The sequence below is a fragment of the Hippocampus bargibanti genome, linkage group LG11 (assembly GCF_051943395.1).
Source record: "Hippocampus bargibanti isolate YZ-2025 linkage group LG11, ASM5194339v1, whole genome shotgun sequence".
Taxonomy (NCBI): Eukaryota; Metazoa; Chordata; class Actinopteri; order Syngnathiformes; family Syngnathidae; genus Hippocampus; species Hippocampus bargibanti.
The window spans coordinates 20,398,903-20,470,991 of NC_142744.1; the positions used below are offsets into that span (position 1 = coordinate 20,398,903).

At 41.1% G+C, this 72,089-nt stretch overlaps 3 protein-coding genes across 3 annotated transcripts in view; 2 read left to right on the forward strand and 1 right to left on the reverse strand.

Annotated features, from left to right (window-relative positions):
- Positions 1 to 353: 353 nt before the first annotated feature.
- On the forward strand, positions 354 to 8,007 carry LOC148891898 (alanine aminotransferase 2-like; the record flags this gene model as incomplete). The annotated part of the gene is made up of 7 exons (XM_089008293.1): positions 354 to 609; positions 676 to 755; positions 4,023 to 4,159; positions 4,235 to 4,409; positions 4,505 to 4,660; positions 7,153 to 7,265; positions 7,653 to 8,007. Coding segments are annotated over 7 exons (1,008 nt in total), but the record flags the coding sequence as incomplete, so codon positions are not given.
- Positions 8,008 to 8,290: 283 nt separating this feature from the next.
- dhx30 (DExH-box helicase 30) lies at positions 8,291 to 21,961 on the reverse strand. The gene is made up of 13 exons (XM_089008292.1): positions 21,487 to 21,961; positions 19,547 to 19,930; positions 18,281 to 18,356; positions 18,097 to 18,201; positions 17,851 to 18,026; positions 16,761 to 16,967; positions 16,594 to 16,675; positions 14,559 to 14,752; positions 14,334 to 14,493; positions 11,968 to 12,125; positions 11,470 to 11,573; positions 11,234 to 11,373; positions 8,291 to 8,690 (listed from the first exon to the last, which is right to left on the reverse strand). The coding sequence occupies exons 1-13, from the start codon at positions 21,805 to 21,807 to the stop codon at positions 8,437 to 8,439; spliced, it is 2,361 nt and encodes a 786-aa protein (XP_088864418.1). The 5' UTR covers positions 21,808 to 21,961; the 3' UTR covers positions 8,291 to 8,436.
- A 25,487-nt stretch (positions 21,962 to 47,448) lies between these two features.
- The window catches only part of wnt9a (wingless-type MMTV integration site family, member 9A), a 36,847-nt gene continuing 12,206 nt past the window's right edge, over positions 47,449 to 72,089 (forward strand). Inside the window, exons 1-2 of the mRNA XM_089008941.1 lie at positions 47,449 to 47,636; positions 71,396 to 71,655. Of these exons, the coding sequence (XP_088865067.1) occupies positions 47,449 to 47,636; positions 71,396 to 71,655 (448 nt within the window). The remainder of the gene's footprint in view (positions 47,637 to 71,395; positions 71,656 to 72,089) is intronic.

A 72,089-nucleotide genomic window follows, 5' to 3' on the forward strand; every position in this document is an offset into this window, starting at 1 on the left:
AGAGAGTTCCATTAACCTGCAATACATAATTTTGGAATATGGGAGAAACCACACAGTGGCCTGGGAAGAACATGCAAACACCACACAAGAAGGGAGTTAACTTGGATCAAACCTTGCATCTCTGCCCAATGAAGCCAATCTAATCTACTAACCAATTGACACCATGACAAAGAACCCATTGATGAAAAATATATTTTACAATTATTTTACTTAGCGTCACCAAATAAAAAGATCCGTAAATGTGTGATAATTCAGTACTTTCCCCAAAAAAAACTGGTTCATTTGTGGATTTCCCATGTTTTAATGACACATGAGCTTTTTCAATGAGCTTCGTATGAATTGCATGACGTCGCCCAACCCAACAGAGTACCCTGACATTGTTGCTGAGCAGCGAGGCAACCCCCAAACGGGGTGTGCTCGTACCCGTTCCGGGCCACAGCACCATCCACTTTTCCGTGACGGCCTTGGGGGGCGTGGCCATCCCCTACTTCCTGGACGAAGACCTCGGCTGGGAGCCTCGGGCGGACGAGCTGCGGCGAGCGTTGACGTCCACCTGCGCAGCGTGCATCCCCGTCGCTTTCTACGTCATCAACCCGGGAAACCCCACAGGTGCCAATGACGCAAACACGACTGCAAGCCGTCTCGATTGCCGATGACGATCTTGGTACTCCTCAGGTCACGTCCAGAGTCGGAAGTCTATGGAAGAGGTCATCAGGTTCGTTGCGGAGAACAAGCTCTTCCTTCTTGCCGATGAGGTGATGTGTTTTAGAGTTCATGCAAAGCAATTGTGAGAATAACACGGAACACTGGTGAGCGACAATTTGTAATCAGAGATGGCTTTATGTGTCCTGAAATTGATATTTAAAAAAACTGTTTTTCTAGCACATTTTGGAGATCGGGCGGCCCGGTAGTCGAGTGGTTAGCACACCGGCTTCACAGTGCAGAGGTCGCTGGTTCGCGTCCCAGTCCGGCCTCCCTGTGTGGAGTTTGCATGTTCTCCCCGGACCCGCGTGGGTTTTCTCCAGTTTCCTCCCACACTCCAAAAACATGCATGGCAGGCAGATTGACCACTCCAAATTGTCCCTAGGTGTGAGTGTGAGAGTGACTGTTGTATGTCTTTGTGTGCCCTGCGATTGGCTGGCAACCAATTCAGGGTGTCCCCCGCCTCGTGCCCGAAGACAGCTGAGATAGGCTCCAGCAACCCCCGCGACCCTAATGAGGAATAAGCGATACGGAAAATGAGATGAGATTTTGGAGATCTATAAATTGCGTGCATTTTTCTGTTCATTTTAAGCAGCCATTACAACTTTAATGTTTGACAAAAAAACAAACAAACATGACCTAATTACTATTTTTAAATTATTATTATTAAAACCTAATGTGCTAGAGAAAATATAATCAGAATTGGTGTGAAAATAAACATAGCATGTTAGATTTAAAAAAGGGCAATTTTTCAAAACAGGAACATCTCAAGGTCAAGCACAATAGATTGTTCAAACACCAATTTATTCCCCCTGTCCAACCATGATGCCCATATTTTAGGGATCCCTGACGTCCGGTATTTAGCGGAATTTGTTGCATTTTTGGTACTTATATGTCTAATGTGTTAATAGTCTAGACAGTGTAGATTATATATATATATATATATATATATATATATATATATATATATATACACAAAAAAATCCTCGTCTCACCCCACACGCACTCCTGCGGAACTACGGGACAAGTGCGACCCGTGGACACATCGCAGTGGAGAGCGGGCACCCCTTCACACAGTGCCACCTCCTCAAGCTTCAGGGCCATGCCTGTCGCATTGAGTTCGTGGATGTCCGGATCCTCAGATTGGGCGGTGCCCATCTCTGAAAAATCCGACCCGAGCTGGACTGGACATACGATCGCGTATGACAAGCAATCGGCCACAGGGTTACACTTGCCGACCACATGCCGAATGTCTTTTGGAAATTATGAAATGGCCGCTAAATGCCGTTGCTGTCGGGCTGACCACGATTCAGTCACCTTCGACATGGCGAACGTGAGTGGTTTGTGATCTACATATGCGGTGAACCGGCGCCCCTTAAGGAACGAAAATGGTGCGTTGCACGATAGGGTGCTCACAAATCTCTGTCGAAAACACTATACTTGCGTTTGTTATCTTGCAGCTTCCGACTGAAAATGCAAGGGGCTGCCATTCGTTCTCCACAAGCTGCTCGACCACCCCCCTAGGGCAACATCAGACGCGTCGGTAGTCAAAGATACTTGTGGGGTTGAGATCGGGTGGACTAGAAGAGTTGCCCTCGCGAGAGCGTCCTTGGCTCGTTGAAAGGACTGTGCTCATTGCGGAGGCCACTCAACGGGGTCATTAGCCTTCTTTTTTCTCAAGGCGCCGTACAGGGGTTTTAGGAGGTCTGCTGCGTGAGGAAGAAAGCGGCTGTAAAAATTAATTATGTCCAAAAACTCCTGCAGAGCCTTAACTGTGGTCGGGCGGGGGAAATTCACCACTGCCTGCACGTTGGCGGGTCAGGGGATGGCACCCTGTGGAGAAATGCAATGCCCCAAGAAATCGATCTCAAATTAGCACTTCACAGGGTTAACGATGAGGCTGTGCGAATCAAGACGCTTGAAAACCATCGTTAAGTGCGACAGGTGTTCCTCCCGCTGGCCACAAGGATGTCATCGAGATAAACGAATACAAAATTGAGGCCTCGCAAGACTGAGTCCATAAGTCTTTGAAATGTATGTGCTGCCCCCTTCAGGCCAAAAGGCATGCAGAGAAATTAAAAGAGGCCAAATGGGGTTATTACCGCAGTTTGCGGCACATCCTCTGCCCATACCAGCTCCTGGTGATAACCGCGAACTAAATCTAATTTAGAAAAGATCACGGCGCTGTCCAAACGTGTGGAAAAGTCTTGGATGTGCGGAACGGGGTAAGGGTCTTCTTCGTGCCTGGCCTCTCCGTGTGGCCAGAAACACTCGAACCGCCTCTTCCGGCAAAACCCGATAGTAGCCGGTGGCTAGGCACGTCCAGTTAGCTAGCACGGCGCGCACTGAGGGTGGTATCTGGCGTAGGACTATGTGGGGGAAAAGGAATCTGCCTTCATCCGAATTTAGGAGCGATAGCATTTTGTCCATTAGATCCACTGCTGTTCCGTCGCCGAGTCCGGGAAGGGAAAGAAGCCTGTCTGGTCTCTCAGAGGCCGATAACGAGAATCGTCTGAGCAGCAGGCATTTGAGCGGCGCGTATTTCTCGCTCTGTAGAGGTGCGCGTAAGAGTGGCAGCACACGACGAGTAGTCTGTTCGTTGGGAGACGCCACGACCAGATAATATTTTGACTCATTTGTCGTGATGCCTCGTAGGTGGAAAAGCGCTGGCCGGACATTTCTTCGTCTGTTACTATGAACATTTCCAACGTCGGGGTCACCAGTGTATCAGTTGATGAAGGAGAACACACGACTGACTGGAGTACGTCTTTATTTACTGCTAACAAGTGGATATGACTTAAACAAGGAAAAAATGCAGTGAAAATATTCTCAACAGAAACACGCCCCCGCTGTACACCTGCTGGGTGAGATTCCTGGTCCTAGTGCCTGACAAAATATAGATTTTGTTTTGATATAAAGCATGCGTGCACCTATTCCGTATAATTGCTCGCTCGGGAGAGCACACGACTTTTCTTATTGTAACGATGTCGTCATTTTCCGCAATTTTAATTTCCCTTGGCTGGGATCCCTGATATTTGGAAAAACACTCAAATGTCAAATTCAAACGGTCGTTACACAGGAGCTCACCAAGCTCATGACTAACACCAACAGTGTTTTTTTGGGGGATTCTCAATGAGAGTAGAATCAAAAAAGCCTTTAATAGTCCCACAATGGGGAAATTATCGCTGACCATAGAGTAGTCCGCATATATACAGTAGTGGTGAGTGAAGTGCAAATACACTGTAGAAAACGCACGAAAAAGATAATTTTCACTGAAAACTTGCTATATGTAAATGAGGTCAGTGATGTCCTACGCGCAGGTTTACCAGGGCAACGTTTATGATGCCAACAGTGAGTTTGTGTCATACAAGAAGCGCCTCCATGAGTTGGGGCCACCTTTGGCCGACACTCTCGAGCTGGCCTCCTTCCACTCTGCATCCAAAGGCCTCCTTGGAGAGTAAGCTCTGGATCACATGACACGCATGAAGACTCCTAATTGACCTCTGTAGTCACGTTTTGGTTTTCCTCTCAGGTGCGGTCTTCGAGGAGGATACGTAGAGCTGATCAACATGGACCCCGTCGTCATGCCGTACGTCCAGCGCCTGTTTCATTTGATACCTTCTACACCCGTCACCGGGCAAATCGCTTTGGAGCTGATGGCGAAGCCCCCCCAGCCAGGAGATCCATCATACCTGCTTTACATGCAGGTGAGTTCACAGCAGTCCAAAAAGTTCACAGACAGAGCTTCTGATATTCGGTCAGCTGCTCCAGTATCCTGGATGCATCATTCCCGTTACCACAGGAGACGGAGCACACGAGGGGCACACTGATTGACAATGCAAAGAGAGTGCTGCAGGTTCTCAATCAACTACCTGCAATCAGCTGCCAGCCAGTGCGAGGGGGAGCCTTCGCCTTCCCCAGGTTGCATCTGACAACGAAAGCCATTTCCAAAGCCAAGGTCAGACCCCCTCGTGCAACTCACGTTTTATGCAGCCGTTAATTTGAGGACAGGTTTTCCAGCATCCATTACGAAAATTATTCAAACATTAGACGAAGGGAGAAAAAAAATAAAGGATATAATGAATCTAACACGCTCAATTAAAGGTAAAACAAATATCTAAGCAAAATTGACTTGTAACAAATCAATATATTCTATTAATTTCAACTATTTACAAAGGAGGTACAGTATAGGGAGTAATCGTTCAGCTACTTGACAGGAGGTCCTGCTCGGCCAAGATGATGTATTTAGAATCTAATGTGTTTTGGGGAGAGTGGGGGTCACAGTTCTCACAAGGGCTCAAATAAAAGGCGGTTCAATTTCAAAATGCTTTTGTGAGGGGACAATTGATGGCACAGAGGATCATTTCTATTTTTTAAATATTGGTGAAGACAAAATCCATTTGAAAGGGAATGTGATGGAGCACCACCAGGGTTCTGCTTGTGCACAGGCATTCCAAGAGTTTACAATCGTTTCCACATCCATGTTAACTTCCCTCTTTAAAGGACAACCGACATCACTTTTTTGTTTCCTAACTGACATCAGAAAAACGTTTTATAGCATCTAAAATACCCAAAACACGCAGTATGATATTTTTAGTCAAATGCAAAACACCAATAAAAATGATTTAAAGTGTGCTGAAACTGCAAAAAAATGTAACAACAAGTGGCCAGTTTCAGAAGGTGTCGTGGTGTCACGCAAAGACGTCTTGCCTTGCTCGCGAATCAAAACAATGGCTTCAGATTCGGAGAACATGCTTTCTTGTTACTCATCCAGTTATGAATATGATTCAAATAGTTCTGAAGAGGAAAGCATACATGTTTGCAATCGATTAAAGAATGTATTCCGTGTCATTTTGAGGCACCGGAGGGGAGGGGTGGTAAATGTCGCATCCAAAACAGGCAGAAGATAGCGACAAAGCTCCGTGTGGAAATAATAATACACGGGCTCAAAATTTTTGTCACAACACAAAAGGATTCACCATCGCGTTATATATGTGTTTTCCTTCTAATTTCACCATCAACACGAAGTTTTCAGACCAAACAAAGTACGGCAAAATGCATTGACGTGAATGCTGCAATGTGTCCTTTCTTAGTCAGGGGCGTACCTTCAGTGACGTGACGACTCGTCACCAACTCAAAAACAAGACTTCCAGAATATTCAGCGCGAGTCTTAAAATGTAAAATATAGCTATATGCGGTGGAATTTTTGTAAAATACGCTCAGTAGAAGTCATTTGAAGCCATTTTCCAAATTATGGACACAACTTGTCCGGAGATGTCGGTTATCTTTGAAGCGCCATTGACGTGAAATGCTGTCAATGGGAATCTAATGAGTAGCGCCATTGACATTAATTGCTGTCAACTTTTTTTCTCAATAAAAACTAAAAGTCTTGACCAACTGCGATTTGATCATTCAGCTACAAAAGTAAACATTTATTTGGGAATTGAACCAGTTACCGCTGCACTGTCAAGTTGATGTGCTAACCACGGTAACCCCCGCCCCCATCAAAATCTGTCTGTACATATGTGATGGTGAAAATGAGATATATATATATATATATATATATATATATATACAAACACCAGATGACAAAATAAGACAAAAACAACAAAAATAAAAGGAAAGCTCTTTCAAGAGCTCTTGCAGGCAGCTGCTAACTGCGGCACCATCTTGGATGTAGCTAGAAATATGCATGCACACACACTAAATATTACTACTATTCAATATGATAGAGTACAAATAAATGTGTAAAGGACTTCAAATGGAAAATCGATACACCGGTGACATGACTACTGTACATTATTTTGCTATTAAAAGCATATTTTGATTCTTGTTAGTATTTTACATAAGGAAACATGTTCAGACATTTGAAATGTCAAAAAATAAAAATTATTCGTAAAGTTTTGGGGTGTAAAAGGAATGTTTGATAAACAGCTTCTGTTTGGGGGTGCATTTTTTTGGGGTTTCCAAAATAGGCCATTAGGATGGAACTGAATCATTTTTTACAGATTACAGAAACATGAAAAGATAGAAACTACATTTTCTCAAGGTGATGAAAATTTAGTCCAATCTTTATTTTGGTAGTTTCTGTGTTTTCATAGTCATAATACACATTTTAATGTTGAAAGATCAGTCTGAATGCTGTAATTTGGCTGGCATTTAATATTTTGTTCTTTTTGTTTTGATAAAGTACAATACAATACATATTTATATGGCGCTTAAACAGGAGCTGAAACTACAACAAAGCGCTTACCATGGACAGATATCATATACAAGAAATAGTGAATTATAATCGAAAAGTGAAGATCATCACTCACATTTTAGGAGAAGACAAATCAGATATGCTTGGTTTTGCACCCACGAGGCGGGCAGGCCCTCGAGGGAGCCATGCATATTTTGGTACATGACATCAAAATATCTCCTTTAATACTGAATACTGTCACGTTTCAGAATGCGGGCCTTGAACCTGACATGTTCTACTGCTGCAAACTGTTGGAAGACACCGGCGTGTTTGTTAGTCCAGGTTGCGAGTATGGACAAAAGGAAGGAACTTACCATATCAGGTTAGGATTTTTGCCCAAGCACCAGGTGGTGTAACGTTTGTGCTTGTATCACTTTTAACAGATCACATTTTTGGCATTCTCAATGACCGAGGGGAAAAAAAATATTTGTATCGGCGCAAAACAAAATGTTATGCATCTTATCAGTCCCGAACACAATTGACCAAAGTCACTTTCTGTAAAATAAACAAAAATGCCTCTTGGACACTAATTTTACTGCACAAAACACAAGTACTATGTGCACTTCTATCATAACATCACTCATAAAAAAATCCAGTAACGCATAGCAGGAAATGAAAAAGAAGTTAAAAATCCTCAGGCTCATTCTTTGAAGTCCACCTTTGATTATGTCTTGCTTCATACTTTTATTTCATATATTTTGTTCTGCAGCTTCTGCATTATGACTCCTGCCGACACCATGGAGGAACTTCTGAGACGCCTCAGTGCCTTTCACTTAAAGTTCATGAAGGATTTTCCCTAATGTTTCCTTCCAATTCTTCTGGAAACTGGGATTGGATAATCCTGTAAAAGCAACATTTTTCTTTCCCCCATTGTGGGACGAATAAAGGTTTTCTGATTCTGATAACTTTGCTGCTGTTAATTGTGAATTTCTCCATTGTGAGACGAATAAAGGTTATCTTATCTTCCGTTTTTTTAATGTAATAATGACAATGTATATTTTGATCCTGTCAACATTCATTTAATCTGATTTCTACCCTTTCATCTGAATTGTAAAAATAAGATGACCACATTGTAAGGTGAATTCATTTGGCAACTGGGAAAAAAGTCACACTATTAAAAAAAAGTAGTAAAGCACGCTAAAATTCAGGGAGTAACTAGCAACACATTTGCCACCAGTGCTATGCTCTGTGACATCTGTCAGTGTCAAAGAAAAATCAAAACTTGTGCAATATGAAGTATGTTTTTAATTTAGATGACCCTCAAATTGTTACTTTTGGAACATTATTTTATATTTCAGACAGTAAAATTCATAGAGCCAAAAAAAAAAAACATTTTGACTTTTAAGTCATTAAATATATATATATATATTAGGCTGCACAACCCAAATGAATGGATTTCTTCAATAGTACATTCGATGGCCATTCAAAAATAGTAATCTAACAAAACATAAATAACTGCTATACAGTTTACAATGGCTGTATATTTAGGATGGTCAGTCTACCTTACTATCATTTGGCATCCACAGGTTGCCGTCTGTGCCATTAAGCAGCTCCACCAGCAGCGCAATGAGTTCACCGTCTTGGCCCGAGTACGTGGTGGCGCCATAGGTGGGCTGTGTCAGGTTGCGGCGCAGCATGGCTTGGATGGAGGTGCGCAATTCCCACAGTAGTTCCCAAGCGCTGGCTGACAGTTGGCAGCGCGCTAGCGAGCATCCTGAGAGCACCACCTCCACGTTGTCTCCACGCACTAAAAACACAGAGATGGAGATTTTTGTCCATGGCAAAAAAATAACTTTCAAGTACATATGTAATAAATCATGAAAACCACACCCGCAAGGCGAAATAAATCAAATAGTTTATCTTTAAAAAAAACTAAAATCACAATCAAAAATATTTAGCCCCCCCAAAAAACAACAAAAGTAAAATCTAAGTTTTAAAAACTCCCTCCTACGGAAGAGCATTAGAGCAAAGTTGAAATGTATATATACATATATATATATATATATATATATATATATATATATATATATATATATATATATATATATATATATATATATATATAGTAAAGTCTCGTTATATCGATATCGGATATATCGATAGTCCCGGTTATATCGATACTATTTCTATGCAGGCACGGAGAAAATTACATGCAAACAGGGTCGGATATATCGATAGTCCCGGTTATATCGATATTTTTTCGGACTCCCTTGAATATCGATATAACGAGACTTTACTGTGTGTGTGTATATATATATTTAGTGATGGGGTATTATTCTGAGAAAAAAAATGTTGCAAATGCGAGTTTCAAACTTGCAAATTTGCTAGATTTAAAGTCACAAATTTGCTAGATTTCTTCTTTTCCCTTCAAGGGGTCGCCACAGCAAATCAGTGTCCCCCATCTTTCGAGGTTTGATCCACATGTTTGTTTTGGCCAAGCTTTTACGTCGGATGCCCTTCCTCACACAACCCTCTGTATTTATCCGGGCTTGGGACCGGCACAAGAAGACTTATGTCCCTTTGTGGCTACAGAACAAGCAATTCGCTCAGTAAAAGGCTCCCAAACACAAAATGGTCATCAGCACAGCAACATTCAAAAAAGCAAAAACTGTACTCACCATTTGATGACAATGCTCTGATCTTACCATGAAATCTGTTTCCCCACATTACATCACAAACTAAACTTCAAAGTCTAGATTTAAAGTCACAAATTTGCTAGATTTAAACCAGAAAAAAAACTTTCGGACTATGAGATACATCATTCGGTCGTGCGGTGGGTTAGCAGCCTAATGCTCTTCCGTAGCTGACGGTCAAGCTGAAATGGACGAGTTAATCAGTTGTTACTTTGAGATCGGGTTTAGTAACAAAGATATCCTCCAACTCTTGGCACAGAATCACAATATTGTCATTTCTATCCGGAGTTTGAAGAGGTGGTGTCGTGAACTCAGTCGCGGCCAAAAGTATTGACATTTTGTGCGTAGTTAGACCATGAAAACCATATAAAATAAATTAATTACGCCAGAACTGACACTCCACAGGAACCCACTTTTGTTCTGTAAATTATCTCGTCTCACAAGGCTGCTAACGCTAACCCACTGCACGACCGAATGATTGGATTGGATATGCCTTTATTAGTCTCACAGTGGAGAAATTTACATTTCACAGCAGCAAAGTGATGAAAGGAATGAAAGTAGAAAAACAAAATACATGAGCTGCTGGAAAGGCAGCCACTCTCGCGGCGCCGTCTTGAAGTCAAAAGAACAAAAAAAAACTAAATAACAAATAATATGACAGCATAGAGACAATATGACAAAACAAAGACACAGAGAGACATTCATTCTTCAGGACTTGCTGTACCCTCTTTGTGATGACACAGAATGATGAAACAGTTCTAGATGAAAGAGGAGAGGATCAAAGCGTCTTTCCACCAGTGGATCAGGGACATCATGGTGGAATGTGCATGCCAACTACAAGCTAAATATTGAAAGCAAACACGCAGCTGTAGCATCCATTGACGAAAAGAGATTGTCTCACATCTCCTGTTCCACATAAATCTGCTTCAATTCCAAGCCGCAACAGTTCCACATACGCATCGGCGCTCTGCGCTGACGCTCCTTTCTTCTTATTGCTGGTTCCTCAAGCCATGCATCCATCCAGCCGCAGACCGTCCAACAGCACTGACCTTTCCGCTAAACAAAGCGGGGCTGTGAAGATGCCCATTACAGGCGTAAAAAAAGCACAATGGCCCCTTTGGTGTCCAGCGATGGCAGTCGAATGGCTCCGACATTCCTCCCATTCAAAAACAGTACTGGCATATTCATGCTGCCGAAAAGGCGCACCCGCTCAGCACAGTCTCCTCCTTGATGAATGTCGTGGTCAAAAATGCTGAAAAACAACCTGTATCCGTTCCACACAATGCACAACAACACAAAGTGACAAAAGAAAACACAAAACAAGACAAAAACAACCAAAAAAAAGCAAGGCTCATGAGAGCACTTGCTGAGGCTGCCTACTCGGGCGCCATCTTGGACTTCTTTCTTTTTGATGCATCTCAAACTTAGAATTTTTTAAAAAACGTTCAAATCTAGCAAATTTGTGACTTTAAATCTACTTTTTTTCTCAGAATAATACATATCTAAGAATATATATATTTCAACCTGGCCACAATGCTCTTCCGTACACTTCTGACTCAATATGTGTATAATTTAGCAATTAAAAAAACATCCGATCCAATAATGCAAAAATAAAAAAAGTAATGTCATTGACATGTCACATGTCATTGAAGTGTACCCGTTTCCGTGACGTCACAGTCTGTCAGCAAGAGCAGAGCGAGAGGATGGACTGCTGACGAGTCGCGGATGAAGACGGAGCCATTGGACTTGAGGGCACCGAAGAAGGTGAGCCATCGGCTAGGAAGTTCATCGTTTCCTCTACAAATGGCGCAGATACGCATGGACACACACACATACACACAAAGCATGTCAGAAAATCAATGAGAAACATGCTCTTAAAAAAACGTGTCGCACCTGTTAACTGTGGAGCGATGGAGAACAACAGGGCCGCTTGGAGTGCGGAAAGACAGCCTGTTGGGACGAAAGCGCCCCCCTCTGGTCACAATGCCTCGCTTAACCTGAACAGTATCACAAGTCAAAGTCAAGTCAAAGTCAGCTTTAACGTCAAATATGCTAATATGCAGGACATACACTACAGATGAAATTACTGTCCTCTCGGACCCAGCGTGCAAGGCACTTCTAATGACTCTGACAAACATAATAAACAAGTACTGTATGTTGAAAATCTTTGGTTTATCCGGCAATGCAATCGGCAACGGTTAAATAAACATGTCACACGTCACTATGTAGGCCAGCCCATCTGCTGCCTTTGCATTAACTACTTAGCATGCAATAGCTGCTGCTTGCATTAGTATTTTTTTAAAAGTGGGTGCAATCTTGCATCACACTTTTGAAATCCCTCTCACTAAAATGATGATGACAACAAAGTAAGGCCTTTGAATTTGTGCGGACCTGGATGAGGTTGGGATAGAGTCCTGCCAGCAGCACAGCCTTGAGCAACTGCTCCTGCTCGCTGTGCTGGTTTACTATCGACAAGCTACGTTGGCATTCGCTGGCACGGGATACCAGTTGAGCCTCGCACAGATTCTCGCTGAACTGAGAGATGAGACCTGCAGTAGTGGACAAGCACATTATAGCTCAGGGGTCAATCAAAGGATGGTATTGGAAAAGCACTTTTATATCATTAGCTTTTAAAAGGCAGAATCTGATGTTCATCCTTTAATATTCAGCCCCAAAAATTTCATGTCAAAAAATTATTGAAATAACGATTGGAAAAAATACTTTTTCATATTGAAGATTCCATGATTATTTATTTAGAATATACAGTAAAGTCTCGTTATATCGATATTCTCGGGAGTCGGAAAAAATATCGATATAACCGGAATAGTATCGTAATAAGCAGTACTACCAATATAACCGATATCAATATAACGAGACTTTACTGTATATACATGTTTGTGACATGAGCAGCAACTACTTTGACAGTGATGAGAACGACTATGATGATGATGCGTATAATGTCATGGTTTGAAATGTGGACTTTGTCTGAAATATGATGGATGAACAGAGCTTTGTATGAAAAAAAAAAAAAAAAAAAAAAAGAATATATATACATGTTTGTAGTCACACATTTTTGGTGAATGATCAAAATTAGATATATTTGTCATGCAGATTTTAAATATCTTATCATGAAGATTATGAAAACCTGATGTGGTTGAGAAAATACAAGCGCAGATTTAGAATAAGCAACAAAAGAAATCATGTGGAAAAGTTTACTTTTTCTCTTATAAAGGGGCATTTTGCACATCAAAAGAGAATGGGTCCTCAAAAATTTGAAATGTGGCTTTGTGCGTCTTGAAGTTTGCAAATCTGTGATTAAATTCCCTCTCTAGTTGTTTCAAGTTTCATTCATATCAATCATGCGGGCCGCACTAACATTAATCTTTCATGTCAAGGCGGGCCGCAAAATATTCTTTCGGGGCCGCAGTTGGCCCGCGGGCTGCGAGTTTGAGACCCCTGCTGTAAAGTGTCCTTGAGAGCTTTGAAAGGCGCTTAAATGTAATTTATCATTGTTATTATTCTGATTGTTATTATTGTTACTCCTTATATCAGGGGTTTCAGGAGGAAGCCATCATTGTCAGGGTGTCAGGAGGGCATAGCCCCCGAAATCAAACGATTTTTAACATTACAGCTACTTAAAATGAGACTAATAACACCATACAAATGTTGATCAATGTCAAAGATATACTTGTGAAAAAATACTTGTATTTCAACTCGTCAATCATGAAAATATCAAGTTTGCTACTATTTTAAGAAAACAAAACAGAAATACAGTAAAGTCTCGTTATATCGATATTCTAGGGAGTCCGAAAAATATCGATATAACCGGGACTATCGATATAACCGGGACTATCGATATATCCGACCCTGCGCGCATGTAATTATCTCCGTGCGTGCATAGAAATAGTATCGTAATAAGCGGGACTATCGATATCACCAATATCGATATAACGAGACTTTACTGTATTTTACAATAAACCTACTATTTAATATTTTAAAAAAGTGCAATGAATTGTAAGACATTGTGAGTAACTTCAAAGATGGACATCTAACCTTCATTCCTATGGGTTGACAAAAATAGGTATCAACAAACTCCTGACCTGTCAATTTATGTTTTTCCCGTATTGTATACGTTTTTTATCATTTCAAATCATGTACGGCATCCAACAACTTTTTATACGGGATTTTTTTTTTTTAATCGGGAACCGATCTTACAAAGACCATTCTGGCTCAAATCCAATTCGTCTCAACTGCTGGTAGCCAACGACAATGCTACCGCCAAACCAGCAAAACTCAATCATATATATATATATATATATATATATATATATATATATATATATATATATATATATATATATATATATATATATATATATATATATATCGCTGCGTATGGTAAGATTGATAAAAACATACCGTGTAATGTTCACCTTTTCTTGACTGAAGTATAACTATTGGAAATGCTTGGGAGTATTCCTCATAAAACAACTGTAGTTTTCTTTTAGACTTCACACTTTGTGTTGCTTTTTGTCCGGCAGATACCATTCAGGAATGACCCTGAGCACACGCATGCGCAATTCATCTGAAGGAAGCTATCAGCTGGCACTGAGCCAATCACCTGTCCTAAATTTAGATACAATGCTTAGCGATCTCGTATTTTGATTTTTATTGGAAACCGTAATTTTCATTAATAAACCGTAACCTGGAATGGGATGATAAAAACCGTACTCATTGCGGTATCATACTTAATATACCGTTAATGAAGCGCAGGCTGGCCTTGGACAAGCATAGTTCCTCCAAGTATTGGTCTCGATCGTGACGGTCTCCTTCATGCTGAAGCCTCCTCCACCCCAGCACGGCGCGACTGTACGCCAGGTAGTCGCTGCAACTGGAGCCGCTCAGGCCAGCCTTGGTCTGACGGACGGCGGCGACAGATCAGAGTGTGCGGTTGAATCTGATGTCAACCGTCGCCATCTCACCTTATTGACCAGCGCTCGGTTCTGCAGGCTGTTGTGGAAAGGGTCTCGGGTAAGGCAGGCGGCGACCGTCAACATCGGCAAGGCGCAGCGGAACATGGCACCCAGAACCAGAACTTTGCCCAGACGCGGGTCACATGACATCGAAGCCACACGCTCCCCCAAAGGCGTCAGCGATTCCCGCTCGTCCAGGACCCCTGCACGCAAGAAACAAAATTGCAAAATGTTCTGGTAAATGCATTCAATTTCCCCAAAAGACAACAGTGTGTCTTATAATCAGATGCCCTTTATATATATATACAGTGAGACCTCAACTTACAAACACCTCAACTTACAAACTTTTTGTCTTATACGTCAAATTTATGAACATTAAACCTTATAATAAGCACTATTTTCATAATACACACCCACCACGGCTAGCGGAGTGATCTTCGGTGGAAGCACACGACCGAACAGCACCAGAGGTTAAGTTACCAACAGTCCTTATGGAAGGTGACTCTCCTTCCATAAGCCATCAACGACCATCAAAAAGGTAAACAAAACTTTATTTTACAGCACAGTTTATTGCTTTTATTACAGTCCTCATGTAATGCGCCTCTCTTTCCTAACAGCAATTCCCTTTGACCTCCAACGCCATTCCATCAAGCCATAAATGACCATCACAAATGTAAATAAAGTGACTTTATGATACAATGCAGTGTATTTCTTTCATGACAATACAATAGCACATTTATTATACATAGAATAAGGTATGTAGTGTGTAGTTTTAAGGCTTATTTAGTTGAAAGTATATTTTATGGAAACCCGGGAACGGATTATTCCCATTTTAATGGTTTCCTATTTTGTTTGTTTTTGAGATACATACTTTAATATATATATATATATATATATATATATATATATATATATATATAGTAAAGTCTCGTTATATCGATATTCTCGGGAGTCCGAAGAAATATCGATATAACCGGGACTATCGATATATCCGACCCTGCGCGCATGTAATTTTCTCCTTGCGTTCATAGAAATAGTATCGTAATAAGCGGTACTATCGATATAACGAGACTTTACTGTATATATATATATATACAGGGAACGCGGCGGCGGGAATGCCCCGACCCCACAGCCCCGCCCTCGCGTTCCCGCCACCGCGTTCCCGCCGCGGCTGGTGGACACCCTCCCTCCGCTGCCATCACACAGTCGATTGCTGTGCGACAGTGAGATACTGGATCCCCAAAATTGGGCGTTGCGGTCCCTGCCGTAGAAAAAAAAAGGTCTGGCGGTCGTGGTCGTAAGTACGGGTGTTACTTGTATATGGATCAATATTCTGAGTTCTTGGACGCGGCTTTTTAAGTGTTCTGTAAATCGCTTAATTACAGCTGCAGCTGGTGTAGGTTCAATACAAAAAAAGCTGTATTGTATTGTATTCCTTTAGCGTAGCTAAATCTAGTGGATGTATAGTTCAACCACAGTCACTATTCTAGCTTCGATTCTAATGCAGTGTGCCCTATATATGAAAAAAAAGTTTTAAAATAGGCCATTCATTGAAGGTGTGCTTATAGTGAAGATAATAATCTATATTCACAACACCATATATTGACAATGTATCATTTTTTGGGTTATTTTTGTCAATGTATTAAAAAAAAAAAAAAAAAAAAAAAAAAAAAAAAAAAAAAAAAAAAAAAAAAAAAAAAAAAAAAAAAAAGCAGAAATCACTTTTACCAGCACATCCGAGTATACATTCTCATCCTTTGTCACCAAGCTCAAGATTTAGCCCAGGGACATCATCTTTCAACTGATCATCTTTGAAACATTCATGCAGCTAAATTAGTTTTGCACCCGTGATAAATGATGTTGTTTACGTTGCTGTTATCGGATGTTGCGTCGAGAATTTTGAGGGAAAGAGAATGAATGTTTTCAATTTTGGGATGATACCGAAACAACAACATGCGGAAAAAGTAAAACGGCATGTGATACTGTCATTTTGTTTTTTTCTGTGATCCATGAGCACCTAAAGCAGGCAGTCGAAAAGACTCACCAATGTCTTGCAGATTTCGGACGGCATCTGACACAGCTTCTTTTTCGGGGCTGTCCAACACTTGTGATAAGAAGTCAACAGCCTCCAAGGACACGCGTCAGAAAGACAACACAAGTCAAGATGATGAAAGCATTTAGCATTCAAATACCAATGCCTCCAGAAACTACCTTTAAACTTGGACTGTGGATCTTGGCCTGGACCACTAAGCTCTCCAGCGGAGTGCGCAGTATCTCCGGGACGGGGAAATGCGTCATAGTGTCCAGTTGTTTACGAGGGAACAGATGGTACGACTGACCAGGCTGACAGCGTCCGGCTCGCCCTTTTCTCTGAGTTACGTTGGATCGCGATATCCACACCGTGTCCAGACAAGATACCTGACAACAGCAGGCATTACATTCGTGAGGACGGAATTTTGTGTGCCATGCAATTTGCTAGAAACCAGTTCAGGGCACACACCACCTAATGCCCAAAGACAACTGTGATATGCATCAGCACACCCTTGTTTATAATTCAAAATTCTGATAATAGTTGAAGTAATAAAAGTGTTTCATTAAATTAAGATTATTTAAAAAAATCAAGTAAAATATGTTGCAACCTAATTTTATTCTTACACATGACAATTTTATTAACTGATTAAAAATGACTATTCCTGCAACGTTCTAACTTAAAAAGAAATAAATATTGCTGAAAAACTTTTTTTCACATTTCTTTGCGAAAAGCTGCAGTATTTTTTCATATAAAATTATCACTTGGCTAACTGCAGAAATTTTGAAGAACTTGCATTTAACTCATTTGCTGCCATTCCCGAATTTGTTTGGGTTTTGGTTTTTCTTGTGGGGGTGCCGATAAAGGGCTGGTCAGACCTCTGCTAATGTTTTTCCCTTCCACGAAGGGGCAGCATTTGCCTTTTGTCCATGTTAGCGCTTTGTTACAGCTTCAGCTGTTGTTAAAGCGCTGTATAAATCAATATGTATGTATTTTATGGTATTTTGCACAGCCGCCCCTATTTCAAGCGCAGATAAATCCAGATCCATATAACTTGGAATCAACTCTTTTTTTTTTCTGATGAAAGAAGAGAGTCTAAGGTTTCTTATTCTGAATTTAATGTTTATGTAGTCCTAAAACGTAATATTCTGTGGGTCCTGAAAATAACAAACCCTGGCACTGGAGTAGACACATTTTTGCCCATCCTTTGCCAGTGAATGAATTAATTTGCATGCACAAGATCAAATGAAAATGTTGCATACGGGGCCTTACTTTAGTGCGTGGGTCATAACTGTGCTCCTTGTGCGTTCCAGCGTCCACCACGTGCACAATGTCGTCGATGGTGATGGAGGTCTCTGCGATGTTAGTGGCTAGGACAATTTTCCTCTGACCCTCATGGGGGTGCTGGAATACTGCCTGCTGGTCTGCTACAGACAAACTAGAGTGCACTGAAACAAGAAGAAAAGGAGATGCTAGTTCCTGTTGTTGCAGGTATAAGGTGGATGTTTGCACTCTTACATGGCAGGATCACGTGCATGCCAGAGGAAAAGTGCGGATTCATCTGAAGCATCTCTTGAACCGTCCTGATGTCCTGCCATCCAGGCAGGAAACACAGTAAGGCACCTGAATGAGGAAGTAATTTGAAATGTAACCACATTGAATTTCTGCAGAAGGATGAACAAGTAGAGAGGGGTTTCGCTACCCGGATCGCCACGTTTGTCGATGTGCTCGATGACATCAGCGACCAGATTCAGATCCGGACTGGCATCATTGCTTTGCTGATGTTGAGGAGGAAAAAAGGCACATCTATGAACAATGATGAGCAGCATGGAGAAATGTCACCTCTCCAAATATTCCTTTAGGCATTATCCAAATTCTATAAAATTATTATTTTTTTCCCCTAGAAGAAAAATGGTGTCTATACATGTACAGTGAGACCTCGCTTACGCTTAAGCTCACAAACTTTTTGCCTCACGAACATTAAATTCATGAGCATATACTCTTGGCTAATGAACTAGTTTTGGGCAGACGGAGCAAACCACACAGCGCCACGGTGGCTGGCGGACTAGTTTTCGGCAGATGAACACCAAACCACACGGTCGAACAGCGCCATGGTGGCTGGCGGATAAGTTTTCCACACCTCCTTTCTGTGAGTGCAGACGTGGTTTGCAATCGAGTGGAGTACTTTTGCTATTAAAAAGACCCAACCACAGGCTAGTGTTAAGACGAAGAGGACACAAAAGAAAATTACGGCCGAGCAGAAGAAGATCATCGAAAAACACGAATGAGGTGTGCGTTTGTGTGGCTTAGCGTCCCAGTACCAGGACGCTAAGTCAACCATTGCAACGTGTGGCTAAGCATGTTTATGTTTATGGAGACCTGGGAACGGATTATTCTCATTTTTAATGGTTTCTTATGGGAAATAAATGTTCTGCAGACGAACTTGTCGCCTTACACACACTTTCTGGGAAGCAATTAAGTTCGTCAGCTGAGGTATCACTTACTTACTTGAAACATTTTGGTAAAAAAAAACTATATTCTCGAAACAATAACTAGTTTTTATTCATCAGTACACCCATCAATTTTCTGAACCGTTTTATCCACACTAGGATCATTGGGTGCTGGAACCTATCCCAGCCGTCTACGGGCAGTCACACTTGAACCGGTTGCCAGGCGCAGGTCACATAGAGACAAACAAACACCCACGCTCACATTCGTACCGAGGGACAATTTAGAGTGTTCAATTAACCTGCCGTGCATGTTTTTGGAATGTGGGAGGAAACTGGAGTACCAAGAGAAAACCCACGGAGAGTATGCAAACTCCACCCAGGGAGGACAGAGCTGGAATGCAACCTGGTAACCATGCACTGTGAAGTTGAGGTGAAAACCACTGCACCACCTGGTCGCCTGAGTTTTGAATAAATAAAACGTATTCACACAATAAAAAGTACAAAGCATAGAGTCTCACCTCATTGGTCGACTCGATGCTTTCTTCAAGAGGTTGAGGCCGCCCCATTTCTCTCAGCACGTCCTCCAGATATCTGTCACGCACGGGGTGCATGAATCCCGGCACCTTGACAATAGGACAGCCACCGAAATAGCGGGCCAGCCGCTCGTTGTCTCCGGTGGCGCTCATCAGCACCACCTGCAGGTCAGGGTTCTTGCTCATGCACGAGCGCAGTAGCGCCAACAGGAGGTCTGTGTTGACGTCTCGCTCATGAACCTCGTCTACCACCACGTGGCTGATGCCTCGCAGGGTGGGGTTGGACTGCAGCTTCCTCAGAAGAATGCCTACCGTCAGAAAGAGCAAGGCCCCACCGCTTTGCTCTGGTGGTTTGCTCTCAAGTCTGACCTGCACAGAGGGAGTGAGTCATCATTAACTGGATTAAAGGAGAAGGCAAGATGGAATTTTTTTATGAACGGCGTAGTGTCCATCAAAATTATTTTTTTTCCAAAATACATTGGCGTTATTATTTTTTTCAGTAAGTTTTAATTTATATGCTCAATTTCTCCAAACAATTGCCTGAACAATTATAACTGAAACCTCAAACAATTATTTTTTTCTTTCATTGTGCCCTTGGCAAAATGCGCTATTATTCAAATACATTTTTCTGCTTTTTATCAAGGAAGCCATTGGTCTGAAAATCCTGCTGTTTTAGAATAGCTTCGCGCAACACCTGTCACACTTTTTTCATAGTTTTTATGATTGAAATTTTGTCCAGCAAATTACAGATTACTTTTCATATTTATTACTTTTTTCCAATTACAGGTAATTCCCTTTTATTTAAATGTTCAAACAAGAAAGCTTTTACCGTCAAAGTCAATGGTATAATCTTTAACACAAGACACAAAAATCCCGCGAATACTTTCTTCACATGGAGGAAATGATTGATATTTGCACTATGTACATTTTTTCATGAAACGGATTTGCACATTTACAGTTAACATTTTTATTTTGCTATGCTTAGAATATCTTGTTTTCTATCCTTTCACCCCACAACCCCATCGCCTTTCAAATTGCTGCTGTGGACTGCACATTTCCCCATTGTGGGACGAATAAAGGTTTTCCGATTCTGATTCTGAAAAGCAGCAAAGTATGGTGCAAGGGTTAAAATCAATACTCAATTGGCAAAAAAATGAAAAAAACACAACAACATTTTTCAGCAACGTATTACACTATTTCATTCTGAAAACTGAAATGAACCTAACTAAACATTTGCCCAAAATGTCAAACGATATAAATGGCCCATATACTTGTATACATATACCAAAGCAAATTGTGTGTTTCTTGTTCAAATTCAAAAACTGCTAATTCTCATCACTTTTACAAAAGTTGCAACATTGAGAGCATTTTTCGTTTCCATTCCCACTTTGAAAATAATACAGTAATATGTGAGAGTAGTCTTTATTGGCCTCTGATTTCCAAACTGATTCATTCGTAAATTAGTTTTTATGCAACACCTATTTGTAAGTTCATAGCTATACTTGCCCCTCAAAGTCAACTGTCCTGACCTCAACACCCTTCCCCAAAAGCCGCTAACCTGCTCAGTGTCAAAAAAGTCAAGACGGTTTTCTAAGGCAGAAAATGTTGCGTTCACGTCAGAGTTCAACGGTGTTCATTAGAGGTCACAAACATTCGCCAAACGGCTGGCAGTAATTTTCCTGTAGTTTTCTTTGAACATGTTCAAAATGTCTTCACCACGAAAGGAAACCCCCACCCTCCACAAACTAACTATTGGTTAACATTTTAGAGCTTGAACAGACACTGACAAACGCTGACGTGAATGTGCACTTTATTTTTATTCATTATTTTTTTACCATCGGCAACAGTCGTAATTGTTCACCCTTTGGTGGTACAGTGAAACGGTATCGGGGCTTCCGAAATAATGAGAGGAAAATGTCACAAACCTGATAGCCAACAGAGTGTTTGAGAGCAGGGCCCATCTCGTGCGCCACGCGATGGGCCACAGACACAGCGCTGATCCGACGAGGCTGCGTCACCAGAATGTTGCAATCGGCGCCATGTCCCGCCATCACACGATCCTCCAGGAGGAAACGAGGGATGCGGGTGGTTTTGCCACACCCGGTCTCGCCGGCGATCACGACCGCCTGGGAGGCACGCACAGCCGAGACCACGCGCTCCCGGTGGTTGTCGACCGGCAACACTGTGCTCAGACCTGGCCCGGCGCTTTCCCACTCCTCCTGCAGGTGCTTGTTCAGGTGCCGCATTTCCCAAGGGGACCACGACCTGTAAGGTCTGCCTGTGATGGCGTCTATTATCAAGGCTTCCTCCTCTGCTTCCTCCTGATTGACGGTGTCATCCTCTTGTTCGTAGAGTTTCTGCACTTCGGCTTCAACTGGATACTGTCATAAATACACAAATTATACCATTAAGTTTCTTACCAGTAGCGGTGGTCAAGGTTCGAACACTCTTTGGGAGTTTAAGCTCTTTGGTAAGTTTACAGTTGACAAAGTGAACGCTCTACAATACAGACGATAATTCTAATTGTTTTCGTCACTAAACAACTTTAACTGACAGAGATAAATAAGCAACCACTTGAATAAGCTAGTCTAACTTAAAAAAAAATAAAAATTGAAAGTGCGTTTCCATCGTACTCAACGACACTGAAGCGACAACCGACGTCTTCGGACATGTGTCCATAATTTGTAAAATGGCTTCAAATGACTTCTACTGAGCGTATTTTACAAAGATTCCACCGCATAGAGCTATATTTTACGTTTTAATGATTGTAATAATTTATATAAATATTTAAATGTTATTTGATAAATGTTAATGAACATTTTGTTATCATTTTAGGTTTAAGATGACTATTTTTAATTTGATTCTTTTTATTTATTGTTAGTCAATATTTTAGTCATTATTGTAGATCTTATTTGTAAATCATTTAATTTCGTAAGTGCATTATGAATATTTTCTTTAAGTTTTTTGTTCTATATTTTTTTGTTTTCTATAATATACATGCTATTTAATAATTAATTAATTTTTAAGTTATAAAATTATATTTGAAATACATTAATGAATATTTGATATATTTAATTGAGATGATGTCATATTTTTATACTGAATGCTTTCACCATGAGCATCTTTTGTTGGTATTTCATATTATCTTTAATAATTTACATTTAATATTCTTAGAATTCTATGGCTGAATTTGCATGTTTCTGTCTGTTTGTGCGGCTTTTGATTGAATGGTTCATATATTATTTGGATAATGACTAATTTTTCAATGACTCTGGATTACTTTAGATAGCTTGTATACTTTAATTTTTTAAGCATTTAATTAGGGGAAAAAATATTTTATGGCAAGAACATTCATATCATTTCTGTGAACAATTGCCATTCACTTTTATAAAACATCTCTTGTAACTAATTTTATGCACATTAACTAATTCTATGTCACTTTGGTCATTCATCTTAAATATCGTATAATCGAAAGAAGTTTATTGTTAGATACAATGTTATGATTTTCTCTCTTTAGTCTATTCTTTAATTCTGTAATTTTCATGAACATTCGCTTTTGCAACTCTGGAAACTTCTGAACGTCTGCATACTTTAGTTTATCCATTTTCAAATTTATGAAGTTCATAATCCTCAATTCTGGAATTCTGATGATGACAACTTAAAGGATTAGGCATTCTTCTGAACACATTTCTTCTAATGATTTGCTAACCATGTTAAAATAATTTCTTCATTTGGAATAGTTCTTTATATTTCTTTCATGATCAATTATTGTCACTATATTATTCTATCACATTTCACTTAATGACAATTAAAATGAAATTTAAGTACTTCAATTTATCAATTCCCATTTACAAATTAACCAATTTCTAAAGTGATACATTAATGCAATTATCATGGGAAATAGTCACAACTTGTAAGATAAAGTCTATCTTAATGAAGTTTAGCATACATCAAAGTTACATCTTCTACATATGCAATATTTACTCATTAAAATCTAACTGAATATAATTAAGAATTTTGTAATTTGAATACTTTAAGTATATCACTATTTGCTAAACAGAGAATACAAATACATTATTATAGCTTAAAATAATCAACTAAAAATAATTTCAAAACTAAGTTATTTAATTACTAATGACTTGCATATTTAGATCACTCTCAACATATGGATAATTCATAGTACATATCATGTTCGTAATCTTAACCTATCAATTGCAAGTGCTATTGAATTGCTTCTCTACATGTCGAGGCATAGTGTCAACGTGCCATAACATGTGACTTAGCTATAAGGTTGGCGTGCATACGCAGCACATCTTCATGCAGTTGATCGGCCTCGCACCAAAGTCAGCCTACGTGTCATATACTGCATACGTTGCATAGCTGTAGTCTTAGAGGCATTCACATCGTTGACTAATTCAAGAAGGTAATTCTGTACAGACAAGCATAATCTAAGTTACACATAAAATTCACACACATTAGCCATGCAAGAAATTAATCAATTCAGTATTAATTGTAAGTTAAAAAAGAAAATACAATTAAAAAATATCAATATATACAATCATACAGATAACACATTAAAAATCCAGAAGAACATAGACAGTTACGATACTAATACTCTATAGTAGTTAAATCATTATGATATATATATTTAATTTGATATGATATATATAATTATAAATACAAATGTATGTATAATCATTATATTAGTGTCGATTATATCGAAATTCAGGTTATATTCACTTCCCAATATCGTTGGTACGACATTAAATCAATATTTTAATCTTCTACGAGTATTAGTAAGTCAAATAGTTTCAATCAAGATATCAATTATAAAATTGCTTTAATGTTGTTGTATTTCATATATATGGTCAAATACATGCAATACGATGTCTCATAGTACAATCGTGTCATAGCCAAATTAAGCAAATCTATTCACATAGTAAAGCCGATACAGTATCGGTCCCTTATCGAGGATTCATCCTATAGTCAATGCATAAACAGAACTTTACTTGGACCATGCGTCATCAACAACTATCGCTCCGATGCGGTCAACAGAAATTTCTGTCTATGAGAGCATGCCAAAGACTGTGCAATCAGATACAGCCAAATTTCAGCTAAATTGTGATACTTCAGAACGCGTCGACCATACAATTCATTCGATCTACTCAAGTAATTGAATCCAGCATGAGATTCACTAAACTTTCGACTACTGTCTCACACTACCTCGATAACACAACTTGATATATCGTTGAAGTTTCCGGAATTACGTGCAGCAGTAGAAGTAGAAATATCTGTAGAGACCTAGTCAAACGAAAGCAATATCAGAACATGTAAAATAATCACAAGGCATTCAAACAAGAATCTTCAACTCATTAGAGCACAGAACGATATCAGTTCTATGAAGAAGTAAAGGTTTCACTTGACAGCCATGAATGATCCACAATAGAATATGAAACAAACATAGATAGCTCAATATGCCTGAAAATAAATAAATTTACTTCAATCATACAATCTCTCAACCAAGCTAGACTGCAACATCGCATCGAGGCGCTACGTCCTTACTTCTGATTCCGAGATGCTACATCAGGAATCTTGAATCAACGGCTTAGTGAAAGGATTGAAATGCATAAACTAAAAAATGCACTTTGACGATGAGGAGCATCATGCGACATTCCATCCATCAAAAACATACATATTCACAACGACACAAAGCACTGCAGAAATCACGAAATGGTCTAATCTTCGACTGACTACCCTTTGTAACACAAATGAGCAAACAAGTCCAAAATAAGCAACTAGACGAGGCGGCACCGAAACGCTTGCTTGTATCATGCATTAAGGAATATAAATAATGCAAATTTGTTCATATTGTAACACTAAGAATATCAAGCAATTAATCCATGTACGCAATATATGAATATATATTACATGAACACCATGCCATCTGAATCAAAAAAATGCTTAAATGTCACATGTCATAAGTTGCTGCTAACGCCTTGCGTCAGCAAGATGCACAGACGATGACATCATGCTATGCAAAGACGAGCTGCTTGAACCAAGAGATCCGCAAGCTCCTGAAACATGCGGAGGATCACTCGAGCCCAGTGCGACAAGCATGTTGAGACAACCTTTGAAATGTCTTAAAGTGAAGCAATGGCTGACATCAACTCTTCTAGGCATAAGAGCTGTACTGAAGCTGCTGCCCTAGTGCCAATTCCCTAACATCATACAGTCAAAGGTCATAAATCAGCTACTTCAATTAAACAATGTCATAGCAAATACACACAATAGTTACATCACATCTGACCACGTCACAAGCAAACAAAAGACATAAAAGACATGGAATAAGGTCTCGGAAGCATTGCTGGCACGTAAACATGACCCATTTGGACTTCTGCTTTGATCATTCAAACTTCTGCATGTCTTAAAAGAATTCACCAGTTGAAATCCCTACAAATGTGATAAACATTAGCCTGATGTCACGATGAATGTAATTGCAAAACTTGGAACAGTCCTGTCGTACACTCCTAGCAGCTGATCACAGCATATGGATACCAACCTCCACAAAAATCACAATAAATAATCGCAATACATTAAGATAGGATGTCACATGGATGTCAAGCTGTCTACTAAGCAGAACGATGTTTCGTTATGTCACCAAATTTATGTCAAATTAAAACGATTGGAAAAAACTGTATAATTGTACGCGATATTTAGAAATACATCCATGGATACATTTGGCCAAAATAGCATAAGATCATCTTACAACTGCAAACCTGCCTGCTACATACTCTTGTCAATGAAATGTAAATGCGCTACGTATTAACTAAAACCCATTCAATTAATGCACTATGTATGAAGTAACTGTCACAATTGCAACTAGCTATGACAAATAGTAAGAGCAGTTACGATCTGTTAAATTGCAGCTACTGACACTGTGGAGTGAAAGTCTCTGAAAAGAACAGGAAAGAATAAACTATATGACAAACAATATAGCATCGGTAGGAAATTTTTGATCATATCTAAATATCCAGATTTAAATACTCATTTCATAAATATCAAAACTGTGTTGGAAAACATCCTTTTTAGAATTAGCACAAACTTGAATATTTTTCTAGATAAAGTGGCTGTATACAATGCGATTGTCCACAATGATTGAATGTCTGAATGTGAATCGTGAAATACACCTCCTTAGTATCAAGTATACGAGCTCTTCAATCTTGGAGCACAACTTATCTTATGCGGACATCGCAGTGACTAATTCCTGACGGATATTGCGATGCAATTGGACGCAGCTTTGCAGGTGAAGCATCAAAGATGTCATTGAGACTGATGTAAATACTTTTATTTGATTAAATTTAGTTATCTATTCAGGCTCAAGCAACGATCACCAAATCATGATAACTATTTATCAGCACTAAGATAAAACCAATTAATAGCTACTGTAAAGAATCACAGTGAATTCATTTATGATAATTTAGCAATTAGGAAACGTATCAATCTCGAGTCGATACTAAATCAAACGGAATTACCGTCTTCAAATGACTGATAATCATATACGCTATACGAAATTACGACTTAGCGTACTATACATGTGATACAGACTACTGCATTACATAACATATTAACATTAGAGTGCAATGCATGTAGATTGGGACTATGATCTGAAAAGCTATTGACACTTGTAGAAAAAAAAAAATTGAAGCATTAATATCCTAATTTTATTCAACATGCATATTGGACTTTTAATTACTTGGTCAATTAGGTATTTTGTCTGCTTTTAAGACATAGCTTATCAGAATCGACTATTCGTAACAAACATTACCCAAAATCATCAAATTATAGAATAAATAAAAATATTTGAATTATTACTATAAGATTATTATATATAAAATATATAATCGTCTCGTTAAATTAATTCTGTTATATGACTATTAGATGTATAAGTTTAATCGAATCTGCATAAAACCTAGTAATTCAACGTATACTTGCTTCAATACTCGACCGGCATAGCTACATATCTTGACAGTGCAGCATGGACGAATATTTGATAGGGTACGATGGACTGTAGCATCATTGATTTAGAACATGTATTTTGAACAAGTAAGTGATAATAAATGTACGATGTGACATTGATAACTCTGAAATAAACATTTGACACTGTTAGTACAACATAGTATATAATATCATGTCGATGAGTTCCTAAGATAGCTTTATCCACACGGCACTAAACAGTGCTTTTAGGAAAACATGCAGATTGTCAGAGAGAAACAGTTTAAGAACTGACATCGTTAAATTGACACGTTCACTTATACAGGCTGACGCACAGATAAAGCTCTCCGGAACGAATAAGAGCGACGACTTACCGAAATATGTAACGATCATCATACTAACATACCAATATGCTCGATTCAAACTGTCATGTCCCATCACAGATAGACGTCAAACATGATAAATATTAATGCTAATTCCAGCAAATAGTATCAACCGTACTTTTCATTATTAGACCCGTAGTAGTTGTCAAACTTCATCAATGCGTAACTCAAAATGTATACATTCATTATTGTATAGAACATTTAAAATCTGTCAACCATCAGCTCATGTCAGTCAATCCACCAAACGTAACAACTTAGTACAATCAATCTATTAGATCCAAATCTTATAATACCTAAGATATACTTGAAAAATTTATATAACTAATATGACTGAATTGTAACACTTCTTAATCCCTTATCCTAACGAATGCTGTCCTCAACATTCATAGTCAGCCTCAATAATGATCAGAATAATAAAGGATTTATGATACATCACTTCATGCATCACTGTAGCTAATACCTACATATATCTAGCTGGTACTGAATAGTGCTAAGGTATTATTGAATACTAATATGGAAACCGGCAGGATTACCATTACACTGGTCTACATTTGTCTTTTAAGAATTTAAGGACTGATATGAATTAATTGATAAATATAACATAAATGAATGTAAATCTAACGTCATCATCGATTGCCGAATGGAGCATACAATACGCTCTAATGCACGCTATTTCTGCTTATCCGTATTGATTATTCAAACAGTACCTCAACAATAACCGACCTATGTATAAACGGAACCATTCGAAACATTACTCTTCAACTTATTGCTCTCCTGCTTGTTAGAAATCATGTAACGAATCTCGATCATAACTATTTATAGACGAACATACAAATACCGGAAACTTACGACATCGAACAACGACTAGCAGTTTCACTACGTTATGGTAAAAATTAAAAATTAGTTACAATTTGTTTTTGTCAATGAATGGAAAAACAATACTATATTGATCAATTTATTTTGTAAGAGAAATTAGTTTTTCGCTTTTGAATGTAACTCAGTTTTTTTGTCTTGTGCATGACATATCGAAACTGATGGCATTCCTTGAACTTAATACAAACAAAGCTTTTTCTGATTATTGAATTGTGCATCCAAAATATATCCATCCATCCATCCATCCATCCATCCATCCATCCATCCATCCATCCATCCATCCATTCATAGGGGGATTGGAATCAGGTGAGTGAGCCCGGAGAGCAGGGAGGGGAGGGGCGCGCACCTGACGCCAATACGGATGTGACAGCACCCCCCCCCCCCCCCCCCCTCAACGGACGTCCCATGGCGGCCCACCCGGTTTGGAGGGTTGAGCCGAGTGGAACGCTCGGGTGAGTGATGGGTCAAGGATCCAGGAGCGGGGGACCCACTGACGTTCTTCCGGCCCGTAGCCCTCCCAGTCGACCAGGTATTGCAATCCCCTGCCCATGCGCCGAGAGTCCAGTATCTCCCGCACCGTGTAGACTGGGTCGCCGTCCACCATCCGAGGAGGGGGCGGGACGGCGGGTGCCGTAGCTAGGGGGCTGGTTTCCACCGGCTTGAGGAGGGATACGTGGAAGACCGGGTGGATCCTCATCGTGGGTGGCAGCTGGAGCCTAACCGAGACCGGGCTGAGGATGGCCTCGATGGGGAAGGGACCCGTGAACCGTGGGCCGAGTTTGGCCAATGTCCCGGCCAACCAGAGATCCCTCGTGGACAGCCACACCTCCTGGTGGCGACAACGATCCGCAATGTGTTTGTTCCGGGATGCCGTGCGTGACAGGGCGGCTCTGGTCTCCTTCAACACGCGATGGGCCCGTCTGAGGTGGTGTTGGATAGACGGGACCTCCACGTGGCCCTCCTGGGTGGGGATCAGCGGCGGCTGATATTCACAGGCAGACATGAACGGGGACCGACCTGTGGCTGAGGAGACCAGGGTGTTGTGCGCGTATTCCCCCACGGCAAGTGGAGGGCCCACGATGCTGGACGATGGAGGCACACACACCGTAGAGCCGCTTCCAGATCCTGGTTGTTGCGCTCCGTCTGGCCGTTGGATTGTGGGTGGTAGCCGGACGACAAGCTCGCCGATGCCCCTATGGACCGACAGAAACGTTTCCATACCTTGGAGACGAATTGCGGTCCCCGGTCCGACACGATGTCCGCCGGGATCCCGTGAAGACGGACGACATGGTTAACCAGGAGTTGGGCTGTCTCGATGGCGGACGGCAACCTGGTTAACGGGATGAAGTGGGCCGCTTGGAAAAGCAGTCCACCACAGTGAGGACGACCGTCTTGCCACGGGAAGGGGGAAGGCCCGTGACGAAGTCCAGGGAGATATGGGACCAGAGTCGGGAGGGGACTGGTAGTGGCTGGAGAAGTCCCGCCAGGGGTTGATGAGAGACATTTCCACTGGAATAGGCGGGGCATGCCTTCTCGATATGTTTGTGTTTTCTTTTAGGGTTTTACTCCTGTTCTCTCGCTCCATAATGCAACCATTTATGTCGATGTCGTTCGATGTAAATACTGCAATGTATCATGGGTAAATGATCATTCAATTATATTATCTCAGCAGTTTCCAGCGAATCACGACCAAAGTTAAAACCTCTCAAGCAAAACGAACAGTTTTCAATTGCTGTTTAACTAAATTTGTTTCTTTAACTATTTTAAAAGAGGTATGTCATATGAGGCACAGATCACATAGCAATATGGGCCAATTGTAATTGACACGCGCAGTGGAGTTACAAAGTTGCTCCAGCGGCTGTCAAAATGCATAAATGGGGCGGCCCAAATGCATTGCTGCACATATGTTTTTGCTTTTACAATAGAATTGGGGCTGCAGTATTAGCTGTATGTATCAATTTAATTCGATTTTATAAAAATCCTCGAGTAATGCTGGCTGCACTGGCCCATGAACCAGGTGAAGGTGGTGACAACAGTCTCGAAAATACGATTTATAAGACTAATCTATGTCACCGTAGTTTAATCATTATCTGAACAAAATATGCTGGATGCTCTCGATGCTAGTGTGCCACGTTGTTGGCATAAGGCCGTGACATCGAATGCTACATGCAACGCACCAATTGTAGACCTTGTGTTACTTATACGGACTTTCACATATAAATATGTTGTGGCGGGCATGCACATTCTTCTACTGCTACATTGTCTTACTTGCTTAAGGTTGTCCATCGTGTCCGATGATGACAGTCCAGCTCTACTTCTTCTTGTCGGACCATTTGATGTTACTGTATAGCCCAATCCGTGATCCACACTGCTTGCCACAGGCAGAGCAGGTGAAGGCATTGACTGGGGTTGTGGGTGTGGCACTATCATGATGTCTCCTTTGACGTTTCCTGGTCCGTCAGTCACCTCGGTCTTCCTCAAGTTTCTATATGCCTTGTTGGAGGAGCTGCCGCCAGATGGAGCGTTGAGCTGCAATGTCCTCCAGCTGGGTCGGTCGGGTTCAGGCCGCATTTTTTCATGGTGTAACCGGCCTCAGGCCTAGGGGATACCTGGGTCAGTCCAAATGCGTCACAGGCAGGTAGCACTGTGAACGACGAGGAAAGACGACACGAGACAACCGTGTTAATCAGCTTCACACAACGGCATTTATGACCATTTACTCATCAAAACATCCATTCAGCAATTTCAATATCAGAATACATTCATGTGTAGATCTATACATTCAACATATATACATTGTATATATCCTCCACATTCGCACATGCTTATGCACGTCTGCCCGCTCGTGTGTGTTGTACTGGGAACTACAATTGACATCCAAAAATCCAAATTCATCAAAGCCACAAAATATTCATCAAAGCCACAAAACAAGGTTTCATATATAGCATCGCCCAATAAGTCCCCAATTACTTTAACATCTTGAGAATGTCTAACACTTATTATTTTGAATACCTGTGAACGACGAGGAAAGACGACACGAGACAACCGTGTTAATCAGCTTCACACAACGTCATTTATGACAACTGCGCATGCGTGAGCTGAGCCTACATCGCCTTCCTCTGTTCCATTCACAGGCGCGTAGCGCCCTCTCCTGACTAATCGACTAACATACAATAACAGAGGTCGTTTCTAACCCCCTACACTGGCAGTCTTCACCTGGTTTTTATAGTGTTTTTTTGGGGGATGGAGCTGGCCATACGTGGCAAGCGCTCTTCTGGCATCCTGATCACCTGGCCTAGCCAGCGAAGTTGGTGCTGGGTGACTATAGCTTCTCTCTGTCGATGCTGCAGTCGTCAGAGAGAAAGCTGCCCAGGTATATGAAAGAGTCCACCATTGCTCGTGGCTTATTGGAGATGGTGAATGTTGGTGGATGAACTGGAGGAATAGATGCCCACTGACAGATTTCCTCAGTCTTTTCCACATTGACAGAGAGGCCCAGTCTACCATAGGCATCTGCAGCAGCTGAGAGACTAGCTTGTAGTGCTTCTGGTGTGTGGGCCACAACTCCACAGTCATCTGCATATTGGAGTTCGATGACTTGCTCTGATCTTACTTTCGTGACTGCCTGGAGCGTCCAGATGTTGAATAGATTTCCATCAAGCCGGAAATCTATGGTAACCCCACCGTTCTTCTCGATCCTCTCATAGAGCAACATTGTCACACACAGGAGGAACATGTTGAACAGGACTGGTGCGAGGACACATCCCTGGCGTATACCAGTCTGCCACATTAGGGTCGCATACATACACACAGTTTTTTGGTCTGGAATGCCCCCGTGGGGACACTTTAGGAAATGTAATGAAACGTCTTTAAAACATGGTTTGAAGTCTCTCAGAGCAATTTGCCCGTGGGGACCTCATTTTGAAGTCTCTCAGAGCAATTTGCGCGTGGGAACCTCATTTTAGGTCCCCACGGGTACATGAGTCCCCACCGGGCTACATGCAGTCAGGTTGATGTCCTCACCGGGGCGCGCACACGAGAACACACACACACACACACACACACACACACACACACACACACACACACACACACACACACACACACACACACACACACACACACACACACACACACACACACACACACATGCACGCACGCACACACCTCGGGACGATTTGCAAGGTTCAAACAGCCTGCCATCCGTGTTTTTGTAATGTGGGAGGAAACCAGAGGGCAAACCCACGCAAGCACGGGGAGAACGTGCTATTTATCTCTGGCATTGAACCCTATGTTAATGCAAGTGGGTGTTGTGTTTAATCAGTTTCAATTGACAACTCAATGACTAAAATAATTGTGTGCTTTACTATGAGTTTATTTTTTCTTGAATATACTGACATTCATTGACTGAAAATTCCAATGAAACAAAATAGATTAAAAAAACTTTTTTTGCCCTCCCCCCACACCCCACATTATATGCTCTATTTCCTGGGAAAATAGGGGAAGGGAGTACACACCTGGAAACATCTCATCACTTTTTCTCATGTGTCCGGGTGCACGTGAGAACCAAAGGGTCCGCCTGAGTTTTGAGGTTATCTGCAGGATGGGCATGACCACAGGCGTTGACACCATATCTCTTGGCAATGCAGGCTGTAAAGAGGATTGTGATAAGACACATAATGGAGAAACTAGGAGAATCTTAATGTCAACAGTGTGCAAGACAACAGATCTGAAATACGCCACTTTCTCGTTTTAGTGACTGTCCGTGTGAGATATTGAGCCCTTAATTGCCCCAGTGGGCCTGGCAGGGCCTCATTTGACAGGACCTGCTAAAAACGACAACAGCAAGCTCTGTTTTCATCACTGATTCTGCTGGTGAAACACAGCAGTATATTATGCTGGTTATGCTGGTGAGCGCATCTGCTGGGAGATTTACTTTGATGAATTCAAGTAATTCATTGAAATGATGTGGTACAAATGTAACATTTATTCAGTGCAAATCTGGAAAAATGGTGCAGGTCCGGTTTCCACTTTTAACAACATTGGGTTGATTTGTCCCAATAATCTCGGTCACTAATGTAACGATTGTAAATATTTTAATTCAAGCATGAGTAGAAGGTGGGTGACCATTGGCATCGGTCCAATTTTGAATGACTTGCCCCCGTGAACATTTTACTTTATCCCCGAAGAGTGAAAATAGGAATTGGTAAAGGTTGAGTAAAAACATGATTTGTTTTTCTGAGATCATAATACACCTCTCTTTAGAAAACTGACCATTCCTGCTATGCACTATGACGGCACGTCACATTTCTCCCACCAAGTAACACGATGAGTACGTTAAAGCGCAGACAAGCCGCTGCACGCTCACATGCAATATGTCTCACACGTGTCATAACACTTCACTAGAAAATTTGCTCAGACCTTTAGGTTAAATGGCCTCAATAAAGCTGGATTGAGTTGCACTGAAATTTGCAAATGTCCTCTTTAACTCTGTCCTTGACTGTTAAGTGGAACAGAAATTTGTGCATGCTTGTAAAATGGCTGAGTTTCTTGATTCATTTTCTTGATTTTGTTGATTGTTAGTTTCGAATTTGTTTGGCATCTTGGGCACGTCGCTGCCAAACAAACAACAGCGACCTCTGTGGGTCGCTGCAAATAAAAATGGGACTTTTCCGCACTCCCGTGGAAGGGTTGCACGCAGCGTGGCTGACGCCTGAAACAGCAGAAGCGGCGCAGACGCAGCGTCAGCCTCCAAAAAAGACCTAAGCCGCAAATTATGTCTGGAACATGGAAAAGATCATGTGGCTCCTGCAGCCGGTCCGAGCAGTGGCAGCGAGAGGGAGCCGGTTTAGCGGTAACGGGGTTGGGATTGGACGGATACGATTTACATTCCTTCTTCAAGGATGTGATATCAAGACAAGGTCAGAGTGAGGCTAATGCACGAGAAGCTCGAGCAGAAAGGCGGGAACGGTAGGCCTGGTGGCGCTCAAGTCAAAGGGATGAAATTACTTCCATTTACAGTTGACCTTTTTTCCCCATCACCTCTGTTCAAAATACTATGCATTTATGAAGGTACTGTAGAGTGTTTGACCATCTGGAATCTCCATCATGTTGTACACTGTAGTATCAGTGACGTGAAGTATGTAGCACTTTAAGGGGGGGCCGAGGGTCTTGTCCTACCGGTTATCATAGTTCACGGAAAAAAAAGAAACACAAATTGAAAACATATTTTCAGGAAAGAAATAAAATACAACAAAACTGCTTTCAACAAACGAGGACTAACTGAAACTATATCTTGTGTTTATAAAACAAACTAAATTACTATAAACATGGGGAAAATGTCCTTCATTTTTGGATTTCCCTGGTGAGCTTCTTTAATTTGTTTTCGATGTATTCATTTGCTATTAGCTGTGTGTGTCCAAACAAAAAAAAAGAAATACAAAAAAAGTCATTTTAGACCTATAGTGTATCAGGAATAATGCCCTTTTTAAAATGTATTTATTTATTCAGTAATTTTAATCTTGTACTCAACATATATTGAACTCCATATAATGGAAAAAGTCAAATAAAACAGCATTTTGAAGCATTCACATCAACCATATACAGTGATGCCTCGGTTTACGAACGCTTTATCTCATGAACTTTTCGCTTTACGAACATTAAATTTGCAAGAATATAATCTTGGCATCCAAACTAGTTTTTGGCAAGCGAACCAAACCACACAGCGCCATTGTGGCTGGCGGACTAGTTTTCGGCGGATGAATACCAAACCACACGGTCGAACAGCGCTACGGTGGCTGGTGGATTAGTTTTCCACACCCCTTTGAGTGCAGACGTGGTTTGCTATCAAGTGGAGTACTTTTGCTATTAAAAAGACCCCACCACAGGCTAGTGTTAAGCCGAAGAGGACGCAAAAGAAAATTACGATCGAGCAGAAGAAGATCATCGAAAAACACGAACAAGGTGTGTGTTTGTGTGACTTAGCGTTCCAGTACCAAAATGGTTTGTCGACCATTGCTACGTGTGGGTAAGGGTATTTCTGTGTTGTCTAACCAACGGTCTCAGGCAATAGAAGAGGTTGAAAAACTGTTGATTTGGATTAACCAAAAGCAGCTCGCAGAGGACCGTGTGAGTGAGTATATTATCACAACGAAAGCACTGCAACTTCACCCGGATATCATCAAGAGGCAACTACATCAACGACCATCACAAAGGTAAATAAATGTCCTTATTTTACAATATAGTTTATATTTTTAATTACAATACAATAGCACATTTATTATACATAAAAATAAGGTATATTGTATGTAGTTTTAAGGCTAATTTAGTAGAAAATTATGTTTTATGGGGACCTGGGAACGAATTGTTCCCATTTTTAATGGTTTCTTATGGGAAATAAATGTTTGGCAGACGAACTCTTGACCTTACACACACTCTATGGGAACCAATTAAGTTTGTAAGCTGAGGTCTCACTGTATATGATACATACAAGAGAGTATATCTGTGATTGGTTGTCAAGCCATTCAGGGTGTGCCTCACCGACTGCCCGAAAACAAATGGGATAGCCTCCACCATCACCAGTGACCCATGTAAGTAATAAACAGGTCAGAAATGGAATGAATAAATGGGCAGTATACTGTTTATCAGGGTATTTTGTGGACTGTCTTTGTTTCAATTGTGCATTTACTAGGCTGTTGTCATGACTAACTTGTGTGAGGGTTACTGACAAAATTAAATAAGGCTAAGCTCCACTAAGCTTCCCATCCGTTTTTATTTTCTTTATCTTTCTTACCTATTTACATCAGTCTCTCTTAATATGACTGTGCTGTTGTCTTGTAGTGTGGGTATGTACTGTGTGACTAACTTGCTTCTCTCCTTTGGCTGATGCTGCCGGTTTCAAAGGCTGAGGATGGCGCTGTTCGGAGTGGAGCAGTATCTTTATCTTTGCAGTCATCGTGGGACCATTGCTCTTGTACTCTTGTTCCTCCGATTACCTGACTCAGGATAGCTGAGCTTGCTGCTCTCCACATTTTTAGTAGAAGCCAGGACATCCACAATTTCATATCATTTTTCATCTTGGAAGGGTCAAACGAGTTTGAGTTTCAAGTTTTCTGCCAGCTCAATTTGCGGAGTAATGGATTGCTTGCTGATCGCCAACTATTACACCGAAGCACAACCATGCACCACTTTTCATTTTTATGTGTGGCAAAGGTTGATATATTAATGTGGATGTTTTCTAGGGATGCTAGCCCCTCTCGAGGAATTACTTCAAAGTCCACAAGATTCAACAAGCTGTGCATTCCATCTTTTGACCTAAAAGCCCGGAGGTGCCTCACTGCAATTGCACAGGAACAAAATTCGAAATGCACAACGAGACTCGTCTTTTCGGCACCTTTTGCTCTGGCTAAAAAGGGAAACCCAATATGGTGGAACGCTCTCTGATCCTGGCGTCGGAAAATTAATTTTCTATTAACAGGGGACTAACCAGAGACAAATTAAAGTAACATCATGAGATAATTTAAAATCCTGAGATTCATTCAAAAACATTTCTATGTGACAGTGCAGAGGCTAATGTTGTGATACTATTCGTGGACCAGCCAAGATACAGTATATTTAATTTAGTTTGAGTGTCTGTGCCAATAATACTCAACTCTCAACTCAATTAAACTCAACTCAACCCAATTCAACTGTATTTATTAAAGATTTTAAGGCAACGATTCCTTGATACAAACTCAACTCAACTGTATTGATTGTGCACTTTAAAACAACCATCACTATACAAGGTAAGTGATAAACACAGTTCTCCTGCCTCATGACAGGGGGCGCTGGTGATTAGAGATCCTTCTTGCGACTGCTCGGCTCCAGAATAATAGAATTAGTGACAGCAAGCTACAGTAAACAGTTAGCAAGTTAAGTGCAACCATCCAGTCATTTTTTCGTGTTGCTTGGCCATATTTTCAGAATGGTGGATTACATGTCAAAATTAATAGAATTTTCTAAACTGGACTTTCAATCGAAGCAGGAGATAATCATTAAAGGAAGACCTACATCGGACTGTATAGCTCACAAACGGTGAGGGATGAATGTAAATCTGTACAGCTTATGAGTTTTTTGGCCAAGAAGGATATCATTGAAACTATTCATGAAGCGACAAAGTTGCACCAGCTCGTGTTCAATGTTCCAGCTACTACAGCATCAGTGGAGCGGTCATTCTCATTCAAAAGACTGAAAACATAGTCGGAACAGGACTGATCAAGGACGACTTTCTTCACGAGCACTGATCTTCGTTGAGACAAAGAGACTTTTAAAACTAAAGAAAGATAAAGAAGGCTTCTACAAAAAAGTTATCCATGCGTTTCTTCAGAAGGAGCGGCGCATGGACTTCATTTCTAAGTAAAGGTAACACGATAATAACGTTTTTTTTAAATTCTTTTTTTCGATCCTACAGTTTGTATACAGTATATAAAGAATGCTGACATGACATTTTAAACAAAACTCGTTACCTGTTGCCAATCAAATGGTGAATAAGCTACTCTGTGGAGTTCATATGTTTGTAAATCTGCACTATAAAACCCAACAAGTTGAAAGTACTCAAAATTTTTATGGCAAGTGATTACGTCAAAATTTTTGAGTACAGTTTACTCAAAATTTTTGAGTAGTGGAAATACATTTTATGAGTTTGACTGAACTTAAATGTTATGAGTTTGTTTGGACATAAATGTTATGAGTTTGAATGAACTTAAAAGATGTACTTTCAGTTTACTCTAATGTTTTCTTATTATCTTAATTTTTAAGTTAAAATTAGGTTTCATATTTAAGCGTAACCAACTCAAATTTATAATGTTACATGAAAAAATATATTCATGTATACTGTACTTACATTTGCCTTCTATGTCTAAAAACAAAAACCCACCTCACATGTCTGTTTTAGTGCACATTTTTTATTAAGGTTTAAAACAAACTTTGATAAAACATTCATGATAACAGTATCAAATGCACAGCATGTCCACGTACCAAAACAACAAATAAACCCCTGAGCAGTTCTTTTTTAGTAATTAACACAACATCGTGATAAAGATGTGAAATAAACACAACAACAAAACAAAACAGAAAAAACAACAAATTATACTCTGCTGTTCTGTTAAAAAATAAATTCTCTGACAAGCATATACTTGAATAATTACAAGAGAATACATTTCAATGTACTCGTTATAAGGTGCAAATTAAAGTAAAACTTACTAAAAACAAACAGTATTCATGAAATGAAAAAAGACATTTTGGTGAAATCCAGGTTTACACATCAAATTATGAATAGAAAATCAGTCACAAACAGTACATCAATGTTTAGGTATACAAAGCAGAGTAAAACTATGAAATTACTTATCCAGTGTTGCTTTGTTCCGTAATATTGGAGGCCTTCAATACTGCGGAACAAAGCATTTTTCAAACTTAGCAGGCGTGGTTTGAGTGGTCTGTTATCATCAAGACACAGCAGTATTTTCTGAATGAAGGTGAATGTGTGGATTAATTTTTTTTGGAGAATCTAAATGCAGTGCATACATTAAACCAAACTAGAGGAGGTGTGTATCAGCCAACCTGGGGAGACGTCTCACAATAATGCCATCTTCTATCACAACAGAAATGCTGTTGGGGTTAAACAAGATGGCGCTAGTTGTCAGTTGTCACGGAGAGAAGTGCGCCAAGAATGTTTTCAATATCTGGATCCTCTTCCCACTGCAAAATACATCAATAGACATTTGTGTTAAGTCAGGCAATACATACATTGCATGTTTTGAAGAACTGTGAGTCATCTTCTCGTAGGTATGCATGGAGAGCACAAAGGGCCAGACTGCGTTTCGTGTATATCATGCTGCTCCTTTATCAAAAGCAAGAGGAGATAAAAGCCAAGTTTTAATTTGGGGAAAGCGACAGGAGCTGAACATTGCAGTACTTGTCTTCAGCATCTCAAACCCAAGACAGTGGCCTATGGAGACCTATGGAGAATTAAGTTTAGGTAAAATTCTGTTCAATATATAAAAATACATACATGTATTATTTTTAATATGATACGGGTAATTAATCGTGTAGCATTAATAAAAAATGTAAACATACCTTAGATAATGGTGGTGTTACTCAATTTCCACCCTGGGGCTAAAAGATTGAATAGAAAAAACAGACAACAAATGTAATCATTTAATTTAATAAAACACCCTGATCCATGTTTACTTTTTAAATTGAATAAATAATCTAATTTACCAGATTAAATGATGCCATCAAGCCAGTCAGGTGTTTGCAGTTTGAAAAATGGTGTTTGCAGGTGTTTGCAGTTTCAAAAATACATTTAAAAAGTTGTATGTTTACACATGAATGACCATTTAAAACTACACAGTTGTACAGAGTGATATTTCATTTGGCTAGCATTATATTTACTTAGTGCCTTCTTAAAACAGCAGCACAACTGTTGCACATTGAATTAGCATGATTTATTGTGCTGCCGTTTAAAACAAAGTTAACTCAAAGCACCAACCTGCAGGCGTTGCAGCATCTGTGTGGCGGATTTCGGGTGACCCTTATAACTTTTGAAGTTCATATAAAACTTAATTTAACACCCATTTGACAATTATTCTCAGACCTTCGCCGACACAAACATAACTTTTTATCACCTCCTGATAGTTGTTACTCCACCACCGCCCAAACAAACCTGCGCGGTACAATTCTCTTAATAACACTGCTGTGTCTTTCTACAAACAAGAGACGTTTAAGAAAAAACTCCAACTTACCACAGAAGAGCTCCTAACATTAGGAGAAGTCCTTGGCTCGAGCGGTGGATGACATTGATATTAAATACGATTGTTTGTCTTTCCACCCTAATTTAAAATAAATAATCCGTCGGTCTCTGCCAGATTCAGCCGTTGAGAATTCAAATGGCGTCCAATGAGAGCACGCAGTGATATCATCACGCAGCTTCCTGCTGTGAACTCAAAATGTTTGAGTAAACGATTGCCATAAATTCAAAAGTATTGATCTACTGCAAATTGAAAACGCAGGACTCATTCAAAAACTCAAAACGTTTGAGTTTTTGAAACAAAAAAATCGGCTTTTGAGTTGACTGACCTCAATGACTTTAAGTCAGTAGTACTGTTCGGGTTTACAGTCATGACTGTAATGACGTCAGTGCCTCACCAGCAATGAACATCACCGCACATCACTGCTGCTACAATATGTCACTTCTGATCAAAAGGCTGAGTGTTATTTGTGTATGTTTTAAACATTCTAAACAGAATTTTACTTCCAATTTGTCACTTCTGAGTGTGTAAAAGAAGTCGAGAGAAGATTATAATGATGATAGTCGTGTGAAGGGAGGCTCACTGGAGATATTAGCGTCCATTACCGAAGCCTGTGCCGTTTCCACCTACTACCGTTATGACATCTCTCAATTCAAAACACAGGAGACCACAGGCGTTTTAACCAGCATTGTTGGTGGGGAGCAGCATAGGGGCCAGCTTTAAGATGGGTGCGGGAATCAATTATCCCACTCCGGAGAAACGTGGGGCCAGTGGATATTGCGGCGAGATGAGTGTCCATTCTTGTCATGTACTGACAAACCCTCCTGTTGATCCCCATAGAAGAAGCAGGTATCATGATGCAGCCTCCTCACTGTGGGGGCCCTAGGCCTTGAATCCCATATGGGAGTGAGTGACAAGCTAATAATGTTGGAGAGAAAATGGGGGTGGTAATGCATTCTTTTGGCTCCAAGTGCTCACCTGTGTGAAATCTCCAATGATCTCAAAGTGAAATCATGCAAAAACACACACACACACACACACACACACACACACACACACACACACACACACACACACACACACACACACACACACACACACACACACACACACACACACACACACACACACACACACACACACACACACACACACACACACACACACACACACACACACACACACACACACACACACACACACACACACACACACACACACACACACACCCACACACACACACACACACACTCGTTCCATCTTTTGTTACATTATCATCTTGGTTACTATATCAACAGGCCCATGAAATTATGGATGGGAGAGATTTTAAAAGGAATACCGTTTGTGGGAAAACTCTCAAAGACTATATATTTATCATTCAAAACTTTATCTTTAAACAAAATTTCGGAAACAAATTTTAGTCTTTCTATGTTGAAGTGTAAAGTGCTAATTTCCCTCATGTCAGTTTTTGTCATTAAGACTTAAGACAGCTCAGTTTTAATGTGCTATCTCTGAATACATGATTGTGAATCAAATCACTCGTACAAGATATAGAATTGGCACTTTTCTTCTGTTTCATATTTATGGTTTTCTTTTCAATTGTATTACTCCACTCCCCCAAAAATATATGATTAACTCAAACTAGATCAAAAAGTGACCGTTTCCCTGCTCATTTCGATGACAAAACTGAGGTTGAGAACTTGCAAGGTGTGCAAATTGGCATACAACCTATTTCGTGTTTACATGCCAGGACTTAAGTGAGCGTGTGTGTGTGTGTATGTGCAGATGCACAAAAGACATCAGGTGGCAGCTGAACGCTGAACACTGTTTACACAGTCCATGAGGGAGACCTGTCTCCGACATAAAGCTGGAAATGGAGATGTTATCTATGAAGCAGTGCCTGTGGCAAAAACAAATTGTGCAATTACACATTCTTTAATCTCTTTTACCTCGACTGACCACGTCAAAGTGACACCAGAAACACATACCACATTCAAAGACGACTCATCAACCTTTCATAATAATGGAGTGCTTTGTAAACACAGTGTTGTTCCTTCAGCGGACTCGTGTGAAACGATGACAACATTTGTCCACAAACAAACAAACAAACAAACAAACAAACAAACAAACAAACAAACAAACAAACAAACAAACAAACAAAAAAAAAAAAACAAAAAAACAAACAAACAAACAAACAATTAAAACAAAAACAACCAAATGAATAAATAAATAAATAAATACATACATAAATGAATAACTAACTAACTAAATACATATATCAATAGATAAATAAAGAAATAAATACACAAATAAAGAAAATTCTGTTAAATAAATACAATGTACAAATGTTTAAAAAATACTCAGAAAAAAGTTATTCAAAATGATATAGAACACAAATAAATGAAAAAAAACTAAATATGAAATTGCAAGCATAAAATACCTTAAACATTTCTAAATAGACCACATTTGCTGATTAAATGCTGGTATAATTGTATTTTTTTATGAAACTGTAAATGTGATATTTGCCTCAACAAACCTAGTCAAGTTCTGTCTACTCAGAAACTCAGAGTAACATTTTTCCTGCTGTGTTTGTTAAAAAAAAAAACAACAATAATTAATTAACAGGTATTTGAACACCGACAATATTCTGTCTGTAAGATGAGAATCTGTTTTAAATTAAATTAAAATTAATTATGTATGTTTTTATATCATCCCTTCTACTTCAAAAGTCTCATCCGTTGTAAATAACTGTTCTTTCAGTAATTCATCCAAGTTATTTTACTCATCAAATAATTGGCCCAAAAATCAATTATTGTAGCAGTTGAAAAGGAGCACACCCGACATACTGTAGAAACTCTCTTGCACGATCACTAACAAGTGGATCTGAACAATAGCCAAAATGTGGGTCAAAACATCCTTAGCCTAAACACGACCCCTGTAATATGCCTGATTGGTGAGAGGCAGTGTTCACCACATTTTTTTCTGGCAAATTTTGGAATCAGCCTAAACTTGTTCAGATTGTTTGGGCTCACTTCGTAAAGAAGAAAATATGAGATATGCGACTCGACAAAACACATTTTTTTGTTTCCCTACATCACAAGGCAATTTAGTCTTTTAATTGTCCAGCATTAGCTGCATAACATACAGTATCTAGGCCAACTTTGGATTGCATTTAGCATGTCCAACAAATAGGAGGTAAAGAATGTCAAATTCCATTTGTGGAACTGGATGTAGTCACCGTCGTGTTTACAACTCATTCAACTTGCTATCGTATGAGTTGCACAATTCACGCCTCAGCAGTTTTCCACGTCATTCGGTTAATCCTCAAATTGAAAGCGGTACCAAGAGGACTAAATATTTTTCATGAGCGGGCCTGCCAGAGTGTTCAGGTTACTTGCTGAGATGATTGATACACCGGCAGATCTCAATGGCTGTCAATGTGACAAGTGATTACCAGGTTTCGTTTCAGAATGCTTGTGAAATGGCCCGTGGTCGTGAAGTTGCTGACAAATTTGTGAACTTTGCGTGAACCCGCACGTGTGCGGGCTTCTCAGTGAGAGCTGGGGTTTCGTTGAGGCAAGACCAGACTGATATTTAACATGGCTGCCAATCTTTAACCCAAATCCGACTTTACACTGAGTGCTGTCTGTCTTTTTTAATTGTGACGTCTTGGCCATGCTCAACTAATTTGACATGAATATCAGCCGCATCCATGTTGCGTACACCACGGCAGGAAACAATCAAGTCCGCAATGCTTCAGGGGAACTTATGGAAAACTGACTTTTTAAGTGCTTTTCTAAAAATGGTTGGCGAGCAAGCGCGTCTGCACTTATGCGTACTGTTGCATAACAGTGGGGCTAATTCACATGTTTTTTAAATTCATCCAGAATGACAATCATGAAACACTGGACATGATGTTACTCTGTCCGTTTGTACCAATGGATGGTCCTTACATGAGATTTGGCCTTGATGTTGAGAGTGGTGTAGGAGCTGTGCCTTAGGGATGGGAAGGTTGTGAATTTGGGACACATCATCAGTAGTGCTCCAAAGAATCATTGGGTGTTTCAGCCTTTCATCACTAGTCACCTCATTGATGGTGGCCAGCGACAAGTTGATCACACCCGCACTTGTGTCCCATGCCCAATCAGATGTTGAGAAGCTGGTGGGGGGTGTCTTACGTTGCTGGTCTATGAGCCCAACAAGGGTCATTCCTCTTCATCCAAATCCAGTGGCTGCTTCTTTCTGCCGCTTCGGAGAGTGATCTAACTGTGTGCCGCAGAGCCTGTGCATGGATACCCAGGTCTTTTAGAAGTCTGATGGTGGAGGAATCCACAAACCCTCTGCATCCAAATTCAATGGGATAGACCTTGGCTTTCCATCCTCGCTGTTGTGCATCGACTGCGAGTTCTGTTTAGCGCAGCTTCTTGTGCTCATAGGCCTCTTCAACTGAGTTTTCCCACGGGACTCTGCTATGTAGACAGCCTTGAGTGAAGGGGGCCAGAGCACCAAGTCTGGCCTTAGGGTGGTGGTTGCAGTCTCCGCTGGGAAAACCAATTGCTGGCCAATGTCAACCCGCATCTTCCAATCCCAGGCCTTGGATAGCAGGAGGATGGTTTGGCAGGAGGATGGTTGGGCTTTTTCTCTCCCTCTCGGATGAAAGTCAGCGGTGCTCTGCTGGAAGTGGTGTCTCTCATGGGCAAGGAGTTGATGGTATTCCTCTTGCTCTCAAGGACAACTGCCAAACTCTTCAGGACCAGGTTGTGCCTCCAGGTGTAGCGGCCTTGTGTGAGGCTGGTCTTACAACCAGTCAGGATGTGTTTGAGAGTTCCTGGAGTTGGACAGAGGTCACAGGTTGGGTCTTCGCCATGCCATTGGTGGATTTTTTTGGGAGATGGTAGCACATCATTGATAGCTCTGATTATGAAGCTGATGTTGCTTGCCTCCATTTCCCAGAGATCCCTCCAGCTGAGCTTTCGCTTCTCCAGGTTTTCCCACCTCATCCATTGTCCCTGCTTGGCAAGAGAGACAGCCTTCGCAGTTCTTTCAGCTTCCTCTTGGCGGCGCAGCTCTTCCATCACCATTTCCTTCTTTCCGATGTTGAGGCCTTACGCCAAGATGGTTTGTTTGTAAGGCCAAAGCCCCCTCTTCCTAGCTGGACGAGTCCCAAAAAAAAGTTTCTCCTGAGAAGGTAATTTTGGGTGGCTGATGTTCTAGAGCCACTTTCACGTGAGGAATCCATCTGAAACACGGTCATGCGGATACACTATAATGCAGAGACAAATCATTATGTTTCCTCTGTCATCTTGACAAAACCAAAAGATAAGCAGCGTGGCATTGGGTTTTGGTTAGTGGTGAACCGTCAGGGCCTGCAATGCCTTCTTTGCTGGCCTGAAAATATCTGAAACACAGACTAATGTTAATTATATTTTTTCCATGAATTCTTATTAAATAATTCCAAATTGTCTCCGCTTCCTTTCATTACTTTTCCCCTGTTGTTCTGCTTCCAGATTTTTGTAATTAAGCATTGAACTCATCACATTTCAGCCATCATTTGTTATCAGTGTCAGAAATCTACCTGTACACCTTCACAATCAGTTCTGCGGACCCTGTCGCATCAAATGTGTCGATCAAACTGTTGCTCTAACCAATCAGATTTCGTGTTGGCAAGCCAAAAGGGGTGCCAGCGCCTTCTTACAGGCCCTGATAAACGTCAGAGTTTTCGCAAACTATTTACTAGCCAATCATAGTTTGCGAAAACTCCTCGTATCACTAGCCGTTAGTGACAAAAGCATACTGTCCAGAGCTAGCCCACTGTATTGCTAGCGAGCTGCATAAGCAAATACATTCTTGATTAAATAGCAATTTTGTCAGTTCACAATGGTGGAGGAGAATGAATGGATCTGGTTGTAGATTTACTGTTCAAGCCATTTTCAAGACAGACTTTTCAAGAAAAGATGGATATCATTAAGAAAGGACAGTTATTTCCTGGCTTATGGTACCCTCTAGTGGACTTGTAGTAAATCGCATCACACTTTTTTTCAGTCGCAGCTGTAGATTGATTCAGACGTAGCACTAATCAAGGCCTGGCCACGTCTCACCTCTGGTTTTGGTGGATGCACAGTTTAATGTTTGCTTCTTACAACCAGCGCGTACATGATTGCTTGTTCAAGTTTTGACACGTAACAAAGTTGCGTTTGGTAGTTCTCAACTAAACTGAACAACTAATAGACTCTTGAAGAGAAGTATGTAATGTATAGGGAACCAATAAAGGGATCCCAGAGTCAAAGTTCTGACTTCATTGTTAACAAGTACGCGTCAAGAGATGATCAGCATTTTTTTATGTTCAACATGAAAATTCTTGAAAAAAGAAAACTAACGGAAACCAAATTACACATTTGACAATAAAAAATAATAAACATGACAATGATTTAAAAAGAAAAAATGAATAAAACTGACAATCTTGATAGCAAAAATCGCGCTTCATTTTCATCTTTGTCAGTTATGGTTTTTACATTTTTTTAAATGCATTTTTTCAGATTACTTTGCATCCCTATAAAAAGGGGAGTACTTGTGATTTTTTGTTGTTGCTAAAAATAAAAATGAATAAAAACTGATCAACGTCAAATGTCCAAACCAAATAAAAATTAAGTGCAATAAAACATCTCTCTCTCTGTCTGTCTGTCTGTCTGTCTGTCTGTCTGTCTGTCTCTCTCTCTCTCTCTCTCTCTGCTCTCTCTCTCTCTCTCTCTCTCTCTCTCTCTCTCTCTCTCTCTCTCTCTCTCTCTCAGTCTCTCATTTTCTCCCCACTGCACCCACCCACTCTCCTGTGCTGCCTGGATGGGAGGAGCACTTTATGTGCGCTTCGTATAAGAACTGTGGAGTGTCCAGCTCAGGGCTTCATGCAGCTACTCAGGAGAAACGAAATGATCTACCCTGGCGCCGCAGCAAAATGCTGGATGGACACCTACTCCTGGGATGGTTATCGTTCACACTGGTAGTCCTTCTCTTCTACTTGCCACCGCCCAGCACAGCTTATTTTGGGTGAGTGAAGCTATTGTCACCTGGACTGTTGGTAATTAATTGGGGTGGCATCGTTTCAGGGAAAGATTTTGTATGATTACATTTTGCTGGCCATTGCCGTTTGTTTGAAAGTAATATTTTTCATAATATATATATATATATATATATATATATATATATATATAACCAGGTGTTATATACTGTACATAAAACATAAAATTTACAATGAGTAAAATCACAACCAATTGGTAGTGCGATTGTGATTCATTTTGACCCACTGGTTGAATACAAAGCCTGAAATAAAATAACCTTAATAGTAAACCCAAGTTGCAGCAACAGGAGTAATGCATGCTGACATGAGTGAATTGGCTTATTTGTCATAGAAAATTAAAAGACGAGACAGGGTTTTATAATCTCAAATTTAAAATGCACTTAATATTACTGAAATGATAATTATAATGCCCTCAAATATCGCTTTACAGCAATACTTAAGTGACTACAGCTATGATCATATTAATTTTCCAACATGACTGTTTTGAGTGCTGCATAATGAGTGTAACAACACCGTATGGTTCATTGGACAGAGTTAGTGAAAAGTCATCTAAGTATGTTTGAGTGGTGGGATGGATTATTTTTACTCATGAAAACAAAACAGAGTGTATCCACAGTTGAATCCAAAAGGTGAGTGTCCACAGCTATAAACCCGCCTCAAAAGCAACAGCTGGTAACAATAAAGCCATCTGACTGACTGCACTGGACTGGTGGTGGCCCAAATGTCTGCTGTAGGCTTGCATAAAAAGAAGAGAGAGAAAGCACCCACCCCGCCACACCTCCCGCCAATCCAGCATAAACATCACACACCTCAGGCAGCAGGAACGTTTTTTCTTTCTCAGTCATTGCTCATTTGACTGAAAAATAACACTTAGAGAACATTCATGTCAATGTTTCATGAGAGTGTAGGGCAAAGGTGCCTGTCCGAAGACGAGGAAAGTAGGCTGGAAGCACTGTGACCCACCATGACCTCAGATTTAGCACTTGCCTGAACATAAAGCTGTCAGAAAAGTAGTTTTCTGTACCTTAAAGACTACAATGGCTGGTCACTGGAGATACTGTGATTTCACCATTGACTTTTGAAAAATAACTTTTACCTTTATGGTCTTAGGCGGTGAAGATTGTATAGAAAAGATTGTCACTTCAATTCTATTTAGAATTGATAATTTACTTAAATGTAAAAGCAATCAATTGAAGTTTGCGCCACACCCTAATGGTTTAAGAACTAGATACAAGCAGCTCTGGTTTGGTGCGATCAGAAATTGATTAAAAAAAAATCATAAAAAGAAAATGAATTCATAATCTGCCTACGAGCTTCACATGAGTAGGCAAACTATGATTCATAAGACCAATTTAATTTATTAATAAATAATTTATATATATATATATATAGTAAAGTCTCGTTATATCGATATCGGTTATATCGATAGTACTGCTTATTACGATACTATTTCTATGAACGCAAGGAGAAAATTTACATGCCGCAGGATCGGGTATATCGATAGTCCGGTTATATCAATATTTTTTCTGACTCCCGAGAATATCGATATAACGAGACTTTACTGTACTTACTACTAAAAGTGTAAATTTACACAAATTCCCAGCGGACAAATCATCCCATTTCCAATGGAGCTTGTGCGCAATGTTGTGCATTTTCTGGGCGTTACATTGGAGTCAGTGATGTGCGGTGAGGTTCATGGCTGGTGAGGCACTGACGTCATCACAGTCAGATTTACAAACATTTGAACACTACAGAGTAGCTTATTCACCATTTGATTGGCAACAGTTAACATGTTTTAAAATGTCATGTCAGCATTCTTTGTATAAACTAGCACAGAAAAAAAAATAAATGAAGTCCATGCACCCCTCTTTCTTCAGTTTTAAAAGTCTCTCTATTTCTTTCAATTTAGATATGTAATCCTCCATTCTGAAAATAAGGCCAAGCAACATGAAACAATGACTGGATGGTTGCACTTAACTTGCTAACTTTTTACTGTAGCTTGCTCTCACGAATTTTATTCTGCAGCCGAGGAGGCGCAAGAAGAAGAAGCTCTGTAATCACCAGCCCCCCTGTCATGAGTGCCTCACCTATGCGCACAATTTTATCAAAATAAAATAAAATAAACACTGTAGTACAGTGTTTATAATGTAAAGTGACTCTACATTATAATTTAAACTATATTTATTTATATATATATATATATATATATATATATATATATATATATATATATATATAAATATAAATATAGTTTAGCTGGTGTTTGAACACTTTAATCGCGATATGTAGAGGGACAGCAATGCAGTCTCACTGCAGAGTAAGCCAGCACAGTTCGCCTAGTCATTGCGCAATCCAATGTGAGGCCTCACCGCTCGTCTTAGTATTTGAACGGTCAATGTGATATTCAGCGATTTTGAAAAAGAATCCAAAAAATGGTGAAGTTAAATGGAAAATAACTTTAAAGTACAAATCACTAAATAAATATAACTGTTTAATTTATTTTTTCATTTGATATTTCCGTGATGACAGATGAGGCACGGCCTCACCTGCCTCCCCTGACTGCACGTCACTGATTGGAGTCCAGATAGCTCGAATTGATACGGAAGGACTTCTTGAATCGATTGCAAACATTTATGCTTTCCTCTTCCGAACTATTTGAATCATATTCATAACTGGATGAGTAACAAGTAAGCATCTTCTCCAAGTCTAAACTCTCCAAAGCCATTGTTTTGATTCTGGAGCAAGGCAGTTTGTGAAGGAGTATCCTGGCGTGACGTCACGAATCAGAGGGTGGGACTTTCTGAATCTGTCCAGTTCCGAGCTCATTTTGTGGCAGTTTGGGACACTTTAAATCATTTTTATTGGTGTTTTGCATTTGACTGAAAATATCAGCCTGCATGTTTTGGGTATTTTAGATGATATAAAACGTTTTTCTGATGTCAGTTAGGAAACAAAAAAATGGTGTCGGTTGTCCTTTAACTGAAGCAACCGTATATTCTGCAACATATATTGTTTGGCCATGGGTGAATCTGAATTTCCTATTATGAATGAGGGTGGAGGTTGAGATAGGCAGCTGAAGAAGCTTGGTTTTCTCACGTCATCTCATTGGCAAGTGGATCCTGAACGGCGGGCTCGATCTGGGTGAATGGACTTTGCCAGCGAGTGTGCAGATGTTTGCCATTGGCATTCGTCCTCCCGTGTGTGAATGTGCGTTGCTGCTGGCTGTTTGCTTCCAAGAAAAGCAAAGCCCTTTAGGAGGCAGCAGCTCATACCTGCATCGCTTGGACACTTCACCTACTGCAAACTTCACGACTTCAGAATTCATGCAGTATAGCACCTGAAATTGCACCCCATCCCCCTCCTTCCCCAATGCGTCACCGTCTGTAATCCCGCAGCGACACTGAGGACACGTGGTAGCCTAGATTCCCGTCTTCCTCGCCTGTTGGAAAGTGGAGCTTGGCAGGCCAGTGAGCACTGGCATCGCCTATAATTGCCCTAATGCTCATGTATATTTAGTCGCTCTGTTAGCATTTGTTTTCAATTGCCTCTGCGGGTCTGCTGGGGAATGAGCACTAGGTCAAATAGTAATGCATTTGGGTGAATGATTGAGCCCTGGAGCTCATGAACATGACGCTGGAGCAAAAGCTCGCACAGGTGACTCAGACCCCAAAAAAGTGGCCGACTGCCCAGAAATTCAACACCAGTGTCACTCCATGACAAACAACACCAACCTGCTGGAATAAATATTCCTTCACATGTGGGCCTCTGGGGTACTGATTTACTCAAAATAGAGGGTCAACGTTGCATACCCAATTTCCAGAGTGCGGTGGAGCGTAAGTGAAACATAAACACAATCGTCTTTCAGCCACGGTCTGCGCGGCTGAGGTTGGGGAGGGATTCCTGGCGTAGTTGGGCGCCCGCTTAAATTGTCATCTTTTGCCACAAGAATGTGAGTGCTCATTTTTCTTCCCCATACGCCTGTTGTGGCAGGTGCTGCCTCTCCACGAAAATCAGTTATCATTTGCAATCGGAAAAAGTCTGCAGGGGCTTCATCACTCTGAAGGACGTGATGGAGCCTTAAACATGTCTGGTAATGGTTTATAAGTCCAGAAGGCATTTTTTTCATTCTGTGGTCTTGTAAACTGCGCTGGATTGCAATGAGGCAATGGTTTGTTTTTATTTAGTTCATGTGAGACACATAGACAGAAAAAAATCCAGCGAAGCAGAAATCACCAATCACAAGAGAGCCACAGTATCCGGCATAAACAAAGCACAGGTCTCTATTACTTGCTATTGCATTACATTTATGGTTTAGAGTAGCCTGACACTGCTTAACTCGACAAGGTATGTAAAACTGGTGTAGATCAAATTAAATATGAGTATTGAAGCCAGAAGTTGATCAATGATCAAATTGACGGGACTGGAGAGCACATTAAAGAAAACCCTGAGGCAGTATGGTAAACTAGTGGTTAGCAAGGCATTTGCATGGATTTTCTCTGGCTTGCTGACACGTTAAAAAACCCAAAACAAAACAAAACAAAACAAAACAAAACAAAACAAAACAAAACAAAACAAAACATGCATGCTAATTTCACTTCTACCAATTGTCCATAGACGTAAATTTGAGTTGAAATCATCTATGTGTCTCCCGTCAGTGGCTGATGATCAGAATTACATAAAATACAGTCTTGGCCACACAAACCCTGAATCACTTATTTAAAAATGGTGCGACAGGCCCCTGCCATTTTCTTCTCAAGTAAAGCAGAGAACATTTCTCGTACCTGGTCAACTGGGTTTTCAAGTGTGCGACCCAAACCATCGGTCATTTTGGGCTCGGCAATTTATTCCCACCATATCATAGTTACATAACCGGCTAATAATAAACATGAATGTTAACGTTAACTTAACACTTGAAGCGGCGGCGTGATGCTCCACAGTCTTAACTTTGTTGAAGCTGCTTGATGTTGAACATTTTTTGAAAGCGAGATATTTTAATTTTTCAGGATGAAATCACTCGAGGAGCAATGCTGTATCATTTTCTGAATGATGTGTTTAAAATCGATTGGTTTATACTCTTTCATGTAATTCTATTCTAATAGTTTACATAAAATCAAGGTTAAGTGAAGCCCACTAGAGTACACTAAGAACATGGTGGGGTTGGCACCTATTTATGGCTCACAAGTTTGAAAAATATTGTGTCATCACTTGTTGTTACTTTTACTTTCCTTATCCAGTTTCATCCAAAAATAATGCTGAACAAAAGAGTCCGAAGGTGATTCTGGAGTATTTTCCTCACTGCTCCCAATCAGTACCAGTAATGTTTAAAAGTAACTGCCATGTTTCAAGTTGTCTTTTACTAAGCTACATGTAAACATTTCCCGAGGTGGGCCGTGCCCTCCTTTTTCTGTGTTTCAGTGGTTTCACTGGGAACTCCTGGACGATTGTGGCTCATTAAGAGCAGCGGGGCTGCCGGGCAGACAGTGGTCGGTGACTGGCGTCTCATTACCGGGACCTTAAAAGTTGATTAGGCCTGACGTGTGGCAAAAGCGGGGATACGGTTGATAGGGAGGGACTTCATAGGATATCCTGTGGTTTGAGCCGCACCTCAAGAGGCATTGCTTTGCCCAGTCGATAAGATTCTCTCAGCACTTTTGTGTTGACAAAAATATAGACATAAGAACTTCAACAGTAAATGGCTTTTTACGTCTTCTTTGACCCAACTGGATTCATACTACGCCTTTCGCATTAGCTCAATGTCGTAGCTTACTTATGTTTGTAGATACCAATTTGCTTTTCATCATGCATTTTAAAGCAACAGTAAAGACAAGCCCCCAAACCGCAGTTGAGATATAGTGATACCTTGGCTTATGAACTTCTGCTTTCCCAGAAAGTGTGTGTTAGACGAAAAGTGTTCTCATTAAAATGAGAATTATCCGTTCCCAGGTCCCCATAAAACATAATTTTAAAATAATAAGCCTTAAAACTACACACAATATACCTTATTTTATGTATAACAAATATGCTATGGTATTGTAATTAAAGAAATAAATTGTACTATATAATAAAGTTACTTTATTTACTTTTAAGATGGTCATTGATAGCTTGATGGAATGGATAGCTTTTTGCATTAAGAGTCTCAAGTTGCTCTGGGTTGTACATCTTAGAAGTTGTGATATTGGAACAGCAACAGATGCAGGCAGACACACTAGTAACGTCATTAATAGCTGGTTCCCTTCCTTGTATGCTCTCTTCAAATTGTACAGATGGCTTGTGCGGGTTCTGGTATCGTGATTAATGGGATATTTTAACCTTGCAGTCTACAGTCTGACTGAACTATCAATAAAGTTGAATCAAGTCAAAATTTCACTGTTTTCTATCTGTTTTCTCACCATTTCAGTTTTTTTTGTTTCAAGCTCTGTCATCTCGCTTTCGTGTGTGTGTGTTTCTGTAACCCCCCCCCCCCTCTCCCCACTGCTGCGTGTGTCCTGCGTGTGTCGCCTCCCTCCTCTACCACGGATCTTGACCAATCACGTGCGGCTTTAACCGAAGACAGGGGGCGGGGAATAGAGGGAAAAAAAGCCGGCTTCCATTTCAGGAGCTCCAAGAACCGGCTCGCTGGCGACGGACACGTCACTCATTGTGGCGCTCCGTGTGTTTCCCAAAAAATAGTTTGAATGCCAAGACTATATTCTCGCGAATTTAACGTTCGTAAGGCGAAAAGTTCGTTAGCTGAAGCATTCGTAAGCCAAGGTATCTATCTATCTATCTATCTATCTATCTATCTATCTATCTATCTATCTATCTATCTATCTATCTATCTATCTATCTATCTATCTATCTATCTATCTATCTATCTATCTACAGTAAAGTCTCGTTATATCGGATATATCGATAGTCCCAGTTATATCGATACTATTTCTATGCACGCACGGAGAAAATTACATGCAAACAGGGTCAGATATATCGATAGTCCCGGTTATATCGATATTTTTTCGGACTCCCTTGAATATCGATATAACGAGACTTTACTGTATATAAAACTATATTTTATGGAAACCCGGGAACGGATTATTCCCATTTTAATGGTTTCCTATGGGATTTTTTTTTTTTAGATACACAGTTTTCGCCTTACACACTCTGTCTGGGAACCAATTAAGTTCGTAAGTTGAGCTCTCACTGTATATATATATATATATATATATATATATATATATATATATATATATATATATATATATATATATATATATATATATATATATAGGGAAGGACGGAAGGACGGATAGATAGATAGATAGATAGATAGATAGATAGATAGATAGATAGATAGATAGATAGATAGATAGATAGATAGATAGATAGATAGATAGATAGATAGATAGATAGATAGATAGATAGGTGTAACACAAGTAGAAGCAGCAAACCCAAATGCGAGATGAGTTTGCCAGCACAGGAGTGAAAGTCATTTAGACTTCTCTAGTTTACGAGGCATGAATCAAGGAATGTGAAAGATACTATAGATTAATTCAGGAAAGAAGTTGATTTGCATCTTAGATTTTTTTCAATGTGGGTTATAAAGAAGCAATAAATGGTTGTGCTGAACATTTTGGAGTATGCCTGTGCTCAGGAGGGGTTGAAAATGTATAAGGAAGTGTCACATCAGAGAAAGTTGACTGTAATCGGCAAGTTTAAAGAAGGCTGCTCCAGCTGTTGCGCCCATTCAACGTCACAAGACATGAGGAAATTCCTGATGAGGTCAAACTCTCATTGGAATCATGTTTGATGCGGCTTGCATGCCAAGTAGGCCATCATTTTAGTATATGTTTGCTTGCGTTTTCCCCATTTGTGGGCTTCATTAAGGCATGCTGACCCATATTCTGTACTCCAAATTAAGGGTTTAGATGCTGAATATCCTTGTTTGGACAGTAGAACCTCTGAGGAACCACAGTCACTTTGGATATCATTCAAATTTGGATCAATTTTCTATAGTGCTTGTTCTTATAAGATTCATGGGTGCTCTGGCGTGTCACAGTTGACCTTGTATAAGAGACAAAGTATAATCTGGAGTGGTTGCCACTCAATCATGTGGCTCATAGGGAAGTTAGCAACTTCTCATTTTAGGATTAAAAACTCAGTCACCCTTATAACTGTCCGCAAAAGCGTTTTCTGCTTCGCTGTTCCACAATGAATGGAAGAGTAGTGTTGGCTGTGTTTAAGGCTTTTTAAAAGCAATAGCCACCACCTCACAAGTCGTCCCAACAATACCACGCACACCGTTGGGTGAAAGGCACAGATGGATTTGTGGAATTTATGCTAAAACCTCGTTCATGGATTTTCATGAGATACAGTAAAGTCTCGTTATATCGATATTCAAGGGAGTCCGAAAAAATATCGATATAACCGGGACTATCGATATATCCGACCCTGTTTGCATGTAATTTTCTCCGTGCGTACATAGAAATAGTATCGATATAACCGGGACTATCGATATATCCGATATCGATATAACGAGACTTTACTGTACATGTTTTTGACTGTATACAAACATTTCAATTTGGTTTGATGTTGATTCAAAACTAATTTTCCAATTAAATCATTTTTTCTTTTCAACATCCCCACAATAAATATTTTAGCTTCTCTGACTTGCTTATATACAGTGTGAGGATACTGGACACTGGAGTTGGAAAAAAAAAGTCAAAATAAAGGCAAGCCACAGTTGTGAGAATTTCTCAGAATGTTCTGAGTTCCATTTTCAATGCCATAGCTTGACTTCATATAGTCAATTTCACGATCTTCTGACATTGCCTTCTTTGGGCAGCAACAAAGGTGTTGAAATCTTTATTTCAAGGGGAGCTGGCCAGTCACTCCTCATTGGATGAAAGGGTATTCCCTTTCATTCAATGAGGACTGACTGATTAAAACAGCTGCTGTTTTGTTTGCAATTCTTGTAGGCTTGACTTTGAACACGATTTTCTGAATCACGTCGTATTTGCAAATCCGTGAACGTCTGGGAGTCTTTTTTGAGCCCAGCTGGTGTCAGCACTGCAGTATGCTTCATGCCCGATGAGTGTGGGGTGCGTTGGTGTGCATGTACAGGCCTGCCCTGTGCCATGCCGTGGACTGGAGCACTCGGATGGGTGATGGTGGTGTTAGGGGTCCGGGGGGTGTTCTTGAGTCACGCGGGACGCCGCCGCTCACCCAAACTGTGCCAGTCACTCAGTGAGCATAACAGAGCTGCTGACCTTCCAATCACACAGCACTTAAACCTCTTACTATGCCACACTCTCCCATTCCCATACGACCACAGCTCTGGATTAAACAACTTACCTCTGCTCTGACTTAAAAAAAAATACAAAAAATACAAAATGCATTTTCTGGTGCAGGCAGTGAGAATCGTTCCATTTGAATGAGAGTTTAGTGGTCTGGCCATGACTGAGAGGACCAGCGAGGACTGCAGATGGCATAATGCTGGGTCACATCCTGTTAAGTCATATGAGATAGCCGACTTCCACTTTGTCCTGATCATGATTCAACTCATTGTGGCGCATACTGTACTGGTAAGCTGTCTTGCTACTGCACTCACAAGGGATTCAGACAGAGGCCAAACTTGGATGGGAACTTTAGGTTTGTCCTTTCAAACTGGAAACCTCTGTAAATACATTGATGAAAAGGTTTCTTCAGCCTTCTTCACCTGTACTTCTTGACGGTGTCGGACATTTCGCTTCTCATCAAAGAGGCTTCGTCAGCGAACTAACACTGACGGGTTTTCTCCGGGTACGCCGGTTTCATACCACATTCCAAAAAGATGCATGCCAGGTTAATAGAATCCTATTGATTGTCCCTAGGTGTGAATGTGAGTGTGGATTGTTGCACGTATCTGTGTGCTGTCTGATTGGCTGGCGACTGGCTCAAGGTGTGCTTCACCTACAGCCCAATGACAGCTGTGATTGACTCAAGCACGCCCTGTGTCCCATGTTAAGGAAAAGTGAACCAGGAGATAAATGGATATACTTTGTAATATATCTTATGTAGCCACAAGGGGGCACAAGCCAGTGTCTTACTGTGCTGGTCCCAAGCCCGGATAAATACAGAGGGTTGTGTCAGGAAGGGCATCCGACGTAATAATTTTTGCCAAAACAAATATGCGAATCAAACCTCTGAATCCCATACCGGATCGGTCGAGGCCCGGGTTAACAACGGCCACCATTGTTACTGTTGACCTTCAGGGTGCCAGTGGAAAATTAGCTACTGTTGGTCGAAGAAGGGTTTGCTTTAAGAATGCTGATAGAGAAGTACAGAGAAGGTCAGAAGGAATTGCACTGTGTCTTTGTAGATCTGGAGAAAGCGTATGACAGGGTGCCCAGAGAAGAGCTGTGGCATTGCATGACGAAGTCTAGAGTGACGGAAAAGTATGTCAGAGTGGTGCAAGACATGTATCATGACTGTAAGACAATTGTGAAGTGTGCTGTCGGTGTGACTGAGGAAGGTGGAGGTGGGACTCCACCAGGGGTCGGGTCTTAGCCCCTTCTTGTTTGCTATGGTGATGGACAGGCTGACAGACGATGTTAGACAAAAATCTCCTTGGACTATGATGTTTGCAGATGACATTGTGATCTGTAGCGAGAACAGGGAGGGAACAGGTGGCGGAGAAACTAGAGATGTGGAGATATGCCCTGGAAAGGAGAGGAATGAAGATCAGTCGCAGCAAGACGGAATATATGTGTGTCAATGAGAGGGATCCAAGTGCAAGAGTGATGCTACAGTGAGAAGAGATAAAGAAGGTGGAGGATTTTAAGTACTTGGGGTCAACTGTCCAGAGCAATGGAGAGTGTGGAAAAGAGGTGAAGAAGCATGTCCAGGCAGGCTGGAGCGGCTGGAGAAAAAGGTCAGGTGTGATGTGTGATAGAAGGGTTTCCGCTAGGATGAAAGGAAAAGTGTATAAAACAGTGGTGAGACCAGCCATGATGTTTGGACTGGAGACAGTGCCACTGAAGAAAAGACAGGAAGCAGAGCTGGAGGTAGCAGAGCTGAAGATGTTGAGGTTTTCTTTGGGAGTGACCAGGTTGGATAGGATCGGGAATGAGTACATTAGAGGGACAACTCATATGAGAGGCTTTGCAGAGAAAGTCAGAGAGGCCAGACTGAGATGGTTTGGACATGTCCAGAGGAGAGAGTATGACTGTCGGGAGAAGGATGCTGAATCTTGAAATGCCAGGTAGGAGACCGAGAGGAAGACCGAAGAGGAGGTTTATGGATGTGGTCAAAGAGGACATGAAGGTAGCAGGTGTGAGAGAAGAGGATGCACAGAACCGGGATAGATGGAGGACATTGATTTGCTGTGGCGACCCCTGAGGGGAAAAGCCGAAAGGAAAAGAAGACTTTGTAATATATCTACGACTCCTTCAATAATTAAAAGGGAAAAAATGAGATGATTTTTAACCCATCACATAGTCCATGCAAAGGCTAACTTAGTAATAAAGTAAAATAATGACAATACCTTGATTTTGGCTTTAGTTTTGAAGTTGCGCGGTGTTATGACAACTACCTTGATAATACACAGTTGCTACCAAAATCAACACATTATCTGCCTATTCAGGATACTAAGTCACGGTCACTTACAAAGTAATCACTCACACGGACCAAGTCTCTGCTCCTAAACATAACTAGAGGCAGAAAAGCCTCTAGTTTTCTATGTGTAATTTTAAAACTTCTTACAAAATGTTCTTCATCACTCAAGGTTTCACTGGATTTGGTTGTGCCCTTATTGTTGCGGGTGCTTATGTATAAGAGTGCACGACATGTTTACATCCAACAGCCTGAACATTTTAAGCCAAACAGTCCAATAGAATTAGAAGACATGGAGAGTGTGTAGGACGAATTCTTCTCGAGGTCCGCACAATTTCAACAGTCACAGACGCAAGTGCTTCGGTATATATGTGGACGTCTGTCGTTGTTTTCGCAGTGACGGTTTTGTCTGGAGGAGAGTTTGTGTGGAGCCACCAGCTGGGCGGAATGATTGACATTTGTTTGGAGTAATTGACCAGTGGGAATAAAGGGAGATCTGCGAGGGGGAAGTGGGTGGTCGGAGGGATAGAAGGACGAAGACAATGAGGAGGAGGGTGCTTCATGGGACCAACCAGCGTTGATGGAGTTGGAGCTTTTGCGTTTTTATTTTAGTTTTCTTTGGCAAGGCACAATCACCTGGTGACTGAATAGCTGGTGATTGAAGGTAGTATGTACTGTTAATTGTCTTTATATATGCAAATATAATCACATTTAACTTGATTGTTTTTCTACTTTCTCCAGGAAAATAAAATCGATAAAATACTTTTTTGAAAATGTATTTATGTAATTTCCCTCCCAAATAATTCACCCATCCATCCATTTTTCAATCCGTTTTTCCTTTAAAGATGTGCTGGAGCCGATCCCAAACGTCTTTGTGCAGTTGGTGGGGGACACCCTGAACTGGTTGCAAACCAATCATAGAGCACAAATAGATGAACAACCATTGGTGCTCACACTCACACCTAGGGACAATTTACAGCACTCCATGCATGATTTTGAAACATAAGAGGAATCCAGAGCACCCAGATAAAACCCATAATGGATGTGGGGAGTACATGCAAGCTACACAGAGGAATGTGAGAGCGGGAATTGAATCCTGCACATCTGCATCACGAGACTGGCGTGCCAATCAGTCGACTACCAGACCACCTCACCCTCCAAATAATTAAATTGGAAAATAAAATTACAAGTAGATGTCCATATTTCAAGTGAAACATTTCACTTTTTATTTCATTGTTTTTATGAATTTCTCCACTGTGAGACAAATACAGGTTATCTAATGTAATGTAATGTAATGTAATGTAATGTAATGTAATATAAACCCCCCAAATCTCATCAGATCATCTCAAATATTCATTCATTCATTCATTCATTCATTCATTCATTCATGCATTCATCGTCCGGATGGCTTTTTCCTCACAAAGGTCATGGAGGGTGCTTGAGCCTATCCCAGCCATCTTCGGGCAGTAGGCAGGGGACACCTTGAATATGTTGCCAGCCAATCGCAGGGTACACAAAGACAAACAGCCATTCACTCTCACACTCAAACCTAGGGACAATTCGGAGTGTTCAATCAGCCTGTCATGTATGCTTTTGGATTGTGGGATAAATGGGAGACATGATGACATGATGACATTTCAAACTGCATTCAGGAAGGCCACAGCTGGAATCAAACCCGGTGACTGAGAAGTCAAAGCGCTAGGCACTGGACCACCAGGACGCCATCCATTATCATTAGTATTATGATTAAAACCTAATATATGAGTGAAGAGATGATCTATCACTCTGCCCACCTACCAGACACTGATTTCATGGAATAATAAATAAAGCTAAATTAATTGTGCGGAACCCACTATACAACCGACTCGAAGTACCAGCCCAGGGTGACTTCCAGAAATGGAGTGATGATGGTCAAGGTCAATGAGGGATGGAAATGGAAAATGTATGTGGAGCTAACGTCATGTCCGATGGGAGGTGCTGACATGCGGAGAAAAAGAACTAAACAAACTAGGGAGTGATAGACTGGGAGGAGGTGCACAAGGAGTCTGTCGAGGCAACTGTGTGAATGGAAAAACAAAGCATTACCAACTTTTTTCATTTCTTTTTTTTTTTATACATCGGTGTTATATTCCGTGTGTACCTTCTGTTGCTGGGCCAACACCTCAAACAAAAACACCTGAGGCAAAACGCTCCGGGATGTGAAAACATGGCGAGGTGTTCTGAAGATCGTCGCAGGGAGCGGACCCCACTTGGCTTGAATCACATGAGCATGTCTTTGATAAGGGGGCTCTGTGTTGGTGTTTTGAGGTGAATATAGCTGTCAGAAATTACACGTGGCAGCTTGTTTCTTTTTTATTCTGTTTTTCATCCTGACGGGAATACAAATTGTGGTATCGATTAAAAAGTTGCCGAATTGTATATGACAGGTTAGTGCTAGAATGAAAAAAAATAAGCTCTTTGTATTGCTTTGCATATTCTGTTTCTCTGTGGAATGGAGTCACGCAGAAGTGTGTGATTGGAATGAACAAAAGATGGCAGGTTTTTGTGAACCCCCAAAAAAATGGAAATTTGTGTTTGGTTGTAATCATGCTTCTTGTCAACAAACAAATACTGTTGGCCACCATGTGGTGGTTTCTGGGCTTTTTGATCAAAAGGTTGAGACCTTTGGGGTTGGTGGATAATTTCTATGTGCAAAGCAAATGCGTTGTCAGTAATTTCAGGACTTTTGGATTTATTTGATTTCTCTTCGTAGAATGTTCCCCCACACTAATGTCTCACCAGCATAGCAATTCATCAGACTGTTGTGGCAAAAATTTGACCCATGACGTCAACGCTTGTACTTCTAATTGGAAATCATCCCCATCGTCATCTCTCTGTTTTATGACACTTTTGTCATCGATTTGAAAAGGACAAACATGTTGATGAATCACAAGCTACTTGTCACAGTTGAATTTCCAAGGGTACAGATTTTATTGTATATTTTTTTCTGACCTTACTACTTGCCACAGTTGAATTTCCAAGGGTCCAGATTTTATTGTATATTTTTTTCTGACCTTAGACAAGCTTGGTGATCACATCTAAAACAGATCCAATATTGCCATTGGCTGGTCATTTTAATGTATTTTTAAGCCAGTCTGGTTTAATGGTCAAACCATGGTTGGACAATATTTTTCTTTGCCTGTTCCACAAAAAAAAATCATACACTGATATCGACCACACTCGTCACTAGAATTCCTGTTGATGGCATTTCAGATCGTTAAAGAGTTTAAAGAATGGGATTGAGTGATCACCATTCTACAGCAGTGTGTAAGCAGGTTTGTCTCCTGCATGGGCATCTGTCATTGTGTCACTGTGTTTGGGTCTTTGACACTGAACTGATACTCCTAACTCTAGAAGAACAATGGAGCAGACCGGCAGGTTGTTCTGCAGTGGTTTGTGACCAACATGAGCAGGTGGTGTCATCTTGTCCTCGAATAAGTCGTGTCACTCTTTCACAAAATAATCACTTTTAGTTTTATAATGTATTCTTTCTTTCTTTGTGTTGATTCATCCATTCAAAAATTAAGTTGATTTCCAGAAACTTCCAGAAATTCCACAGGGATCAATATGGTATCCAAACGCCAATATCCGAACTTCAGAAGTTCACATATGTGCGCGCCAAGCCAAAGAAATGTCGTCTCAAGAAGACTTTTTTTTTTTTACTGTTGCTGCTCATTTGAGCGCCTGCTACCATCATACATGTGTTTCTTCTGTAAGTTTGCCGGGAGAAAGAGCAGCCGGTGTCAAGACATAGCTTGCCAGGTTTCCATTTCAAAATCCGTAGCTGTCAGACACGTTACAGCAAGGCAAACAGGCGTTGTAAAAAGGAAACCGTTTGACCCAGTCCGAAAGCCGATCCCCGATGCCTCGTCCGCTTTCGATTGGACCGTTTGCGTTCTCAGGCATGCGGCGCACACGTAACCCTTAAGACAATATCGTGTAGCACATGGAAGCCATTAAGTCCATTGGAATGAAAGTGAGGACTCCGGGGGAAACACTTCAGTTGGTTATTTGACTTAATAAAACAAATGTCTTGTTCAAGAACCCTGGTGACTTTCGCCCCAGCGCTGAAAGTCCTGTCTAAAGGGCGGTGATGACATCGCAAGTGGATCGGTGGGTTGCTTTTGTTTTGTATTTAGTAATAAGGTGGGCAAGTGTGAGGCCCGCCTCCCTATTTGCTGGCATGACGCTTAATTTTACTTGATGTATATGTGTACAGAGACCATGAGGTTGTGTTGTGAGTGGTGGTAAGGGTGGAAGCTCAGGGTCCCAGCAACAGTTTTATCAAAACAGGACATGTCTGTGAGTGACATGTCGAAAGTATACTGTAGGCTTTTCCTGACCAGAGTTCATGAGGAGACCACTTGTCAAGCTTACGGATCGGATTGGCTCTTCATAGATTCCACATGTGGAACATTTGTTTAATTGCCAGTTTCCAACATTGGTTCACACTGGCAAAATTTGACAACAAATTTTGGTGAGTCTCCTCAAAAGTTGCGTGTACTATGAGGCTTGTCCCCAAAAAATCTGTTGTCATCATTGTGTCACGGTTTGCAAGGTGGTGATGGCAGATGTGGATCCCAAAAAGCGGGCAGGAGGGAGCAGCAGGCTGTGTTTGAGAAATTGTATTAAAATAAAGTCAACAGGAACAAAATCTAAAACATCAGTCATTCAAACAGGAAAAATACAAAGTATCAAATAAAGACCAAGAGTAAAAGTCTGCCCAGATTAAACAAAGACATGCACAGCATACAATGCATACACAGTGCATACAATTCTTCTTCTTTTCCTTTCGGCTTTTCCCCTCAGGGGTCGCCACAGCGAATCAATGTCCTCCATCTATCCCGGTTTTGTTCATCCTCTTCCCTCACACCAGCTACCTTCATGTCCTCTTTGACCACATCCATAAACCTCCTCTTCGGTCTTCCTCTCAATCTCCTGCCTGGCAGTTCAAGGCTCAGCATCCTTTTCCCGATATAGTCGCTCTCCCTCCTCAGGACATGTCCAAACCATCTCAGTCTGGCCTCTCTGACTTTCTCTCCAAAGCCTCTAATATGAGTTGTCCCTCTAATGTACTCATTCCTGATCCTATCCAACCTGGTCACTCCCAAAGAAAACCTCATCATCTTCAGCTCTGCAACCTCCAGCTCTGCTTCTTGTCTTTTCTTGAGCGGCACTGTCTCCAGTCCAAACATCATGGCTGGTCTGACCACGGTTGTATACACTTTTCCTTTCACCATAGCTGAAACCCTTCTATCACACACCACACCTGACATTTTTCTCCAGCCACTCCAGCCTGCCTGGACACGCTTCTTCACCTCTTTTCCACACTCTCCATTGCTCTGGACAGTTGACCCCAAGTACTTAAAATCCTCCACCTTCTTTATCTCTTCCCCCTGTAGCATCACTCTTGCACTTGGATCCCTCTCATTCACACACATATATTCCGTCTTGCTGCGACTGATCTTCATTCCTCTCCTTTCCAGGGCATATCTCCACATCTCTAGCTTCTCCGCCACCTGTTCCTTGTTCTCGCTACAGATCACAATGTCATCTGCAAACATAATGGTCCAAGGAGATTCTTGTCTAACATCGTCTGTCAGCCTGTCCATCACCATAGCAAACAAGAAGGGGCTCAGAGCTGACCCCTGGTGGAGTCCCACCTCCAACTTGAATTCCTCAGTCATACCGACAGCGCACCTCACAACTGTCTTACAGTCATGATACATGTCTTGCACCGCTCTGACATACTTTTCCGTCACTCCAGACTTCCTCATGCAATGCCACAGCTCTTCTCTGGGCACCCTGTCATACGCTTTCTCCAGATCTACAAAGACACAATGGAATTCCCTCTGACCTTCTCTGTACTTCTCTATCGGCATTCTTAAAGCAAACACTGCATCTGTCGTACTCTTTTTTTGGCATGAAGCCATACTGCTGCTCACAAATGTTCACTTCTGCTGTTAGTCTTGCTTCAACTACTCTTTCTCAGAGTTTCATTGTATGGCTCATCAACTTAATTCCTCTGTAGTTAGTACAACTCTGCACATCTCCTTTGTTCTTAAAAATAGGCACGAGTACACTTTGTCTCCATTCTTCAGGCATCTGTTCACCATCTAAGATCTTGTTGAATAACCCAGTCAGGAACACCACCGCCACCTCTCCAAGACACTTTCATACCTCGATTGGTAAATCATCAGGCCCGAGTGCCTTTCCCCCCTTCATCCTCTTCAGCGCCCTCCTCACTTCATCCTTGCCAATGCTTGCTACGTCTTGGTCCACAACAGTCACGTCTTCTACTCTTTGTTCCTTCTCATTTTCCTCATTCATCAATTCTTCAAAGTACTCTTTCCATCTTGCCATCACACTACTGGCACCTGTTAATACATTGCATTGCAGTGCATACAATTGCTTACAACAAACAATGACCCGACACCGGATGGTCGTGTCGGGAATCATTTTAAGTGTCACTGTAACGACCAGCACCTGCGAGGCAGCAGGCAGGCTGACAGCGCTACGAGGTGGTCGCCAATCCGAACGTGGCAGTCCGCCAAGGCTCAGGACGACCAGCACCTGTGCAGGTGCACGCAGGGCCGACAGCGCCACCCATTGGTCACCAACCAGATCATGACAGTACCCCCCCTTCAAGGGACTGCTTCCAGAAGTCCCAACAGTCTCCCTCGAGGTCCACTCGCCAGGGAACAATGGTGGAGACGGCAACCGCTGCCTCTCCAGCATACGATGGGCGGCGGCCCGATGGGAACGGGACTCGACTTGACGTGGACGTGGGCGCATGGCTCAACGCAGACATCGAACTGCCGGGCGCGCAGTGGCACCCCGGACGGCCATATGGGACCAGGTCTCGGCCGGACGCCGACGTGGGCGTGAACTGCCCGGAACCGGGGAAACGGAACCAGTCCTGAGCCGCTCCGGGATCCAGCGGTGAGTGGGGTCTCGGACTGACGTTGACGCGGACGTTGCACGGCTCGTCGTGGATGCGACTCAATTCCACATGCACGACGACACCGTGGCTGGACGTGGGCGTGCACTGCCAGACACCCAGTGTCACCGTGGACGGCCACCTGGAAGGAGGTCTCGGCCGCACGTTGACGTGGACGTTACGGCTTGTCGAGTGACACAATTCAAACTCGACGAGGCGTGGGCTAAAGTGGACGTTGCACTGCCAGGCACAGGGTGGAACTGAGACCGGTCCGTTGTACCTGCGGTACAACCGATGGTTGGTCGGTTCATTCTGTCACATTTTGCAAGGTGGTGATGGCAGATGCGGATCCCAAAAAGCAGGCAGGAGGGAGGAACAGGTTGTATTTGAGAACTTGTATTAAAATCAGTCAACAGGAACAAAATCTAAAATATCAAAATCTTTCTAACAGAAAAATACAAAGTATCAAAATAAAGACCAAGAGTAGAAGTCTGCCTAGATTAAACAAACACATGCACAGCATACAATCCATACACAGTGCATACAATTGCATACAAAAATCAATGACCCAACACCGGATGGACGTGCCCGGAGTCCTTTCAAGTGTCACTAATTGTAACGACCAGCACCTCCGAGGCAACAGGCAGGCTGACAGCGCTACCCGGTGGTCGCCAATCCGAACGTGGCAGTTCGCCAAGGCTCGGGACGACCAGCACCTGTGCAGGTGCAGGCGGGGCCGACAGCGCCACCCCTTGGTCGCCAACCAGATCATGACACATTGGACTAATGTGTTGTTTTTCCTTGGTTGTATTTTCTCTCTGTATTTCTCTTTCTCTCTACAGTATTCTCCTATTGTGTGTCAAACTTTGGTTCTCATTTATGACAGAATTCCATTCACATGACGGTGACATAACTTGAATATACGAATATACTGTAGTCTATCACTAACCTACGTTCGCAAAGTAGTCAAGTCAGTGTTACAGTGACCTCAAAACTTCACAAAGCCAAAAATGCTCTATCAAAATGTATTGTTTGCCACCGCAGACTGCGCCGTAACCATGCAGTTATTATCATGCAGACTTTAGTCTGCATTACTTGTCATTGATCAATCAGTAAGGTTAAAGACAATATGAGACTTACTGTAATATGCTGTTTGATTCAATGCAGCGTAAATGAAGCATAAAACCTCCCGCAGTGGCACTTAGTCCCAACACGTGTGCCTTGGTGACTCTCTGTAAATCCATTTATTCTTTGGTTTCACTCGAAGGGTGCAAAGGTTGCCAGAGATTAGACATAATGAGCAGCTTGACTGCCAATGCTGTCAGTCGCCATGACCGAAATGGTCACAGGGCGACTGTCGTGTCCCCTCGCGTGCGTGTTTACGCAAGCGACGCTGTGCTCCAGCGACCTCAGGACTCTGGTCTTCGGGGGCCTGCCAGCTCTGCGGTGGGGCCCCCGCTTGTTTGTTTTTGTATACGCTTCCCTTAAATAAACTGAGGAGAGGAGTGCGAGTGCGCCACATGTTCTGTGTGCAGCTGCAGTGCAAAAGATGCAGAGTACTGTGAATGGGGATTCTATAATGCGAGTGTAAATCCTGTGGTATGGCCCTGCTTAAATCAGTACAACACAGCTGTGAATGACCCCCATCCACCATCACAATCACTTCATTGCATATTCACTCATGCTCACCATCGCATTGCTTGCTTGTCGTTGTTTTGAATGCCTGTCCATCAATTCCTTTTCTTCTTGGTAGCATCCAGAAATATATGGACGTCAACAGAGCAGTTGTTTATATTTAACGCAGATTGCTTCATGTGTTTCTTTTCCCACACACACATTCATTTCCACAGATTTTTTTGGCTTTCAAAACTATTTTATAAAATGCAAGCGATAGTAGATATAAATCTAATTTTGGAAGATTAAACACAAAGCGAGTCACACTGGCCAAATAAACAATGTAACAAATAAACACAGCTAAGGGGTCAAATAATATTCAAATTTGAATGGCTCCAGCTCATAGATGCCTCAGGTATCGTTCCTCGTGAAATAAACTGGTACTAAGTGCAGTTAACTCAATACATACAGTAGACGCGATTGCTTTACCAAACCCACATGAACCTCCTTGTGCACCAAAAGAGCAGCACTGGACATCAACAATCACCCACAAGAATTTAAGTGAGTTATTCTCACAGTATTTAAAATGCTCACATGTTACGTGTCTCTCTAGTGAGGAAGAGTGTTCCTGGAGACTCTGATATATCCATAATGTGTGCATCTTCAAAACTCCTTTGGTGCTTAATCCACTTCCGACAACTAAATGACTGCTCATATTCACTCCGACATGGGAAAATGCATTTGTAATTAAAATTATTTCAGTTTGCCATTGTTTCAGCAGGGACTTGAACTACAGTGTGGCCTCTCCTGATAAAAAATAATTGGTTCTGCAAGAAACTTCTTTTCTAGACAATTTTGTAAGGAGAGATGCGTTTTCCATTTAATTGCCCTAATTCGTTCCAAGCCCCCAAAATTCAGACATTCTTCCTAAAGCTTAAAATCAAATGCATCAAAAATGTAGCAAATTCAAGTGACAATTAGATTGGCTCTAACCGTATTGCGTTCAGGAAACTGAGCTACGAGCAGAAGGCCTTTGTGTATGTTTACCGTTCATATCATGAAATTTCTTTCATACCAATAGGCAATGTTTCCTCTTGAGACATCTAGTAGCTTGAACATTTAGTATGATGAGACGTTAGTAACTAGAGCTATCTTTTCTGGTATGGATCATGCCCATCTCAATTTAGTTGCGAACCCAAACAGCAGCTATCACTGTTTTTATTCATTTTCTTTTTCTTTTTATTAAAATATATTCAAGGCTGTAGTAATGCTGCTTTATGTCATCACAAAGAGGGTATAGGAAGTCCTGAAGAATGAATGACTCTCTGTGTCTTTGTTTTGTCATATTGTCTTTGTGCTGTCATATTATTTGTTATTTAGTTATTTTTTGTTCTTTTGACTTTAGAGAGTGGTTGCCTTTCCAGCAGCTCATGTATTTTGTTTTTCTACTTTCATTCCTTTCATCACTTTGCTGCTGTGAAATGTAAATTTCTCCACTGTGAGAGTAATAAAGGCAAATCCAATCCAATCCAATCCAATCCAATCCAATCCAATCCAATTTCTGTATGATGTTAAGCGTTTCATGCCGAAGTATTACTTGGATTGCATTAGCCTCTCTTCGTCTTGCAGTGGAGACATTTCACATCAGCAAAGTTATGAAAGGAAGAGGAAAGGAAATAAAGAAGTAGAAAAACAAAATACAGGAGCGCCTGGAAAGGCAGCCACTCTCACGGCGCCGTCTTAAATTAAAAAAACAAAAACAAAAACACCTAAATAACAAATAATATAACAACACAAAGACACTGTCATTCATTCTTCAGCACTTTCTGTACCCTCTTTGTGAAATGAAGCAGTTCTCGATGAAAGAGGAGAGGATCAAAGCTTCCTTTTCACCAGTAGATCAGGGACGTCATGATGAAATGTGCACGGCTGCTACAAGCTGAATCTTGAAAGCAAACACAAATCTGTACCATCCATTGATGAAAAGCGACTGTTTCACATGTCCTCCAATTCCAAGCTGCGACAGTTGCACATACATATCGGCGCTCTGCGCTGACGCTCCTTTAGTCTCATCGTGGTCTCCTCAAACCATGCATCCATCCAGCCGCAGACTGCCCAACAGCACTGACGTTTCCGCTGAACAAAGCGGGGTTGTGAAAATGCTGCCCATTACAGGCGCAAAATAGCACAATGGCCCCAGAGCTGTCCAGCGATGACAGTCAAATGGCACAGACATTCCCCCCAAATCAAAAACAGTGGTGGCATATTTGTGCTGCCGAAAAGGCGCAACCGCTCAGCAGTATCCTCCTTGATTGATGTTGGTTGATTGGTGGATTGGCCATTAAAGTTGTTGTTTGCATGCACGGGCTTCCCGTACCTGGCATTTGCCATTAATTGCCGATGTGTGAAAATGTTTGACACACTTCCTCATGTTGGTGATACTAGAAGCCCTCGGTCAAATATATAACAAGGAAAACTTGTGCGTCTGCTTCGTTATTCAACACACCACAGATGTCGTGGCCAAAAATGCTGAAAAATAATCCGTATCCATTCTACATGACGCATAACAACTTAAAGTGACAACAGAAAACACAAACACAACTTAAAAACCACAAAAAAGCAAGGCTCGTGTGATCACTTGCTGACGGCTGCCTACTCGGGCGCCATCTAGGACTTCGTATGAGAATGACATTTCCCTGTATTTGTTCTTAGTCCGGGGAGTTCCACAACAACTTTGGTGCAATTTGTCTGCCTTACATTCACCAACCCGCTCTTCCATCTGTCGTGATGTAAATAAGAAGCCGCGACAATTCCTAGTGCACGAGATTAATAAAACTAGTTTCGCAATAGACTGTTTGTTTTAATAGGCAAGTAAGAGTGCCGACAGTGTATGTAGTTCACAAATTGCATTGTCATCAAATGGTGAGTATCGTTTTGCTTTTTTGAATGTTGGTGTGCCGATGACCATTTTGTGTTTGGGAGCCTTTTACTGAGCATCTTCATCTTTATTAATTTCATAGAGTTGCTTGTTCTGTAGCCACAAAGGGACACAAGCCAGTGTCTTATTGTGCCGGTCCCAAGCCCGGATAAATACAGAGGTTTGTGTCAGGAAGGGCATCCGACGTAAAAGCTTGGCCAAAACAAATATGTGAATCAAACCTCTGAAGATGGAGGACACTGATTCGCTGTGGCGACCCCTTGAAGGGAAAAGCTGAAAGGAAAAGAAGAAAAAGAATTGTGTTGCAAATAATCTGTCAAACAAGTACTGGGCAATAAGGGGTGCACGTCCAGGAAAAAAAAACAATCCAAGCAATTCCGCTGATGCAGGATAGTTACTCTTTTATTTCTATGATAAACTTTGATATTTAGCCTCCAGTGATTCATGTTGTCTGAGCGAACTTCGGAAGGGAATTTGGAATTGTAAAAAGCATCAAAGACCATAAGAACCTCATGAGGTGTTTCTGGTATGGAAGCGTACCTCACTGATTGGTACCTCACCAGTTTTCTTCAGCCAAAACCAGTATTGACAGCTTGCATTCTTGTTCATTTGCTTATTTTTGTGTGTTTTAGTCTGACAGGTAATGAACCGCTGTCCATCCTGCCACTGAACTCCCTACCAGAAGAGAGCGTGGGCCGGGCCCACTACAAGCTGTGCGACCGGCTCAAACTGGAAAAGAAGCAACGCAGGATGTGCAGACGTGACCCAGGCGTGGCCGAGACCTTGCGAGAGGCCATCACCATGAGCGCCCTGGAATGCCAGTATCAGTTCCGATTTGAGAGGTGGAATTGCACCTTAGAAGGGCGTCACAGAGCCAATATGCTAAAGAGAGGTATGGGATAGGTTCTTTCAAGCCATCAGCTTTTTTGTTTTTTGTTTTTTGTTTTTGTTTTTATTTATACAGTCATGTTTGTACTAATGAGGGCCCAGGTGACTTTTGGATGGGAGGCAGGGTACAATCCAGACACGTCATCAACCAATCAGAAGGAACACTGAGACAGACGCTGACATTTCGACGTTTGCACAAAGCAAAATCTTCAATGTACCTAATATACATGCTTTTCAACTCTAGTTGGAAGCCGTACCACAGAGAGACACACATGCAAGCATAGAGAGGACATGCAAACTCTATAAAGAAGGTGGGGTTGGAGCCAAGATTCAAACTTAGAACCACTGAACTGTTAAGCAGATCTGTGAACCACTCAGAGGCTCACTATGTTGTCCGGTGTAGATTTCAATTTGGCTGAATTTAAGTGTGTTTGATTT

Coding starts and splice junctions, on each gene's coding strand:
- dhx30 (XM_089008292.1), bottom strand. CDS start 21,807: ATGCGGCACCTGAACAAGCACCTGCAGGAGGAGTGGGAAAGCGCCGGG. Junction 18,027..18,096: donor CATGCACGTGATCCTGCCAT/GTAAGAGTGCAA, acceptor TTCTTGTTTCAG/TGCACTCTAGTTTGTCTGTA. Junction 16,968..17,850: donor GTTATGACCCACGCACTAAA/GTAAGGCCCCGT, acceptor TGCTGTTGTCAG/GTATCTTGTCTGGACACGGT.